A 72,089-nucleotide genomic window follows, 5' to 3' on the forward strand; every position below is an offset into this window, starting at 1 on the left:
CCATGGATGAATGCAACAAGAGAAGACTGGATTGCAGTGGAATACATTTTGTTTCAATACTAAAGCTCTTCCAGAGCAGCTGTTCAGTCCCTGTCCAACCCTAACACAGACCAACATCTGCCTCGAGAGGTTTGTTCCCTCATTCATCCTCCATCAGGTTTCTTCTGCGTGTGTCATGTTATGTTTTGTTAGGAGGAAACTGGCTTGGAGCTTTCCATAGGTGTATATGATTTTTTTTTTAGGTGATGTCACATGGTATCTAAGATGAAATCAGGCATCTATGATGTCATATGTAATCAGAGGGGCAATGAACAATCCAGACCACCCTCTCATCAATGCTGTCAGAGCCAAGAACCTGCATCAAATTGATAAAGATCTTTTGGACCATTTCAAGGCCTTCCTTTATCCCTCCTTTAATTCTACCCAGGAATCCAGTACATATTTAGGAGTAACAGTTGACAAAGCAATGCAAATGTACATGTAAACCATCTGAATCAAACAGGTAAACTAGACGCCACATCCTGTCCCTGGCACAGGGATGAGCTTAAAGTGTTCAGTTTAGGTCCTGTTTAGTTTAGACTTCAGGCTTAAGACTTTGTGCTGCTGCTCATTTCTAGACATTTCACATCTTTAAAATGTAATATGCAGGTGATAATGGGAAAATCCCTTGCCTCTGACTTTAATCAGGAAATGGAAAAGCTTGGAGTCAAGGGAAAGGGAGATGAGTGGGAGTTCTGACATAGATGTAGTAAAGGGAGTGGGTGATGTTTGATTTTCTCTTCTTAGAGTTTTTATTTTTGAAATAAGACAGTAGCTAAGATGCTAAAATTAAATTCTGAGGGGGACTGAGTTTCAGGATCTTCATTACTGCATTGCTTTGGATCTAAAACAGGCTATGGGTGTGGGTGTTTCTTTCCTATTTTAAGTTAGCAAATTCCTCAGGGCCTTCCCTGTTCTGCTTTAAAAAACAGCTGACTATTTCTTAGCTGCACAAAACCCACTGGAATTTACTAACTTCAGAGCCTTTCAGACCCTCAGGAAGTTTTGGCTCTTATCTTTACTCTGGGGCCACTGTGTGTTAAAGGGCTTGTTTGTGATACTGCCATTTGGAACGTATTCAACCTGTTGGTAGCAGTTGTCGGTAGGAGACTTATGATTTCTTCTGCCCACTGACAGCAGAGTCCGAAAGGGGCTGGTAACTCTGATCAGCAAGTGTCTGAACCAGTCTTAAACTACAGCACCCTAATACACTGATAAACACAGGTTTGTTAATGCTACGTGATTTGTGAATGGACCTAGCAAGGGTCAGGTCAACATAAGTAGGAGCCTTTGTGATTACTTTTGGTATCTAGGCTGGTACTTAGATGGGAAAATGAGCATTAGTCCATAACTATGCTTCTTCTGTTGTGCTAGACAGCTCATACTTTCAGGATAGGAAAGATAGCTTGTCTCTGGAGGGGAAGACTGATGATGCTGCCTGCTTTCCATGGAGCATCTGCCTCTGTATTACATGAGTAGCCAGATGCAGAGTGCATGAGACAAGAGATTATGTTTATGCATACTGGGTAGTGAAGAGGAAAGGAGACTGATCAGCCTGCTTGGTTTCACTGATGAAAATAAGTACTGGAGTCTCTTCTTTGAGATAAAAAACATGGTACTATGACAATGGCTGTACTTCTGTTCCCATTCTTTGAGGAGGTGCCTCATCCCTAAAACATGGTTGAAAAATTATCATTACAGTAGTATATGGAAGTCAGTGCACAGATGATCAGATTCCTTCTGATTTCCCTTTTCTGAAGAGGATGCCTTTTATTATTGAGCCAGTAAAGCACAGAGAAGTCCATTGCTGGAATCCTACACAGTTTATGGATCGATAGCAGGACCATCTATTGTGTTGGCAGAGCTGCTGTTCATGCACATTAAGTTTATATACTGAGCACCTTCATGAATGAATAGAGGCAGTTACCATGCTGTGGTCTGTTTATAGGAATAAATAACTTGATTAGATTACATCCTTTATTATCATGATCAGAAGCAACAACACACAGAACAGAATAACGGCCTTAAACTTTTCAGCTTGAAAATGTATCCACATTTGAGTAATAGGAGTGAAAAAAACTCCTCTTTTTTAGACTTAGTTTTATATTCAGTGACTGAAAAATTAAACAAAACCTTACACACCTGCAGTTGAACTGGGTGCCTTGTGATTTCAGTCTAGCATTTGGGAGGATGCTCCTTCTGGCATTAGCCCTTGGACTGTCTTGTGAAGGACAATTGAGCACGTTTTCAGGTGCTCTGGTACCTGAATGCTGCAGGAAGCATGTGCACCCTAAGCCATTTTTCTTCTGGTTTTGCAATCCCAGCCTGCCACCTGATTTCAATGTAGTTATTAACTGCATAACCAGTCAGAAAACACTTTGTTACTGAATCAATTACCATATGAATGTAAACAAAACCTTAGTTTGTTTCAACAATCCATAGCTATAGGGTGTGCAGACCTACAGTGCACAGAACCTTCCCTCTTTAAAGGAGGAACGCTGCTCTCCTCCCATATATTTGGTCTTTTTCCAGCTGTTACTATGAATTCCTGTCCTTTGATAGCACTGTTGTCAGCAAAGTGATGACATGACCACTGTCTGCACTGTAGACTATTTACCCTTCCTTGGTACTCTATGGTGAGAGGAGGGTTGCCTTTTCTTCCACTGCCCTTGCAATCCTCATGGGCAAAAGGGAGGGATAAAAAACCTGCTACATGGACACCTTCACTGTGTTACTCTTTCCCTTCCCTTTTTTTTTTAATTCCTGACCCTGACAGATTTTCAGGATGGGTAGTAGCTATCTTTGTTTGAGAAAACCTCTCAAGACTGACATGCTTTTAGAGCAGAGCCCTTCTAATTACATTCCTCGCAGGATAACCACCCTGAAGGAGTTGCATAATCCTCCCTTGCGCTGTCCTGCTGATGAGCTGCAAATTGACACTATGTAAAAATAGTCCAAGCTTGGCCTCCTTTCTTCTTTTGAGACAGTTTTAGAGAGCTTCTCCTCTCTTCAGAGCATCACTTACAGATTTGGTTATTTGCGTGTGGTGTGACTTCCTTTAAACTCTGCTCTATTCATCTCTCTTTTTTTCCTTTGCATCCCTGTAGTGTTATCTCTGGGCTTAACTGCTTTTTAATGTACAGAAAAGCCTGTGTGGCTGCAGGGAAAGGAGTCTTCATTTTTGTATAATTCCTTAATTCAAAATCAGCTCTCCAATTTCTGCATTTTATATTATTAGTAAAAAACTAAGATCTTTGTAAAGGACCAGGTCAGGGAAGAAGATTTGGCTTAATCACAGCCTTAGACATACCTTAAATCCTACTCCAGATTGTGATAGGGTCACTGTTTTCCTTCCTCGGATTTTAACCTAAATGAGTCCATGATGCTCAGTGGACTAAAGAGAAAGAAAATTTAAACAGCAGGGGCAAAATTTTGAGAAAGAGTTGAAGGAACAGAGAGAGTATTTGACTGGTACTTAGCATGATGAAAACCTTTTCTCTGGACCAGACTTCTTGGAGTGAGTGTTCAAAATGAACACTGAAAATACTCTGCAAACTGATGAGTTTCTGGCAGGAAATCTGTCTGGTTATGACTGATAATAATGAAAATGTGAATCACTTTATAATTTCATATCACAGATTTCATTCCTACATTCTGAGTAAGTTGATTTTTTTTCCATTTCTTTTGTATTCTCACAGCTCTCAGAATAACAAAGACCATAGAAATGTCTGTATAAGTAGACACTCAGCTAATTAAATCTATGAGTGAGATCAGAAATGCATTTGTGAAAAATTCAGTGTAAGTTCACAGAATGTCTTTGCCCTGACATGAAATCAACCCCCAATTAAATGGATAAGATAAAGCAATAATTGGAGAAAAGGTAAATTGCAGCTTTCATTTCAAACAAGTTACGAATTAGAAGATTTATCTGATTGACTCAGATAAACAGTTGAGTCACAGTAGTCTAACAAATTCCCTTGCATCTGCTGAGTCTCAGTAATTTATTCTTCTCTTGTTAAAGGAGATACTAAGTGGGCTCATTTGCCTTTGTTTAGTCATATACAGGGAGTCACTTAATGCACCTCAGCAAATTGTCTGCTGATACCACCTGAGAACAATGTTGGGATGTCTGGTGATCATGATCAAAAGTAAATGAACAAAAAATGATCAGCTGAAACTAGTAAAGAAAAGAATGAGATCATCCATCTTTATTCCTGGAGGACTTAATGTGACATTGAGACCAGGTGAATGAAATACAAATGGAAAGACCCTTTATCTTTACTTTCAGAGAGACCAGTACAGTCTGTTACCATCAGATTTGGAGATATTCTTGAAAGAATGAAGAAGAATAATCTTTTTTCTGTCACGCCTCCCAAACCTGAGACAGACCAAGATCCTTGCTTGCAGTGTGAAACTTCTGTTTGTGTTTCTTCTTTTTCTTGTTCCTTCTTATTTAATTTTCCCTTTCTTCCCTTTCTTCCTTATCTTCTTTTTCTCACCAGTTACTAACTGTGTTTTGTAGGAAACCATGTCCCAAAAGCAAACAATGTGCAGTGACATACAAAATCGAGTACAGATTTGATGCTTCTCAAAGAGAATCAGATCTAACCTGTTGGTTAATGTTGAACTGAAATAATCACTAAAATATGAGATTGTTTTTATGCTATTGAAGATACTGTAGTGTTATTGTTCTTCTCTGCAGTGTAGTAAGATGGAGACAAAATATTGCATCCTCTCTTTACTACTTCCCTGTGACTGTTTCATATTTTGCTTTCAGGAAACTAGGACGACTGACCTCAAGTAAACATGAAGATTCCAGCCTGCCTTGACTATCTTTTGCCTTATTTTTCTCTAAAAAGCAGTTTGAATACTGTTGGGTCAGAGGGGAGAAGTGGTGCTGCTTTAAGGACTATGCTTAATGATTTACATTTCAACTATCTCTTTCTGCTTCTGATTTTTAGTAAACGATGAGAGATTTTTAATGATAATTATTTATTGATGGATTCAAAAAGCTTCTATGATCAGAATTCCAAGCCATTTATCTAATCAACTTAAGGTAGCAAAGATGGAAACTAATAATTTGGAGAGATGTTTTAATTGTGCAGATCTTCAGATTCCTTTGATTTCATCTTTGTGCTTCTGTTGAGTATATCGGAATACAAAAATACAGATGTATTTGGGTTAACAGTTGCATGAGTAGTAATCTATGTTTCATCTACTGCTGAAGTACTGTATATGTGGATAGGGGTATGCTGTCCATGCAGAAATAACAGTCATATCTACTGGTGTTTGTCTTTAACCTTCCTGAAGGTTGCATTTAATTTTCAAATTTTCACGAATCTTTTATGAATCTTTCAGAGGGAGGTATTTCTTCCCTAATCAACCATATGATCCTTCAAGTTGTCTCTTCAATGTTAAGAATAGAAAATTAGGGATTTATTTCTGTACTAAAGGAGAATTTTGAGTGCTATGTCTCTATGTTCCTTAAAGCAGAAGCCATAGGCACATTAGCAAGACATGTATGTCCATCCTCTTCTGTCTTTTGTGATGATCAGAAGAATAGGGGAGATTTATGGATGAGAAAACAGCTTGGAGGAAGAGATAGGAAGAAAATTGATCAGATATGAATGGTGCTACAGGAGTTTTAGCAAAGGAGCAGGAACAGAAATAATACAGAAATGAAAGAGAGAGTGAACTTCTTAAAGATAGTATTTCGCAGTTCTTTATAGCTGGCTGTTCCTTGTTCTATACGTATTGGGGACGGAAATATAGAAAAATTGCAAGTACAGCGATAAATACTTCTCTGTGGTGCAAATGACTTCATAAAAACTCAACTTGCACTAGTGTTTTATCGTCCTTTCACCAGGCATCCATGGTGTGCTATTTATAGCTGTGTAATTCACAGTAGCCTGTCAATTATCCTATAGGGCATTTCCTGACTGTTGGTTGGAGGGCAATGGAATATCCCAGCTGAATGGCAGCATTTGCTGTAACATTATGACACACCAGCAAATGTGATTTCATTACAGGATGCCTACGGCTGGAATGGAAATGTTAAGATAAGAGGGTACCAACAGCTTTTTTGCCTTCCTCCTTGGTGCCAAAACACAGCTATAATGAGTGGAGGAAAAAAATCTCAGCTCTCTCTTAAACAACATTTACTTCAGTCACATTTTTGCTGTTCTTTTTTGCTGGGAATACAAAATGCGAGACACAGCCAGGGTATAATATTGAGGATATATGAAGTTTTTCACCTCCTGGAGAATTACTGGCTCTGGTCTGGCCAGTTCAGAACATAAATAGATGAAGGCAAGTTTTCTTGTGCCCTTCTCAGTGTATATATATGACAGTTTAAAGATCATGGAATCACAGAATGACTTGGGTTGGAAGGCATTTTAATCATCCCATTTCACCTTCCCTGGCAGGGAAACCATCTGGTTGCTCAAATCTGCGTCCAACCTGACCTTGAACACTTTCAGTGATTGGGTATCCACAATTTCTCTGGGCAACCTACTCCAGTACTTCACCACCCTCACGGTAAAGAATTTCTTCCTGGTATCTAACCTAAACCTGTCCTCTTTCAGTTTAAAGCCATTCCCACTTGTCCTATCACTCCATGCCCTTCTCAAAAGTCTCCTTCCAGCTCTCTTGTAGCTCCTTAAGGTACTGGAAGGTTCTCCAAGGTTTTCCCAGGCTGAACAATCCCAGTTCTCTCAGCCTGCCTCCATAGAAGAGATGCTTCAGCCCTCTGAGCATCTTCATGGCCTCCTGTGGACCTGTTCTAAGAGAACCACATTCTTCTTGTGTTGAGGACCTCAGACCTGGACACAGTACTCCAGGTGGAGTCTCATCAGAGCTGAGTAGAAGAATATAATTCCCTCCTTTGACCTGCTGCCCAGGCTTCTTTAGAGACAACCCAGGACACAATTGGTTTTCTGGGCTGCAGGTGCACATTGATGGGTCACACCGAGCTTCTTGTCAGCCAACACCCCAAGTCCCTCTCCTCAGGGCTTCTCTCAATCCATTCTCCACACAGTCTGTACTTGTGTTTGGGATTGCCCTGAGAAAGATATATTTTTTTAAAATCTACCAGCATAAGGATTAGCAAACTTTCCATGACATTCATGCAACATAGATTTAGAGATGAAAAGTGGAGAAGATCTCTTCTTTACCTGCCTTAATGTCTCTAGTGGATCAATGACTTCTACTAAATTTTGCCTGTGTTGAGCTCCAAATCTTAGTTTTATTTTACTTTTTGCTACACAGAACCTTGAAGGAAGACATCTTTTCTTCATGTAGAGAAACAGTCTGGGATTCCACCATCAGCTAAGAGCACAGTCTCTGGCTAAATGCTCATTGCTAGATGTTCACAGATGATTTTCTACTTTTTCCTCTGGTTTCATATCAGCTAACTTACTCCTTTTTTTGGAAGCATGTACCCACAGTACAGTGATTTCCATCAACCTATTCATCTGCATTTCCCTGTTCCTTATGAAACATAAAAATCAAAACTATGCAGTCTCATTCTGGTCTTCATTTTACCAATGACAATTAACTTTTCCTTCCTAGACGTCCGTTTTGCTCCATGATCACCCATTTACAACATCTAAATGCTTATAAGGCTCCACCAGTCCTAGTCTGTATATCTGCACTGCAGCCCTTGCTCTTTGAGACATGTTGTTAGAGTTCAAAATAAAAGTTTAAAAAACTAGTAATCAAGATCCCTCCTTTTGCCTCCTCTACAATGGTGATTTGCAAATTTGCCAATTCTTATTGAATTTACCAGAAGATATTTTTACTGGCTCAATGAATGTGTCATCCCAATCTCATAAAAAAGGACAACTAATCTCTTATTTTAATGATTTCACATTAACAGCTACTTTTGGAGATTGGGTTGTTGTCTAATCTATTTAAACTTGAATTTATTAATATTACAATGTTCTAATATTTTCATCAGATTGTTCTGAGCTAAGTCAAATGTCTTGTAGAAATCTAAGCACACTATATCTCTACTGACTCCTTTATCAGTTGAACTTGTAGTGTTCTGAAGGCTGTAATCAGGCTTATGTGGTATGATTTATTTTTCAAGAGATACTGTTGAGAGGCAGTACTTATATCCCTGTTCCTTCTCTCTGACATAAATTAATGCTCAGTCAGGTTTTCCATTAATTTGTTGGGGGTTATAGAAGGGGTTTTTGTTACCTGAGTTATCCCTGCTCACTTTCTGAAGCATAGTGATGTTTTTGATCATTGCAGACTATGCCAGTACCAGGTATACTGAAAATAAACAGCAGCTGCCCTAAATTCCCTGAGCTAACTTTTTTTTTTACCTTCCGGTGCAAGATATTTGGGTTTGCTAAAGAATTTTCCTTCTTATGGTTATGGTATAATACCCTGCTGAGTTACCTATGGACTGAAAAATACTTTGTCATCCAGGAGTGATAAGTGTAGATCACTCTGCTTCTTTCAAAATACAGAACAGAATAAGTTTTTGAACACATCTGGCTGCTCTGCATCACTGCCTATTTGACTGCTTCCTTACTTTTGTTAGTGTTTGTTTTCTTCCTAATACATTTGAGTATTTTTAGCCCTCCAAACCATTCTTTTTATCCAAAAATATCTTCTTTTCAATTTTCTGCATTTGGGAAGCAACACACATTAAGTATTACTCCTTCCTTTATACATGTACATGTCAAATAGATAGATAGAAAACTTGTAACACCAGTACTTCTATTTCTGGGGAAATGAAAATAGAAATTTCATCTAACTCACAGTAATAAATCCATATGTTCCCTTTACTGTGCATCTAAAATAAGCATTGGCCAAAGATTTTTTTCAGAATTGTGGTAGCAATACTTTTTGGGTACCAGAAAACCTATTTTAAGTGTTTTTCTCGTGGCTTTCTTTCACATTTTCTTTCTGAACATATACATTCCAGCTGAAAGGCAGTTTACAGGCTATGGTAACAGTATTCCTTATTTTTTAGTCATGTGGTTTGAGGAAGGCTCAGAGTTGTGTTACCGATTTCTTGATGGCTTTTGTCCACCTGAAATACTGATTTTTCATGTCTCTGGTGTACTGCAACATGAGAGAAAATGAATTTGCATCAACTCCTACCAAATATGATGCTCCTGCTCAGACCCAGAATCCCGACACTGGGAAGTATACTGCTGAAATATTTCCTTAACAGCCTGTGATGCTTTTGTTCAATTCACTTCTGGATGGGGTCTGACTGTTTAAAATCTTTTGCTTTAAAGGGATGCTGCTTACCTGTCTGCTCCAGCCAATTGTCAGCCAACCATGAGCCCTTCCTGCTCTGACATTCGGTCGGTTTTAGTTTCCCTTCTCATTTTTGCAGTATATGATCTTGTATTTCACAGAAATAATGCCTTGCCATGTATCAAAGTTCAGTGCTTTGCCTGCAGTATTTCTAGCTGTCATTAGTTTCAAAAAAATTGAAAGCTCCAAAGCTATCGTCTGAATTTTTCCTGTTCCTGACAAGGTCCCACAAGTCTTCTGTAACCCTAGAGTTCCTCAAGATACCATGACCCCATCTTACATCAATTCCTGCTTTTCCTCTCTACTTTAGAATTTAATGCCTCAGTTAAGTCAAATAAAAGCTTACCCAGAATATTTTAGATATTACATATTATATAATTTCTACATTAAATTATATAATTTAGATGTTATTATCAGACACTTGGAACTGTCTTCTTCCCACCTTTAAGATAATTGGCTGTAAATCTCAAAGGACTATATTCACTGTTGGCTGCTATGAGACTTTGCTACTCCAAAGCTAAATGTGTAAAAGGTCACTAGAAGTAATTTCAGGTAGCTATAACTAGTAATCCAAAAATACCCCTAAAAAATAAAAAAGAAACAACTATAGAAAAAAAAGTGAGAAATTCACTTCAAATAGGACAAAGCCAGTAGCAAAGATAAGTCCAGGACACAGCAGAAATGTGACAATTGGTCTATTCAGTAACTTCATTTTAAAAGCCGTGTTTGTAAATAAATTATCCACTTCCAATTTTTTTCCCTGTTTCTGCCCATTTTCGGTTTTTATTTATTTCCATCTCTTTAACAACTTTTTTTTCCTGCAAAAATTTACCTTAATACAGTTCTTCAATTTCCAGAACAGGTAAGCTTTACTACTTCTCTATGTTCACTATTTGGGCTTGTTATAATGGCATCCTAAATTCTTCATCTTTTTAGACCCTTTAGTCTTCCAGGATTGCCTCCATATCTGGTTGTATGCAGCAATCAGCACACTGCAAATACCTTCCAGATGGAGAACAGTAGATACTACAACTTCTTTAAGTTAAAAACCTCACCTTGGAGACAGAAATTTACCTTTTCTGAATTTCCATGCCAAGATTTCTGCGTAAATGAAAGACTTGATTATATTTTTTATTATTAAATACATATCTCGATACCTTCAGTAGTAAGAAAGCTCTAGAAGTGGGTCCTGAAAGCTGTTTCTATCAATAAGAGAAAATCTCTCCTTTTAAAAACGAAAGAGTTAAATGCAAATTTTGCTTAATGAAGAAAATGTTCACTCACAGAATGCAGGAAGCACCAGTCCAATCACTTGAAAACTAGAAAACAGTTTATAAAGTGTAGTCAATTAAAAATTCTTTTAGGTTTTAGTGTGACAAATATTTTATGTTGTCCTTAAATGGGAAACCTAGTATTTGCAGGGAAGAGTTCCTATATCCACTAAGCTTAAAACTATACACAAGGATATGCTGAATATTTAAGATTTGATTAAGACCTCAATCAAATGTTGGTTTCAGACGTTCATGCTTTCACTCTGTGATGCCTGAGCTGAAGTTAGACAGCTTGAACAGTTTTTCTGTCCTCTGTCCACCTCTTTTCTGATTCAGCTGAAATACACGGTCTGGTGTCATTCTGTCTTCCTTTGAGTGTCATAAATATAGCTAGAGGTGCCCCTTTTGCTCTGAGGACACGTGTCCTATGAATTTAAATCACAAACGCTACAGGCAGATTGTTCAAAGACACATTCACCTTGGACCACTCCCATCCCACAGAGGACTAGGCATCTGCTGTGGCTGAAATTGGATGGAAGTGATCCAGAACTCGAGGTTACCCCAACCAGAGATGTAGACAATTAGCAACAGAAATTGGTTACTTTTGTTGCATCAATGTGTATCGAGGCAATTTCATCAGAGGAACACCATGTCGAGACCCTTCTGGCTTTGCAGTAGTCAGGAATTTGATTTGATGGTGTGGTGGCTGTCCAGCTCCTCAAGCTTTATCAGCATCTGTTCCGTATTTAGAGGGGCTGCCTTAGCTCTCCTTCACGGCAGGGCAAGGCTCTTTCTATTTACAGCAGCAAGTCAAGCTAATCTGAGTTACTGAGTATGTATAAATCTGTCTATGCAAAACCTACACGGAAACGGATTTTCTCTATTAATGAAGGTATTAGTTATTTGTAATCCAGAGCAGTAGAACCCTCAGTGTAACCAGAGTTGAAGTCTCCTTGTAAAAAGCATTATATGGACATGCAAGGAGACATGGTCTGTGTTCTGAGGGATATAGGATATAGAAGGCACATGCACATATGCACATGGAGGAGAGGTGGGAGAGGAAAGAGAAAATGGAAGGAAGAGATGCAAAGTATGGGAAAAGTACCTGATGTTTGTCCTTCACTTGCATTTTGAGGGTGATAACCAGGGAAGGGTAGATGGCTGTGGGGAGCCAACTAAGGCAGTGAAGGAGCTAGTGAGGAGGCACTGATGATAAGATAAAATGCAGATAAAAGAGAGCATTTTGGTGATGTTATGCAAGCAATTGAGTGGCAAGATGAGGGCTTGGCACATACGTGCTTTGGAGAAGTTTGTGCAGTGAAGCTATTTGTGAAGAGACAGTAGAATCTAATTTGTTTGAACTCTACCATCTGTGGTGTAATTGCCTTATTGCCAGTGGGATTTATATGAGTAAATGAGCACTAGAAAGAGGAAGAATACTAATAGTAGGGTTTTATTTTATATAGGACTGTCTCTGCTCATCTGTGTAAAGCATATGGAAAATAAGTCAATTCAAACTTATTTTATATAGGATTATCTCGCTTCAGCTGTGAAAATTGTATAAAAAATAGGTCAATTGCTACAAAACTTCTACTAAGGAGGAACAAGCACACTATCATAAAAAGAATCTGATTGCTCTCTAATCACAAAGAATAAAAAAATCACTAACATCAATTCTAAGATACATCTTCTACAGAAGAACAAAAATAAAATTGGAAGCTGACATGTTTCTTCTACAAATAGTTCCTCTGAAAACTGCTGGTTTGACAAGCTTCCAAACTGACATCTTCTATTTATACATAAACCCATTGCAACTTTTTTTCCCCAGCTGATATTTGGTAACAAGGCTCTTAACAGATGGCATACTGAGTTGGATCACTGCTTTTGTGATACTGAAGTGTGGGTTTTAAGCTGGTTTTCCTTAGAAAACTATGGATCTTGGTCTGTAGTAGCTACCACTGTGGTTACAGAGACATTCACAAACCATACCAACTAATATATCAGGCAGATATTGATGATAGGCAAAGTGAGTTTCATATTGTAGAGAGTATTTGACCATTTCACACAGATTGAGACATTTGGAATATGTGTGCGTATGGTCAGCTTAGCCCTTCTTTGAGGCCAGACTGATAACCTGACATGCTTCACCTACACAAAATGCCTAACAGTGTTATCCCAAAACTGGTCTTCAGCAAAGCAGCAGAGTAGACAGTGTGGGAATTACAGATCCCCTTTTATAACAAACCTGCTGCTGGGATCAGGACTGATAAAAGGAGATCAAGAGGTTGAGACAGAAAAACTTCATCAACTACACCTCTGTATTAGACAATGTCCTACTTCACTTCTACTTCAGCCCGCTTTTGCATTTGATCTGGGCACTAGAATGAGGTAAGACAGGTGTGCTGTCATCATGGGGTACACTGAGTAACTAAGTGGTAACTTTGGTGTTGACTTAAGACCTGATGAATTTTCTGCGTGATATTGCAATGCAGTGGAAGACGAGGGCTGGGGAGGTTTGCTGCCCTTGTTCTAAGTGGATATGAAGAGAGACCGAGCTTTGTCCAGCAATGCTGCTTAGGCAGTCTTATGTAATGAATAATTGCTAATGTGCTATCATTACCTTAAATAATTGATGATTACCATTCAGTTGAATTTTCCATTCTGATAGAGTATTTCACTGATTTTGTTTTGGTTTTGTATCAGACTCCTGATGTGACACAGTGTTACATGTCTGTGAGTGAAACAGCCAACAAAAAGGGAAAAGCAGGGATGCAAAGATGAGATGCTTGTGGAGACCACAGGATACAGCTTCTTGTCAATTCACTCCTGCTGTCAAATTAATGTTTATTTCACAAGGGAATAAATGTTATGGTAAATAACAGAGGCTTGATCCACTTACTTTCGTGTAGGTAGGTGCCACCAGTGGAGTCTTCAGCTGTTCACACAGGGCTGGCAGAACCCATGGAAGACAGGTACCCCTATGGAACAGATATGGGAAACCAGCAGTACAGGGCAGCTCATGCTTAAATCTGTGGTGTCAGTGCAGTTTCTTACATATAGTTGTCTAATCTGCTAATATTACTGTGATCAAATCAGATTTTTTTAGAGCTCTCTTCCTGCAATATCCGAGTACCAGCATATTGGATGATGATTTTAAAGCCAAACTCACTGCCATTAAGTCAAATTATAAATTGAGATCCTGACTGACTCAAGTTCCTCCAAGACAGGTTAATTCAAACTGACTGGTAGTCATTAACATTCAGTTCTTACTGTTGCAGGCATTATCAGGACCTAGTAATAAATCTGTCTTAGTCAAAGTCTTCCTGGAAAATGGACAATGGGCTCTGATGAGTAATATCCTGGCTGCAATTTCATGGGAGACTTTGCTAAGTACTGTTTAGGAAATTAAGTTTTTCATAGTTCTGCACTGAATGCTCATCCATGTGTGTTGCCATTAAAAAAATAAAAACAGAAAAAAAAATCTAATGAAACAATGTCTTCATTACATCATGTTTGGAGCAAAATACTATTTCTGAGGCTTTTTATGTGGGTACAACTTCTCTGATGGAAGAAGGTTTGTCCAGAAAGCTGACTATACCCTGCGCAAACATAAAGGTTGATCAAAAGCCAGTAAGTATCAGTTCCTTGCCATCTATAGATACTTGCCATCTAAGATACTTGCCATCTATCTTCCAACAGGTAAATACAATAGGACATTCTGGTATGGAAATAGTCTGGCATATAGTTCAGCCCACATGTCCAAGTATATAGGGCTAGTGTCTTAACAACTGAGTTTTCTCATTTTCTGGTTTCTTCTAAATGCTCTGTTTGGGGAAAAAAAATAGCAGTTTTTCCATAGTCTTAATTCTGGTGCATAACCCTGAGGCAAATAGAAATAGAAAGCCTTTTTTTACCATGAATGTTGACTCATTTGGGTAAAAATCTCTTAACACAATTAACGTAATTACTCTTAGCCTGAGTTTTGAACAGACTTCAGAAGGAGCCTCAGTGTGGGATGCAACTGCCTGGTTCTGTCCAGACAAATCTTACATGAGTACAATTCCCATTTGTGTGTATTCCCACTTTATGAGGTTTCTGATTAAGAACTAGAAATTATCTTAGTCCTTGCATCTTCTTAAATTTCAGTACTGCTTATTACAGCCCTGTTACTTGCTTTTTTTCTCTTTCTTTCCCTCCCTTCTCTTCCATTCGAGGTAAAAAAATATTCTCTTGGTGCCAAAGACAAAATTCAAGTTCATTGTAATGACCAAGTTCACTAAGAATGATCCAGCATGCTGGTCAAGTCTTCTGTTCTCACCATTCCTATTTCCTCTCCAATCCCACTGCCTATTCAGTTTTGCATGTTATCCCTTTGCTCCAGCCATATTTGACAGTGTCAGTAGTGGCTTCATGTTCATTAGCAGATGAAAATTAGGTGAAGATGAAGGTCTGTAGTTAACTAAGGTTCAGCATAATTCAGATTATAAGTATATAAATAAATTCAGCTGCTATGTGCATTAGACATGAATTCATCCTTCATTTCCATATTTACAAATAATAGGATATTATGGAATTGACTATTAATGCTAAATATAAGATGTATACTCATAAGAGTAGTTGCCAGCCCAACTTTAACTTTAGAAAGAAAAAAAATTCAATGTTGTCGTCTACTTTTATACACAATCCTTGCAATTATGGGGAAAATGTTTTTTTTACTGATAAACTGGTGCAAAACCTATTTGAAGACACAGGACTTTCTGTGTAATTCTCATGAATGTTTCCACTGGAACTTTTAGACTGGATTTGCTTGCAGTTGTTCAACTGAAACATTCTCCTGTTGAGAACTATGAAGCTTCATTTCCTTTAAAACTTTCTAGGGACAGGATGTCAGTCTAGGCAGAATGTTCTCAGGGGGATCCAGGAGAACTCCAAACAATGCATTTTAAAAGACCTGTCATTATAACTGCATCTTTACAGTTCTCACAAAAAAAAAAAAAAAAAAAAAGGGAAACTTTCTTTTTGCAAGTCTGATTGATGCTTTGACTACTTTTTTTTCCTCATAGAGGCTGAGAAAAATACCAAAACATTTCTAGTCAAGGGATTTTTTTTCCATGAAATACCTACCTATCAGTATAATACAAAGCTTCAGTTCTTGATTATATGCTATAGCGTCGATTTCAGGAGCAAAATATTGGTTTTGACCGGAATGGATGCCTACATCTTAGTGATAGAGACTGCTGCTGGCTGTTGTACTAAAAATTTGAGGGGAAAATGGTGATTTAGATTGTCTAAGAGGACTGACAGGCATGATATGTGATGTCTTCTCACTTGCTATAGAGAAGTTTTTCATTTATTGCAGGGTCAAGAAGCCTCTTTTATGGCTGACATATTAACCAGGATTCTGGAAAACCTTGTTTAATTACTCAGCTACCCCTAGCTGTGACAACTGGAGCAAATTTTCAGGTGGGAATTTGTCCCCACCTCATTTTAGCATCTCTCTGAAGTGCTGGTGCCATCAGAATTTATATTCTGTCATCCCTGTAAGCAACAGTGAGAGACAGAGGGGATTCAGGAGGAAGCTGAATTCAACTAAGATCTGATTTTGGGATATACCTGCCTCTCTTTTCCATCTACAAAGGGACCTCTACTGCTCTCTGCTTAAAAAGAGTGAATCTAGCTCTTTATATCTTGATTTTCCACTTGCAGAACGAAAGCATTTCCATTGTTTCATATGGTCTGGTGTTATAGACTTTTTCCCTAGGTTTTTGTAAGTCAACATTTCTGTTGCTGGACTTGGACAGCAAATGGCCTTATGAAATTACCTGAAAACAAGAAAAGGGCATATTTATGTGCATAGCATTAAACTTTAAGTCATGGCATTAGAATTATTAAGAGGAGTCTCAAAAAAATTTGGTTGGAACCACTTGCTGTCTAAGGCAATGCCAACACTCTCCATTCTTTTTAGTCTGAAACTAACCTGTTGCATTTATTTACATGTCCGTGTTGAACTGATTTCCCTTCCTCTGTGCAGCTCAGGAATTATACACATCGCCTGATCCTGATGGTAAATCCTACACTGCCAGCAATGACACTGGTTACTTCAGTGTTTCTATTAATGATAAATTTAGCCAGCTAAAAGGATGAGGTTTGTGCCCTCAGGTTGATGCTAAATTGAAATTACCACTTAGCCTGCAATGCATTGCCTACATTTTTATTAATAGGCTAAATTCCAGATCTGACCTTTCCAAAATTGCTGAATTACTAAATTGTGACACAGGAAACAGGACTCCTCTTACAAGGAGAAGTGTATTATGCAAACATGTAAGGTCACCTAGAGAAGAATCCAGCTCTGGGTATCGTGTAACCCATACACACAGGTGTTTGCCAAGGTTCCATGTCAATCCACAGCTATGGATAGCTATGGATAGCTAATCCATAGCTTCAGGATACTGCTCCTCCACTGTCCCAGCCCTTACCATAACACAGTCACAAAGAAGATGGTTCAGAGGTGTAAAAAGTGGTTCTGCACGGTTGTACTTTGAACACAGTAATACTCATCCTAGCTGAACTATGTCTAGATGATGTTGTGCTGTTGATGTATCCTCAGTTGGATTGGAACTGTTTACTTGTTGCTGTTTAAGGTTCCGTTCAGAAGGGAAAGTTCCATTCCCCAGAAAACAAATTAGTGCACTTTTTTTTTCAATTATACACACATCATGTAGAATTCATAGAACCGCAAAATGGGGTTGGAAGACACCTCTGGAGAACATCTGATCCAGCCCCTGCTTGGAGCATGGTCAGCTTGAAACATTGCTTAGGGCTGTGTTCAGTGAGGTTTTGGGTGTCTCCAAGGATGGAAACTCCACAGGCTGTTTAGGTAACCTGTCCCAATGTTTTATCACACTCACAATAGAAGTTTTTTCCTTATATTTCAGTGAAAAATGGGGGACTGGTCTAATATTTATATATAAGAGAAGAGGTTCTAAACACAGCTCCGACTCTGGTGTGTTCCTGTACAGATGCTGCTTTCAAGCCTGAATATTTTCTTACATAATTATTGAGTGACAGAGATACAGTAAGAAATGGTCAATGAATTAACAGCTCATGAGCCACTGCCATTAACTAATGAGGCCGATATTCCCTTTATTACCACTGTACTCAGTTAAAAAGAGCTCAATTCTGCTCTGGTACCAATGTGCTCTGGAATAAAGGTGGTGTAAATGACAAAACAACATAGTATGGTGGATTCTCTGCTAAAAATAATCACCCACATCCCACATGGCATCTTGCACTCATCCAGTTTTGGCCACAAGTGAAGAAGTCTGGAGATAAACAAATATTGGATGACTACTTGCAATATTTGTTAAGTCTTAGGGAAGCTGCAATGTGTCCATGATGAAATTGGAAATGCAGGCGAAGGTAAATACTTGTAATCCTGCTGGTGTGGACTCAAAAAAGGAACTGTTTCCTAAAGAGGGATGAAAGTCCCAGGAAAAAGAACTCTATTGGTCTTAGCATAGAGAAGGGGATTGCATAGAAGCAACCAATGGACCAGGCTCAATTTTAATTTTTTTACTTTACCAAAAATGAAGGCATTTTTGTTAAAGAAATTATAAATTTATGTTACAAGGTTGAGTAAAAAATAGGACTGTAATAAAATTGGAAAGCCTGGGGCCCAGAGCTGTAGCTAAACACACTGGGGTGAGTCGCCTGCATGATGTGGTGCAATTGCTTAAGGCCTTGCTACATGAAAGTTTTAGGTAAAATAAAATAAAATTATCTGAGCATTTTCTTCTGGTTAACAAAGTCCAGTTGCACTTGAATGTGGTATGGTGTCTTGTAGAATAGAAGCTACCAGGCAAAAATGGAAAAAAAGATGAGTTAGAAAAAGTAACAGGTGAAGGAAGGAGGCAGGTGAGGAAGGAACAAAGAGCTGCAGCATCATACAGTACAGTCAGGTGCAGCCTCAAGGATGGTGTGAAACCCAGACTGGGGCCCTGAGAGCATCCAGGAGTCAGCAGGGCCTGGGGGTATCTGAGGTGGAAGACCTCCAGTTGCCTTCACAGCTTCTCCATCAAGAAAGAAGATAAGAGAAATGTGATACGGTATTCTTGAATGGAAAGGAAAGGGGAGTTGGTTAGTTTGTCATTTTTATTTCTTTGTCTTCATTTTCTCTCTTCCCTCAGGATGATACTGTTCTTTTAAGTAATTTGAGAATCTGAAGGAAGGGAATGTCACTTATTGTTTGTGCAGGGACTTGAGTTTCTTCACATTTCTCAGTGAAGGATCAGGCTAGTGTTTGTTATCCTTCCTTAGAAACTGAACCCAGCTGTGGCTGATGCTCTCAGTGCCTGACAGAGTGGCTACATTCCACCAAACACGTTATTACTCATGAACTAGCCTTCTAAATTTACATGTCAGTCAGGGATAGAGTTGAAAGACACGATTTACATCTAAAAGCTACTTTTTTTTTATTACCAAAACATATGAAGTGAGACTGACCAACATAGCTCACGAAATCATATGTAATCCAAAATAAATTTTTCTAAATGGAAGACTTTTACCAAAAATCACAATTCTAATTTCAACATTTTCAGAAGTACTTAGAAAACACCATAAAGCTACTACTTATGCTACTCTAAACAAGCATCAAAAAGCAAAAGTTTTTGCTTTGCACAGCTTGATGCCAAGTCACTCCTTCGGCAAGTGAGGCAGGATAAGATCAATTGTTTCCATTTTACTGCACTCGGCTGACATCACCGGGTGTGCCATGCCAAACAATCCCCAGCTACATTTTCATCAGCAATTCACTATGATTCATTGGTTCCTCAGATTTATTTTAGAAAAGTGATATCCATTTTAGAAAAATGATATCCATTTTAGAAAAGATGATGTTAATTTTTCCTGGATAAGGACTCACCAAATAAAGCCAGGGTTTGCCATAACCTGTAGCCATGATTCTGGTTGTGCTTTCAAGACGTCAAACTAACTCATGGTGAGCATTCAGGAAAGTGTTTCTGAGTTCTCTCTGCAATCAGGACGGAAATAGACTGAAGAAACTGGTACCATCCTGGTCTTATGCAGCCTCATCTCTCAAGGCTTGAATTTGTAAAAGCTAAAATCAGTTGCAAATTCATTGATTTTTGTGACTTCTGTAATTTCTGTCCAAAGTCTTCAGCCTCAATGTCCAATATGCTGCAGCCCCATCACTGTAAGCAGCCAATTTCTCTAAGCTCTGCATATCCCATGTCAACCTTTCCTCTCCTCCCACAGCTCCCAGACTCATTCTAGTATCTGACATGGCTACAGCTCTAGATGCAGTGTTGGCTTGCTCAGACACTTCTTGCAGCCTTTTCCTATTATTCTTCCTTGTTACTCTCCCTTGCAGACACATAACCATGTCCATAACCATCCCGCTGATGAAATCTCCCTACTCCCTCTGGTGTTACCTGAGACCCCACACCTCCACCTGCCCTCACACATGATTGGTTTATTCCTACATTAACAGGCAATGGAGCCTGGCAGAAGTAGATTTATAGGATGACACAGTTGGGGCTGAGGATGCAACAACATCCACATTTACATTTCGGAGGGTTTTGGTTTTGGTCCAGCCTAGCCCATGGGACTGGACGTGGTTGGAGTACATTAGCAGTATCTTGGAATTGCATTTTCTTTTCCAGTTTCAGGCAGAAAAAGTTCCATTTGGGTAATCTCATTCCCCTTTGCAGTGCAGGATAATCAAGATGCTGGTGTGAATCCCTCCCCAGAAGCCTTCCCAGCACTCATTCCTGAGAGAGGAGTCAAGACTGAAACAAAGCCATGTTCCTCTATGCAAACACGACAGTATTTCGGCTATTTTGTAACTAGAGGGTAGCAAAATGTAACAGTTTATTCCTCAGTAAAGAGAAATCTAAGTGTGCTGTACAGAGGCTGTATTGCTATTGAAAGCCCTGTAGTTTTCATAAGGCTCTCATTCTCATTAAGTTAGGAGCTGCAGCTTATTGTAAAAGGCTCTTGATGCAAACGCTCCAGACAGGGCTGTCCCCCGATCAAACGATATTTGTCATGAGGACAGTTGTGCAAAGAATCACAGGGAGGAAAAAGAATACCTCTGAAGGTAGATTAGAAGGTCACCTTTCAAGGGCAAATAATTAGGCAGAATTGTGCAGTTTGGATTTATGTAAGAATCATTCTCTAATCTCTGTTCTTATTACAAACCAGAGCTCTTTGGGGGGAAAAGGGAATTTATTAAGCAGCTTGTGCTGTTCCTGCCACAGGAAGGAAAGTTTGTCATAGCTGAGCATATACTGTTCCTTCCACATTTTCAGATCATATGCAAATTTTACTGAGGAATATGGTCCTGTACTGAGTGAGAAATAGACACCTCTAGTTGTGTTGCAAACTGATGAGATAATATTTTTTTTCTGACTTGAGATGCTATATTAGGAGGAAGAGGCACACCTCAGGCAGAGAGGCAGAGCAATGTATTTCATCAATAAGTCAATGGAACACAAGTAAGCGTGATAGTGTCTGTGAAGCTCAACTTACTTGGCTGTGCTTCTCATTCTTGCAATGGCCCTGTGAACTGGAGGCCTTCTCACAACCCATGAGCAGAAGACAAGAACAGTACAAAGCATTTGAACAGATCATTATCATCAGTAGTGGAGTCACTTCAAGATCTGATTTACTTTATCCAGAGTCAAGGGGCTCACTGCCAGACTCAGCAGTTTTGCACTAACAGCCTCAGAAGAAGGGTGAATGTCCCATTCAAAACAGCTGCCCCACATTCAGAGGGGTGATGTTAGGACAGATCCCCCATCTCCAGAAGCAGTGGGGAGTGTATGCACCGCACAGAACCACAAGAATCATCCGACACTTGTCTTTGGTGCTAATTTGCAAAGGCCCTTTGTTTGTTTGTTTGATGAGGCTCATTAGGGCTGGTTGAAGGCTGCCAGCTCCTTCCGCTCAGACTGCTGAGCAGGCTCTCAGCTGCTCTGGAGAGGCTCCATTCCAGCCAGCACCACACACACACACACACACACCGAGGCCGGATGTTTGCTTCCTTTCATGATGGTTTTCTTTGTCTAGTTGATTGTGGACTTGATTTTTACAAGTGCTATAAAAAACCCAACATTCTTAATCTCAGCTGGATTCTTGCAGCTGTGGGGAGAGGAGGAGGCAGGGAAGGAAAGGCTCCCTGTTTTCAAGAGCCAAAAGCTCCTACTCCATAATTTGTGCTGATTGCTGTCTGATACTTAAAGAAGGAGTTAATTAAGGTTCAAACTCTGTTCTCTTCCTTCCATGGTACAGCACAGCTATTTTTATTTGTGGCCTACCTGATAAGGGTCCTGTTTGTGCTTGCAATAAAAACACACCTTGTTGCCTTTCCCAGTAGGAAGCCAAGGACTCTCTCTTTTGATACTCAAAAAATATAGAGGTTAAACTTTAAAGTTATAATTTCAAGTGCTTAAAGGATAAGGGACATGTGGATCCCAGTTATCCAGTCTCCTTTAGAGGCAATAGGTACATCAACATATACACAGCATTCCACTGCAAAGGGAAAATTTACAAGGATGTGAATATAGAGGTACCTTCACCGAACTTCTCACAGCAGTTTCCTGGGATAAAAAAGGATGCCAAAACTTGGCACCAGCTTTGAATTACAAAGGACAGGGTGTTCCATTGGTGGGAAACCCTTTCTCTTCAGCCTCCTCCTACCTCTCCTTTCTTTCCTGCACCCTCTACTACCTTTTGCACCAGCTTCTAGCTTCTGGCTTATTATCCAACCCTAATTCTGTTTCTGTCTATCCTTACTTCACCTCCCCTTCTGTCCCACCCCTTGCTTTGCTGTTATTCACTACCAGTTGCCATTCCCCCCATTCTCTGTTGGATCTAGGCTACCTTCTCCACTTTCCCTCTCTGTCAGGCTACCAGCTTCAGGAAGCACTGAAAGCGCAGGAAAGGCAACTTCATCTTCTCAATCCTGGAGTTTGTCATGTGAAAAGCCCCTGAAGGAGCAACAACCACAGGTAAAAGTCATGATTTGCTGTAAGATGCTCTGTACAGAGTATGTTCAACCAGCAGAGGGACAACCTTCACAGTGGGTTCAAACATCCTTTGCCACGAACAAAGTCAGCATCAAATCAACCCTAATAAAGATCATCCTAATAAGAATTCTGGAAGTATAAACCATGACTAGTTTTGCTTGGCAATATTAGGGATAAAAATTATGTTCACAGTATTAGATGGGATCCTCCCCAAAAACTACACACCCCCCAAATTTTGAAGCCTGCAAGAATTCTCAATGCAACTGTTGTCACATTTGGTTTGGTTTCACTTTTTTTGGTAGGCAAAATCCTGTATTACTCTCTCTTTTCTTTAGAAACACTTGAATTATTTTTACTGAATCTTCTATAAAAAATCAGCCTGAGGGTTAGACTTATGCAGGCATGGGGAAATATCAGCATAAACCAGCAATTCTGGTAATCATTGTAAACACAGGAAAAACAAGTCCTTTTTTTCTCAGGTGGTGGCTGTGACTCCCTGAATGCCTTGCTACAAGGCACAATGAAATCCCGATTTCCATGAAAGCATCTGACTCCTCACATATAAACAGTTTTTCTAAAAATTAAATTGGTATCTGTCTCTAGCTCAAAGAAGATGGGCCCAAACCTTCTGAACCCCTTTGGAGTAGACAGGTACAATAACTGGTCCCTCCTGACTTGCAGGAGCAAAGAAATTGTGGCTTCCCTGACATTTGGATTTCACTGTATGGCAGCTGGTAGAGTCCTCTGAAATTAGTTTTTCCGAGAAATATAATAAAGTAAAACTGGAACACAAATAGAAACCATGAAAAATATAAATCTGAAGGCAATGAAAATGCCAATACATTAAATTTTCAATTTAATCAAAGTCATGGGCCATTTAATGCAATATGAAGAAAAAATATTGAGAAATGAAATCATGGCAGTTTCTTCTGCTGCAGTTTATCTAAAAAACTCAGATTATATTGACTGTCTGTAGATCTCAACTTGTTTTAACAAGCTGACCCAGTCAATCTAAGGTATGAGGGATTGTTTGGTCTCTGTGAAAAAAAACACAACAGTTAATAGAGATGCATGCATGTGCTTCCAGCAGTGTGTGGAGTCCAGAGAAGTGTATGGGTCTCAGAAGTACACTTCCTTTGGCATGACCTGCATCTAAACCACATTAAACTAAATATATTTCTGCTGATTTTGGTATCTGTAGTATTGACTATGAATTAATAAGCTCCCAGTATCATAACAGCAAATGTTATAAATAAAACCCAAGATTAAGGTATGGGATTCTTGTGTACAGTCATAAAATGCTTGGGATCAGAAATGTGTTCCACTGTTCTGATTCCACTATCTTTCCATTTTGTTGCCAGGTCTTCTGTGCAAAACTATTCAGAAATTTGAAATGATATTTTGATGCTGTGGTAGGAAATAGGGAAAAATAAAAACTTACACATTACCTAGCTACAAGTAATGAAAAAAAACCAAAATAAAATTGGTGTTTCATATGAGTTCAGACTCTGCTAAGCTGGAACACAAACACACCTGGATTTTAAATGGGAAGGGCATATGAAAGACTACTCCTGCCCCATGTGAAATTCTTATATTTTTAGTTAGAAAATGAAATAAATTGTCATAGAATTATAGGATGGCTTGGGTTGGAAGGGACCTTAAAGTTCATCTAGTTTCAAATCCTCTGCTCTGGGCAGGGACAGAACCTTAGACCAGGTTCCTCCAAGCCCCATCCAACCTGACCTTAAGCATCTCAGGGATGGGGGATTCACAGCTTATGCTTTTTGTTTGTTTGTTTTCCCCAAAAACAGTGTTAAAACAACTTCCCTATGGGATTTGTTCCATGTCTGACTGGGGCAAGCCACACTTGCACGCTGCACAGAAGTTCTATACAGAGCTAACTTCCTCCAAAAGCCTTTACTGCAGCAAAGAAAACTTACTGTGAGCTTTGTTTTCCACTTAAATGGAAAACTGTTATATCTGCTTACTTAATCTAAAGCCAAACTCAAAATGCATTTGATTCTGCCTGCTATCAGGGTAAGTACTATGGCTCTGAGACTGTCACATCAGAAATCACCCATCCACACTGCTGATCCTCTACACTGATGAAGAGTAATACATACTTCTTTCCCACATGTTCAACTTAACCATAGGCTTGCTATTTCTGAGCAATCAATGAAACACAGATGATAGATAACTCTTTTCTATTTCATTATTTTCCAGTTTTATCTCTCCAAGCCTGACTGCACACTGTAAATGGCAAACACAGCTATAGCACTAGTCAGTGGTGGAATTTGATGGTTCTGTCCTCCACCATATAATTTAAAACCTGCTTTCACCCTTGGCAAATCTCTCAATTAAAATCCCAATCACAATTTTTCTTGGATCTCTGGATATCATTCACTAGATAGACCCAAGGGGAGAAACAGCTTTCTACTAAAAAGCAGGTGATAGTTTATCTCTGCCCAATATATTAGTGACACAACAAAAAATGTATTAAAAGAAACTGGTGCTCCTTAGAGAGAGGAAATTCAGAGCTTGCAAAGAAACCAGTCCATACTTCAAGTTTAACAGGATGAAGTAACTGGGTATGTAATAATATTTTTCTTGCAAATTGTACCAAGATCACTTTAAACAGCTAACTAATTACAATTACAGTGTCTTTATTTTCAGGCCTTTAAAGAAAAAATGAGCTTATACAAGAATGAAAAGCAACAGAAATACTCATTCTTTAATATTTTTGAACATTTGGATGTGATTTGTCACTGTGTTTACATTTAAATGCATCAAGGCACACCAGAAGAATTAGGTTTCACTCATATGAAAATTCAGACAAAATATTAATTTTGTTCTGTAGCCTCTTTTAAGCTGGGATTTTAACATTCTACACTGTCTGCCACACACAGAGACAGAGGTTATGGTTGGCATCTGCCAGTACCACCGTAAGCAATATTGGTTATTCTGAGTTGTGACTGGAATTGGAAGATTTGCTGAAAGTTATGAGGTTAAATAACAACAACAAAACAGAACGTAACAAAACGAAGCAAAGAAAAAAAAAGGGAACTTGTTTTCATCTGTCCTATTTTCTGAGGCATTCACATTTTCAAATTTTCCCAAGCAACAGTAAGAACTAGAAACAAACCTTCTCATGCATTAAAAGAGAGAAGCTGAGTTTTCCATGTTCCAGGAGCTTGGACTGTAGAAAGGACAACAGAATAAATTCTGAGAATTGGCAATGCTCTGTAACAGAAATAGTTGGTGGCAGTTGAAATAGCGTCACGTTCCTTTGACTGTGTAACTTTGATATTGAAATTATCTTGCTGCATTCCCTTCCTCTGCAAACTGAACCTTATGTAATTGGAAAACAATAATCTAATATCATTATAGAATTTTGTCATGGCCATTAGCTGGCATCTCCAGTGGAGATAAATACATATTATTAGTCCAATCTGTCATGAGATCTTGCAGCATTTAGGACATTCCTTTGGGTCACCATTACATACACCTTCTATAGTAAATCTTAAATTGTGACAAATAATGTCTTTGTCTTGCAGATGTCCAGTGTCTTCTATATCTGTTTTGCTTCCAGAACATAACAAGTATTTTCCATGCAGCAAGGAAAATGGTGGTTAATGAATGATAGAAAAATATCATTTATCCTATTAAAGGCAAGTCTTTGTTTCCTGTTTCAGTGTGGTTTAGACCTCTTTGATGCAGAAACAGCATGATAAATATTTTATGAACAGGATCCAGCAAACACACAGTGGTAGGATGCTGCAGTGATTAAAGGAAGTGTTTAAACTTAGAGATAGATCTTGAGTGCAGCTGCCACAAAGCAATGCTTACTCATGCTGGAACAGGATGTCCAGAAGCCCTGGACAGCCCTGGCACGTGCATCCTTCTCCTTTTCTCCACTTTGCCCCCTCAAATGCCCTTCTGTTTCTCCTAACCTTCTGGTTAGGGGGAGTCACAGCGCTGGGAGCAGCAGAAGCCCCCCAACAAACCCTCTCTGCCTCAGCTACAACCCACAACCTGCAACCCGCCAGCAACAGGAGTAGATGTGCCAAAGAGCTCTGTGCAAATTACTCCTGCCAGGAAAATCCCCTACAATTCTGGCTTCTTTCAATTCCTCCCAGTTAGAGCAGAAATTTAACATCCTTCCCACCCTGCTTCTTTCAAGATCTTCCCACCAGGTCCAGGAAAGACATTATGACACCTGGCACAGGGAAAGGCTGGCTGCCTCCTGCCTGCCCAGCAGGACCCTCCTGCCAACCACCCTTCAGAGAGTTACTGCTAATTGCAGCAAAGAGCTTCCAGCTCAGAGTCCTGCCACTAAGTGGACCTCCCTGAGCACTACAAGGCTGTCACCTGGCAACAAAGCCACCTCTCCCTCCTGGTACCACCAGCTGACAAAATGGAATAAGGACACATAAGCCAAGCTGTAAGTTTAAAGCAGTTTTTGCAAAAGCAAACCTCTTCCCCAAGAAAAAGGTGATGGGAAGAGAATTGATGGTGAGTAGGAGGATATTTACTTTGGAAAACATAGTGGCCACTCCAATATCAGGATATTAGGAAGAAATTCTTCACTGTGAGGGTGGTAAGACACTGAAACAGGTTGTCCAGAGAAGTTGTGGGTGCCCAATCCCTGGAATTGTTCAAAGCCAGATTGGACGGAGCTCTGAGCAGCCTAGTCTAGTGGAAGGTGTCCCTGACCATGGCAGAGGGGTTGGAAATAGATGAGCTTTAAGATCCCTTCCAACACAAAACTATTTTATGATTCTTTGATTACATAAGCATAAATTTCTCCAGGCCAAGCAAAACCAGCTCCATGCCAAGTCAAACAACAGGATAACTTTCAGTTGCTGAGAAATGTGGTGTGAGAAACATTGGAGCAGTGGATGAAGATAGCTTATTCCCTTACCCTCAGTGTATTAGAGTGCCTGCTCTGTGGGTTGAGCTTGGTGGGTTAAAAAGAAACTCACGTGTTCCCTCGCACAGTGAGAAGTAATTCCTAATGCACTTGCACGTTATGCAGGAGTGAAGGCAAGTGGCAAACTAGCGGAAGCAAAATCCATTTTGTTATGACTCAGTCAGTGGGAGAAGGCTGGGAGTCAGCCAGAGGTTAGAGATGGATTTGCCTCTTTAAGCTGCTCACCCACAGCGGCAGGGCTGGAGCAGGAGCAGTTCAATTCATGCTCTGGAGCGCCTGCCCTGCTGCAGGCTCTTTCCTCCTTCTCCTCCTCCTCCTCCTCCTCCTCTTCCTCCTCATGCTCTCCCGACCCGCCCAACACCATCCCCTGAGCACATTCAGTGGCTCCTAAAGAAAAGCTCAATCTCATTTTCCTTTTCCCATTGGTTTTGCAATTTATTCAATGTTCAACAGTGAGGAAAAGGTCAAGCAGCAAACTCCTTCCTTGCTGCTGGCTCACAACCCTTTAGAGGAGCCCAGTGAAGCAACACAGATCAAATCTCACTGGCACAACAACCAGGCCTGGAAACACAGCTTGGGCATGACTTTTTCACTCCTCTATGAGCCTGTGTGTTACTGCAGAGTACACAAACATTCCCAGAGAAATCTCAGTCACTGTAACTGAATATAACATGGAACTGCTAATAAAGCAGCTTCCGCTGAACAACCTTCCTGCTCCTCCCCTTCCCACACTGGCTCCGAATTCCTGACTGCAGAGGCACTGACTGATGAATGAATATAAAAAAAATGTAAACAATTCAGTGAGCAATTCTGATATTGCTGTAAGTGCTGAAAGTGTCATCGACCAATCTGATGCTCTTGGATAGTAATTTTTGTCTCACAGAAAAACCTTTCTTACACTTTCTTTCTTTTTCCACGTCATTTATATGACTCAATTTTCTGCAACAGCACCTTAATTTGGTCAATTTAAACATTAACTTCTAGACAGGGTTGAATTATTTGCAGATGAAATAACACATAAATTACATTTTATAGTGCGGTGTGGATCCCAAATTATGCTTTTGTTCTAACAGGAAGGTCAATGCTCACTGAAAAGGTGAGTATCCAGTAATAACATCTAGCAAAATCTCAGGAAAACACTGCTGCTGGTTTCTTAACTGTTTTCCCTAGTAAATAAAGTGCATGCCCAGCATGATATGTGCCCCTTGATATGGGCCAGCCTTAGGAAAGAGCCTAGGTGGACACAAAGACAATTAGTGGTGCGCTCTGTGTTTTGTTATCACGTGCCAAGCCAGAAAGTATAGTTTAAAGTGATTCTTTAATGGAATATCAGACATCCAGATACCCTCAGAGCAGAAAAGGCAGAAAAAGTGTAAATAGAAACAAACTGAAAAAAGAGTTGGAAAGGGATATTTATATATTTGGAGGGAGGCAAAAAAGGCCTGGAAAATGCAAAGTAAACTGAGGATTTTGTGTCAGGACTACATGCCTTATGTTTGGTAACTGAGAGCTTATTCTCGTATATCACTCTGAAGTCCTGGGAAAGTCTAGATTCTCTTTTCAAGCAATTAAATTAATCTCTTTTTTTTTGTACTTGTTCTTTGTTTCTTTAACTGCATAATGGTATCAACTCAAACTGCTTGTATCAGCTCATTTATCTGCAAAGGCCACCAGCTTTCAATCCAATTCCTCTTCATTCATTGTCCTAGTGCAGTTATCTTTCAAGAATGCACAATAATTTGTGCTCAGCCAATGTTTGGTTTTTGAAATATATTTGGATATGTGTGTAGTGTCAATGTTTGATTAATTTAATCAAGAAATGGAAAGGTGGATTTATTTCCTGAATCATTAGGCTTATGTTTTTTTAATCATTAGGTGTTTCTACCCACAATACCTTTTAAAATATACATTGTCACCCAGCAGGGGTGATCTAACGTGGCTGGAAGGACCATGGGGAGCCAGGCAGATCTATCTGTGGGCCTCAATTCAACATCTGTATGAGTTGAAATGGGTCAGCATCTCCTTTCTCCCCATGTGCTTGTGCCCTGCTGCATCTGAACAGGGATTTGGTTTATATGACTTAATTCTACATAAATTATAAATAAAATATTTAAAAAAGCAAATGCCCATCCACCCACACAGGTTAAGGGCCAGTGAAATGTATGGCGTGTCTTAGGACGTGTCTCCCAGAAGGGGTTGGACCTTATGGTTTCTTTATGACCTTCTCCAGACCTTTTGCCTTCCTCAGAGGTAAGAAAATCCACAGAGGTGGGATGAAAAGAAAATACCTTGGAATTGCTGACACAAAAAGCAACATGGGCAACAGACTTTGTAATTCCCAAGTTGGAGCAGAATTTGGTTCCTGAATTTGCAAATTTTATTTACTTCAATGCCATAGTTAACTTTGATGGTTCAACATCAGCTAAAACCCTTGATCCAAAGTCATCAGGCCCATGATATTTATCATCAGGTACTCCTACCACATCTAACCTCCTCCTCTCCCAAATACACTGTTCTCAGTTGTCTTTTTCATTCTTTAAAAAAAGATCCGCTTAATAAATACCCTTTTTTTTCTTTTTAAATTTAGTTTCCATTAGAGTAAAGCTCAGCCAGGCAAAGATAATACTCAAAATACTTAAAATCCTGTAAGTGGTTTTGTTTAAATTCTCAGAGCCTGTTATGTAGCTCAGTCTGCTTTAAATGTTTAGAGTAATTTAAACCTCCTATAGGCTCATGACTGCCACATGACTGAAATGGACACACGTGCTACTCATGGTATCAGTTCAAGGTCACTGGAAAAATTCGCTTATTCTTTGTTTCCACATCTTTTATCTCAAGTCCCTTGTCAAACACTAACCCCAGAGTAAAGTGATTCCAAGAACATGAGTAGAAACATGGCGCATACTACTTAAAATTCTTGAATCCACTAGTGTGTAACTTTAAAGAGATGTGTCTTGGAGGTACTACAAGAAAAAAAATCTAAGATCAGTAAAAGAACTGTGTCACATAAGTCTCTGCATCTAGTGGAAGGTGTCCCTGCCCACTGCAGGATTGGAACTAGTTGATCTTTACAGTCCCTTCCAACATAAACATTCTGTGATTCTGTGATTGTATGATCTGATAATCCTTTATGTGTACCAAAAATAAAAAAATAAGCGTAGGAAGATCATAACTTTCAATGACTGGACAGTATTATTCACTATGTTGCTGAGTAAGATCTATAAAACAAGTCAAGTTTGGAACTTCTCTTTTCAAAAAACATAGGTTAGGGCTCAAAATTTCTTTTCAGAACTTGTAGGGAAGTTGTAGTAGGAATATTAATTCTCAGGATTTCTTTCAAACTCTTTTGCTCCTTTAAGAAAGCCTTGGCCTCCCAGGTAAAGATCCAATACAGGGAATTTGAACCTGAATGGAATTTGTTGAAAGATGACAGAAAATCACAGGAATTCTTGAACAGAAGTGTTAAACAAGAGGGTTTGCTACAAGACTCCATATCCTGTAGATGAGTGGTGTGTAATGGAGAACATGTTCAGAAAATATGCTTTCTCTTTCATGTAATTTTATTATCTAACCTACTAATCTACAAAATGTAGCTAATATTAGCAGCTATAATGAGATTCATTAATTTATATCTTTCACCTTCAAAATAACAAAAAGCCATCAGCTGTGAAGCCAAAGATCAAATGTAAATATTTTAGCCCATAACAATTTCAGGGCATACCATGCCATGGGCTAAGAGCATTTATGAGTGGAGGTCAAATCCAGTGGCAGCCGCACTCCTTCAGGATCTCTCCCTGCTTGCAGCTTTCAGTCTGGGATGGGACTGACCTTGTTCCTCCTTTTAAGAGCACATATTCCTGCTGATTACTGCTATGCAGATGATGGCTGAAGGAAGGAGGAGGAACAATTAGGGAAAAGAACAGAGGACAGAAAAGTAGAAATGTGCAGTTATTCTACTCCTCGTTTTCCTCCTACATACAAAGAGCAGCAGGAGAGCAGTAACAAAACATCATTGTCTTCTGGAATAAATAACACCAAAGCCTGTGCAGCTGTTCCTTAGCCAAGGAGTGGTCTAGTCTCTGAACAAATCTTAATAAATCAAGTAATTCTTTCTTCCAAGATACATGCGCAATCCTTTTTTATTACAGTTTGAATTTCTTCTCTGACGCCCTGGGATTCTGACTTCTGTTGGGGGTGTTTTTCTTGGGAATCCCTGTTATTCTTCCTGTCTACAGCGTGTTTACCACCATGAGGAATCTGTGTGTATCTTCCAGCTAAGCAGAACTCACCTAGAAGCCTCCTTGACATTGATGGGCCCTGGAGTGTGACAGCATTGATGACTGAGGTGGTGTTTGGGCCTCAGCACTATTTAATTTATTAATGCAGATATAGCTATAGAGTCCACCTTTGACAGTTGCAGGCACCAGCTCACTGTGGCTGAAGATACCCATGACCTGTGTGCAAAGTGTGATGCTGTCACACTCCCTGATCCTGCTACCAGTGGTCCCCAATGGCCCTCTGTGTACTCAGCCATTAAAATGTACCTGCCTGCAGTGAGAGCCCTCCTGGACTTCTGTGAGTTTGCCAACTACTACCAGCAGAGAGCTGTTTTATAGACTGCAAATTGACTGTTGATGTTACTGTCACGTTTTATCTGAGCTGCCCCAAACGTATCACTTGCAGGGTTTAGCAAGTGAGCATCTCATGTGGCTTAGTGAAAGTCAGCCAAACTTTCCCTGGAAGTGCTCAAGACCAGGCTGGATCAGGCTTTGAGCAACCTGGTCTAGCGGAAGGTGTCCCTGTCCATGGCAGAGAAGTTGGAACTGGATTGTCTTTGAGGTCCCTTCCAACCCAAACCTTTCTATGATTCTAGGAAACCTGCCTGCTTCATATCAATAAAGTGTGGACAAGGTCTTCTTTTCATCTGTCTTTCCCTCTCCTGGGAATTATTGAAGAATACTTTAAACATCACTTAAACATAAAGTAACTCAAGTCCCTCAGAGCAGAAATTCCTTGCCTCTTGTGATATCTCAGAGCCAAACTGAGGCACCTTTTTCCCAGGTGGTGCTTCCGCCTCAGGGAGATGATAGAAAGGTCTCCCCATGTGATGGGACATCTCTTCATGGCAACAGGCCATGGCTCTGGTCTCCCTCTCAAGAGCCCTCACACAGAAACTCAAACAAGCCAGAGACCAAGTTAGGCTTTGGCAAGTTTGCTTTTCATTTTTCTTCTGTTAGGGTGACAGGAGCAAATGAACAATTACAGCATTTTTAGTCCAGCTGACAAATTACATGTTAGTTCAATTTAGCCTAAGCACAATTTCCTAATCAAAGTCAAACCAAAGCAACCAAACAGGCTTATGTCTTCCAAAATTCATTAATCCAATTTTTTCACCTCTCCAGATCATTATTATTATTCCATGTTCTCAACCAAAGAAGAAAGCAGGAGAGTTTTGGGGTTGTTTTCTGGTTGTTGTTGTTGTTGTTTGGTTTTTTTCCTTCTTCAAAAGAGTCTACACTAAAATGGTTACAAATACTTAATTAGAGAATGGAAATTCCAAGGACTGACCAAATGTAATTAAGCTATGCAGCTCATTTCAAAGCAGGATGTGAATTTAAATAAGGCTCAGCTTTGTGGAAGCTGCCTCCCTCTGATGGACATTTCTGTTTTGGATTTAAAAAAAAAGAGCCTAATTTCTTACTATTCACTCAGCTCTGCTATTAATACAGACATCCAATCAGAGTCATTGCCAAACTGCAGGGAAGTTTTTTATTTTTCTAAAGTGAAAGAATGCAAAAAATGTCAGAGAATGAAGGAAGAAGAGAGGTAGGAGCTTAGAGGTGTTTTGCTCAAAATCTGATTATGGTTCCCCAGGGAGCAGGATCCAGAATAACCATCTGTGTGAGTGGGGAGATGCCTCGAGCTAATCATTACATGATACCAAGCAGAGAATTGTGTTTGAAGTTCCAGATTGTTCAAGTTTTTAGAAACTTGAGGCAGGAAAACAGGTCCATGGGATGCCACCTGGAGCTGTCTGCTGGAGGTGAAAATTGTATCCATAATTTAAAAGAATGAATCTTAACTTAAAGAAAACCAAGTTTTCTCTACAAAGAAATATGTGCCAAAGCCTGGTTAATTCTAACAATCATATATATGTGAATCATATATTCTGGTCATACAGATAGAATGAAAAACTGGCCTAAATTTAGGTGCTCCAAATTATTTCTGATTTTTATTTCATTATTTTATTATTTTTATAGTTTTTTAACAGAATTACTTTTTTTGTTTGTTTCCTGTGAAACACTTCAGGGATTTAGGACTCCCCTTTTCCCATCTGGTAGGAAATGCTATCTCATAGATTTTGAGTTCTTCTACCCCGTTTTCTGATGTCGTGGGCCTTCTGCAGCATGGATGATGGTAGAAATTGAGAAAGGGCTAGCTTGAACCTGAGTTTTCTGCTTCTGAAGGAAGTAGTTTTTTAATTTTCATGTAGAAGATAGAGGGTGTGGAATTAAAACAATATATAAAGAGTCACCACTTGAGTTTTGTAAACAGCTTAACCATAGAGCTGTTAATACACTTGCTCATTTTAATGCTTTGTTGACCAGCAGATAGTGCCAAATTCTTGATCATCACTGACCTTAACCAAACCAGATATCTAAGGGCAGAAACTGGATCCGTTCTGCTCTTAGAAGCATAACTGTGTTTACCTAAAGATTCTGTGTGGCAAATGGGGTCATTTATTCTAAATTTAAGTGTCTCCCTTGGTGAAAGAAGGTTTTTTTGGATGTAAATTTTCATGGAATCATAGAATGACTTGAGTTGGAAGGGACCTTAAAGATCATCCAGTCCAACCCCTCTGCCGTGGAAGGGACATCTTCTACTAGACCAGGTTGCTCAAAGAAAGCTCCATCCAGCCTGGTCTTGAACACTTCCAGGGATAGGGATGGGATTTTGGACTTAAGGACCTGCCTCCATCTAGATACTATTAAATTCTATCTGCATCTCCCTAAAGTTCTTGCTTGAGTCTAAATTTTATTTTTAAAAAAAACTAAGATACTGGAGAGCACCTGGACATCTCTCAGTACCTCACCCCTTCCCTCCTGTCAGCCCAATTCCTCACAGATAACACTTGAAGATAGTGAAAGTTTTAACTAAATCACTGGGACTGCCATTGTTTTCCTAGAGTCAGAAATTCAGAGAAGATAAATGATACTGGGTGGCTTTTGTGGCACATAATGCTTTTCATCCACAAAGCATGTAGCTAATATTCATTCAAAACCAAAGGGATTTATGCAATAAAATTCTGCTTATAGGCACTTTCCAAATCACCATAGAAAATGTTGTTAGCCAAAACCCAGTGAGGCATTGACTCACCCATTAAACACCTTGTAGATGTTTCTCAAATATATAATACCTGGATTTTTGAGGAAATTAGAATTCCAACAGTCAAGAGTTCATAAATTTCAGGGCATAGTTAATTTTGTCTTTACCCTTGGAGTTATTCACTTTAGACATGCAATACCCTTTGAGTGTCTATGCATCTACATTTAAAACCAGACACTTCAATGTCTCTGCAATACCTCTGACATCCTTTAGACATCCATTTTAGGATTAAATGACCCCATCCAAAACCCCACACTTTACTAGGAGACAGCGGTGGTCTAATCAAAGGTAGGTGTTGGAGACAACCAGTTACAGTCAGATGAATGCTCCTCAAAGTGACTACAACTGCTAGAGCCTAGTGCCTGTGCTGTAAGTAATCGTGCACATTTTGTCTACAATAAATACATATTTTTTCTTTTTTTTTATTTTTTATTTTTTTTAAATTTTTTAGGTTATTTTTCACTTTTAAAAATATTTTGTGAGGTTTTGTTATGCTATAACAAAGAGACACAGAAGATTTTTCCTATACTGGTAAATGAATTGGGAATGGGACATGGGATCAAGTACTGCCTATGAGTACAGTCCATGCTGTTAGTGCAATCCTCAGGACAAGACTGGCCCATGCCAATTGTAAGGGCTGGAGCAGGAAATAGCATCAGCTAGGGACTGTTCCCACTAAGCAATTTGAACTGGGGAAGGTGGTTAGGCATGTACAGAAACAGATGTGAGATAGGAGGTGGTTCACTCTGTTTGACCTCAGTGCTAAAAAAAGATCCTTGGCTAATTTTATTGGATAGTATAAACATGGGTATTTAATCTCAAAATGCTGGAAGGCATTGCTGAATACTTCAAATGGCTATGACATAACATGGAAACTTGGCATTTGCTCAAAATAGGTATGGAAGTAGTGATACATGATTATGATGCCTTACAAGGCCATAGTCTTTTTTCTCACTCACATAAAGCTCCTTCTTTTCCATCTTCTTGCATAGTGCAGTGAAAGACATGGAACAGGCTTGTATTCTTCAAGGCAGAATCATCTGTCAAGTATTACTGAGGTGGAGATATTGATTTCACTTTTGAGGCATGATGAAATGAGAATGTTGGAGGTGGGCTGAATGGTTCGATGCAATGTCAGACACATTCCTTCACTTGACATCCAGTGTAAGAGAAAACAAAAAAAAATGCATGTTCACCTTTATTAGTAAATACAGATTGAAAAATCTGATAACATGAATTCCTACAGACAATGGCTCTTCACTTATTTGGTACCTTCTATGTTTTTGGGCTCATTACTGCACAAATTTATGGGAAATGAGGAAGCTGTAGGATTTAGATTTTAAACTTTCTCTTCACACATCATTTTTGACAGCTCTGATAACCTGATTTCCTGCCACCTCCCTGTGATTTCAATTCAAACCTGACTGAGCACTCAGAAAAAAAATTTCATTTGGATGAGTCTGTAAATAACTTTGTGTACTTCTCTATCTTTTTCTGTATTTGCATGATTCCACTCATTTCAGTGAGTGCTTACACAGCTTTGAAAACTTAGGCACAAATTAATTAAACCAGAGCTTAGCTCATGAAGTGCTCCATATCACTCATGAAAGTCAATGTGTCTGTGATGCAGTTTCACAGAGGAAGATGGAAAACTCAAGAGGCCTGATGGATACCTAGACCAGTACAACACACTGTAGCTGGATTTAATACTGCACCCAAACTGAGATAGCTCAGTTAAAAACGGCAGGGACTGTGTTTGCTTTGTGTTGGTGGTGAAAGAAGAACAGCAGTATCCCGTGGCATCAGCAAGATTCAAAGAGCATGAGAAACAAGCAAAGGGACTTCTCTTGAATTGTTAATAAATTACGGAAATTATGATGTTACAAAAGGAACAAAGATAAAATGGATCATTCTCGCAACTAAAGAAAAGAGAGGAAACTGAAGACTGTGCATTTATCAGAAGAGTCGATTCTACTGCTGAGAACATTTTGGCAATGACAAAATTAAATACCACGAATTATGGAGATTATTTAATGTGTGTAACTGCTTTGAATAGAAGAAGGTACAAAGGCATGTCAAAAGATTGCAAAAATTAGCAGCTGAATTTAGCAGCCAGCAAGGAAAGAAGGCCATGTGCAAGTCATCATGACAGCATAAACCAGTAAACAATTGGAGAGGGCTGAGATGTGGAGGGTGGATGAGGAGCTGAGCTTTGGATTGATGCAGTAAGAGAAGACTGCACGTGTATGTGGTGAAAAAGCCTCTCAGAAAAATGGACAGAGAAATCACAGCAATCATGCTCTGCAGAGGCTGGGAGGTGTGGGAGCAATCTAACAGAAGGCTGCAACAATCTACAAAAAGTGGATGCTAGAAGAGAGCTTGTTACTGAAATTGAAATATCAGAAAGATTTGGGTTTATGTTCTTACAATGGTTTTGATGCAAGAATACTACCCTGCTGTATGTTTTCCATAAAAAAATAAGTTTTAGCACAAATTCTGATACTAGCACATGTTTGCCTGCAAGTTAAATCTTCTGTTTTATAAATGCTGTTATGCTTCCTCACAGAGTAATAGTTTGAATGATTTAAATCCTTCTCTCCTTTGTAGGCACAGCTCTTAGTTAGAATTCATCCCCATGAGGTACCATGATGTTCCCACTTGCAGGGGCTATACCTCAAAGGAATGTCAGCAGTGTAGCAGAGCCCTTGAAACAGGAACATGAGGCTACTGACCCATTATTCCCATGGGACACCCATAAGAGTAAAATCACTGAGTTTCAGAGTATTCGGTTTTTTAACTTTGGATATTTATCTTTAAAAGAAACCTTTTATGGGAAAAAATGGCTTTAATCAGCAATCCAGTCTTGTGTTGGTGAAAAAAGTGCAGTGTAAATTCCTCAGATACTTCTGGAAAAGAGATCTGGTAGGGTAAGAAATGCCAAAACACAGGTGGTATGAAACAGAAAGACAGTGAAGTCACTACTAGTGGCCAAGTTGTGTTGATCGATGAGATGGAAGACGATGGAATCAATGGCAGTGGGTAAATGGGAGGGGGAGGAGGAAGGGGGAGAGGAGGAGGAGAAGGGAAAAAGCACAGCATGACAGCATTTCATATGGTGCAGCTGGGTTCAGAAGAGCTCTGAGCACACCATTGTAATGAACACAGTGCAAAGTGCAAAAGCTTTTTATTTCCTTCTTTTCATTTTCAGAAGCCAGATGATCCCATGCCTCCAAGACACCTAATCAGAGTTAAAAGAAAAACAACGAAAAAAAAGAACAAAAAGAAAAAAACCCAATAAATTCCATTCATGGATAAATAAAACTGTAACTATCCTTCTGTATCCCCAGATCTATTAGTGTAAGTATTTTAAGTCAATTTATTGTTTTCGTCATAATTTCTAAGTGTGGCATGAAAGTAATTAAAATAAAGAGGTCTGCAGAGGCATCTAATTCCCTCTTCCCAGCTGTCTTCTGAAGCTTAAGGCTGGTTACAGCCACAAACCAAGCAAAGAAGTTTGCTAAACATTTATTTCTTATCTATATTGAAAAAGTGCCCTTTTTTTCCCCTCACAGAAAAGGGTGGTTGTGTCTCAGTTTGTCAGTAGAATTCCTTTTGACCTAAACCCTTGTTTTATACAACCATTTTTATTCATAATTGTAGCTATGGGGCCTGATCCTATTTTCACACTAGAAAAGGCAGTCGATTTCAATCCAGCCAGTCGTGGTCAGACTTCTGTAAATGAGATTAGAATTGAGCCTATGTCAAACACAGTAGAGCCAGAAAAAGATTTATTTCTATCATTGAACTCTTCGGGTGAGGATTTGTCCAATTAAAATGTATTATCTATTATACTTTGGACAGCATGACCAAACCAAACTAACACTCAAAATTGGATGTTTGGAAGGAAAAGATTTCTGGTTTTCACCTTCAGCGTAGGATCATCTGAGAGCTTTTGTTGATCTGAGAACTTTTTTGCAATTCTGCAAAGATCATGAATACCTGCACCAACACCTTTGGCAAAAGGCCTGGGTTGTGTTCCGAAGAAAAGAGAGGATGTTGTTCTTCAGGGTGTTCTGAGTTTGAAGCTTCACACCCTTTTATAGCCATTGATGTGTTGGCTAGAAAATTTATTGCGTGTCCATGCCTTCAGGAAATTTGTGTTTCTGGGGTGAGCAGGGGCTGGTGTTCACTTCAGGCTTCTGCAAGTGATCTACCAAATCTTGGATTTCTCCTGTCCGCCTTTCAACAGTAAGTAAAATAATCCCCTTTCTTTAGCACTAACGAGCAAAAAGATGCAGTCAAAACAACCAGCCTCACCCACAGCAGTGCCTATCCCCATTTCACCGAAAAGCTCAAAACTTACTAGAATTACTCTTGCAAACTTCCAGTGCCACACCCAAAGTGTTCTTAGATAAAACAACTTGAGACATGGTTTTCAACAACTGCCGCTATGTCTGCCAGCTATTTCTACAGAGCACTCCCAGGAGCAGTGTTGCCAGACCTGTTTATGAATTTTCTTGCTTGACCTTGAAGGTTTCCACTATGCCTCTAATGGAGGTGACTATTGTGCATCCCACCATTTACCCTGGATAGTCCTGCCTGGACATCCACAGTAAGTGTCTAAAGTATTAGCATCAGTAACTTCCTAAATGCCCAGTGAAATATCAGGAGTTTTAAGGGATTCTAGGCATCCACAAATTGTTGAGAGTCTGAGAGTAAGCTTTTTTCGTTCCTCTTTCATTCTTCTTCAGTATGTTGACCTTTATTGCTTTCCCTTGGCTTTCCCTCTGTTCCTTCAATTTTTTGAGGTCTCTCCAATGCTCTGAGTATTTGATCCTGTCTCTCAAAAGACACAGAAATCCTGATCCTCTGGTGCTCTCGGGGACTTTTGCAGGTCCCTTTTGCTTCCACTGAAGTCTTAAAATAAAACTCCTTTTCATTATACTTTGGCATTCATTTTTGGATATGATACTAGGATAGTGTTTACCAAAACTATAAAAAGAACATGAAAAGCTGATGTGATGAAGGAGGAAAGTAAACAGGAACACAATACTCCTTAAACTAAAACCTTTTAAACTTAGATATTGCATTCTAAAGATGCCAACAGTGCAGATAAAAAGAAATCACATCAAGAAATGTGAATCACAGCCCCATTCGAAGGACTGCTCTGTAATTAGGTTTTTTTCCTCCTGGCAGATTCACTGAATAACTGTTGAAAGAAACACTGATGGCATTGGAAGCAGGGGTGCAGTGCATATGCCACCACAGCTCCATAGACATCCTGTTGCCCTGCTGCAGGGTCCCAGAGTCACATCATTACACTGATACCCACTCTGAAAGGCAGATTTCAGTGTGAAATCAGTTGTTCTTTTGTGAATCCAGGAATGGTTAAAGAGGTCGCTGACCCTCAAGCTCTCCACTACCCATTCTAGCTGACAAATGATAAATGATCTTTAGAGTAGTCCTAAATCCATGCCAGTGCAAAGTGAAACAGGTTTTATAATGAAAACCTCTCCGTCTTTTCAGTCCACATCTCACTCAAGTCAATTAAGAGCCATTTTTCAGCTCAGGGTAGGAAACAGCTCTTGAGGAGGAAGGAGTGAGTGATGCCAGTCATCTCATTTACTGTTCATACCCACTCATCTGAGAGATGTACCACAGGAACTGACAATTGCTGGTGTCAGCTACCCCTTGCAGGGCAGTTCCATGACAGTCAGCTTTTGCATAAGCAAATATCAATTATTTGTATCTACTGCAGCTTCAAGAAGATTAGCACAGCTTTTTAGGCTGTGCATTATGACTTCCAGACATGAGCTAGAAATAAAGGAAGTCAAGAAATAGGATATATTGCAGTATTGGTAGGCATTAATTATTAGTCATATGGCATTTATAAAATCAGTATTTAGAGGGATAATTAGTTGGTAGTTTACATTCACAATTTCATATTTACCCTATCAGGTGGTCAAGGTACTGGGAAGAAATATTAACTAGTTTACCTGTGTTCAGAGACTGCTTTGTGAAGCTTTCAGGATATCTGAAGTAGGAGACTCAGTCTAATCACAAGTTCAGTGCCAGGGAATGGCAACTCAGCACAAAAAACTTCTCTTGTTAGTGTATCACCTAGAATACAATCATCTGACTCTCTGTACAATTATCAGGTGAGTTTTGCATTAAATTATTTTAATCTGTATAAAGTAAGTAACTGCAGACAGTGGTATTCTAAAAATAGTAAACAAGTGTATCTCGTACAAGTTGGCTTTCTTATCAGTGTGGGAAAAGCCCCAACTCATTACTGATCTTCTGACCTTCTTACTTCCCACGTATTCTCATCCTCTTTATTTCCTAATAAGTAGCAACTTTTCATTGACATTTTATCAAGCGGTTTTCATATTTTTCTTTTATATTATGCAGCTTGAATATTGAAGCATACAAAATGTTAATGTTTAAATAATAGGCTTGATACATTGAAGATGCATATCGACATGTAAGAAAGAGTTCAGACCACTTAAAAAATAGAGATCTAAAGCACAAAACTGGTCAGCTCATCTCTGTCAGTGAGAAACAGGTTTTCAAAAATACATTACGCAGAAGCCTTCATCGAGGCTGCTGATGTGAAAGTGAGACCACGTGCTCCTCCCTGGGCTGAGTAGGCATCCTGCTTTCATTGCCCAGGAGATGAACAATGTAGAACTCTATTAATCACAATAAGGATTGCAATAAATCATAACAAGGATTCTGTCCCAGCTGAGGAATGAAGCAAAATCCGAATCTGGGTCTGAATGCAGAGAGAAGTTAATTCATCAGGGAATTGTCAGCAAAGAATATGCCTTAATCTTAATTACTGGTAGACCACCATTTTAGAGCCCTGAAACATGTCTAGATGTTAATACAAAAAGCAAACAAGGTGTCAGCATGGAATGACATGCTAATCTCACTTTCTGAGGTGCTGCTGGATACAAACAGCAATGTTGCTTAAATTCATAGGCACCTCAAAGCAATAAAACATCCTCTTCTTTATGTGCTGTGCTGCCCCATATGTAACATATGAGTTGAAAGAAAAGTGCTTCTCTGACTTCCATACTGGAAGCTTAGGAATCTCAGGATGCTAAGGAAATGGTGGTTTTTAGTTTACCTTTCAGCATGATGGGGGACAACATGAGGTTTCTTGCACTCAGACAAAGTAATCTCTGCAATCTTGTGGTCAGTTCTCTTGTGAGATATTAAGGCAAATACAGTTGACAGTTGATGATTTTTATATGTAACAGAGCTATCCAGATTTCCTTTATAATAACGGAGAAAGGATTAGATACTTGTAGGCTGAAATGCCTTTTGTCCTAAGAGGTGTTAGATGTTTAATTCTTTTAAAGTCCAGATGAGGACACAAAGTTGATGAGGGGGCTGGATCATCTCTAGTATGAAGACAGGCTGAGTGAATTGGGGTTATTCAACCTGGAGAAGAGAAAACTTGAAGAGAGGTCATTGCAGCCTTCAAATTCTTAAAGGGAGCTTGTAAAAAAGAGAGAGAGCAACTTTTTACATACGTAGCTAGTGATAGGACAAGGGGGAATGACATTAAACTGAAAGTGGACAGATTTAGGCTACATATTAGAAAGAAATTACTTATTTGGAGTGTGATGAGACATTGACACAGGTTGCCCAGAGAATATGTGGCTAACCATCCCTGGAAGTGTTCAAGAGCACATTGGATGGGGCCTTGAGCAATCTGGTCTAATGGAAGGTGTCCTCTCAAGGAACACCAGATGAACTTTAAGGTCTCTTTGAACACAAACCATTCTATGATTCTATAAGAGTTTTTCTTCAAGCAAGAGTGTCTCCTTGATATGTGATGCTGAATAAAGTTTTTCAACTTATATTTTTAACCCAAGGTGAAAAATCCATGAATTTGAGTGTGTGAAGTACCTGAACTGTCACAGACACCAGCTAGTACTAGTTTCTGACCAAATTTAAGCATGTTTATTTAGGAAAAAGAAAGAAATAATCAGTCAAAACAGTTGTGCTTTCTTGCCAAGCTCCTTGCCTCTAAGTGCCATCTTCAGCAGTGTATTGTCAATGTCAGTTATTTCTTTGTCTAAATGCTATGCCAGAAAGTCTTCTATCACTTCAGACTTTCATCTTCAAACATACTCAAGTGATCTGTCTTCTCTTCCCAATTTCTGCCATCATTACTCCCCTCTTTTGAATATTAAAGTGTTGGAGCTCATGCAAAGCAATTATTGCTCTTTTTCTAACTTGGTAGCTTTTATTTGTAGTTCATACTGTTTTCCTTTCAAATTTTTTTCCTCCCAAACTTTTTTTCTACTTACTGCATTTTTTATTTTACTGGCGACTGTGAGCTCTTCCTTCCTGAGGTGACCTATAAAGGATTTTTTTCTTTAATTGGGCTTATGCTTTGTCTCTTTCTGGAACACAAAGATATTCTTTCTTTTTGTTTGTTTATTCACAGCAATTATTTTTTCTTGACTATTTCAAGAATGTCAGTGCTGGCTTTTTCTGATTTTTCTGGATGTTACTTTGAATCTTCCCAAGGACAGTTATTATTAGCTCTTACATTGCAGCTGACTGGATATGGGTGTTGAAAGTTTAATCTGTTATCTCCATAAAATATAATTACTTGTACCCACCAACCTTGAAACGAGCCCATATTTATATAAAAAACCCTAACTATTTCTCAGTGAAAGCAAAATTTACTAGCTATCCTGTCTCCTCCAGAAATGTTCTCCAAAAGGGCTTGTTTCATTAGATATATATTATCTTGCCTAAATCTCAGTTAGGCTTTCATATCTATATACATGTGCCTAATATTAATAAAGTAAAATCTTACAACCTCCCACTCCCTCTCCCATAAAGAAACATGTTGTACCTAGCTTCCGTCAAAACTTCCCAAGAAATATTTCACCCACACTGTGCAGTTGTCTAGTTTGTAGTTTCTTATCCCAGTATTAGTGCTTGAAACTAGTCACGTGAATCAAACCTTAAATGCCTATTTTTCTTCTCTGTGTATAAAGACAACAAGTAAATCTTACAGCAATGTGCTTTGTTAGGTGAGATGAGTTCCATGTCATGTCTTCACCCCCTGTTTTCCCTTCCCCAGTGCGTTCCTCTCGTCCTTCCTAAGCAAGGCTAGATGGTTTGCATCAGAACACACAACGTGTGTGTGGAATGCACCTGTGCCACCACAACAAAGCATCGCCTAAAAGAAAAGCTCCTTATGTCTCTGTTGCTTATATTTTCTGCAGCTTATTTTAAAACTGTCTTTGGTGACTGTCAGGGCCTTTATATCAGGTATTTCTTCTCACTCCCCAGGTTTATTTTTTTGCCCAAATGGATTCTCATCTGTCTCTCTTCTCAGTTTGTTTTATTACACTGGACCAAGATCCTCTAGTCCTCTCTTAACAGAGAGACCTTTTTCCTCCGATCTTTTTTGTAGACCTTAGTAATTCCTCTTCCTTGGTGATGCATAGCCAAGAGACTATTTGATCTAAGTCCTTTAAAGGGGCTTTCTGCAGGGCGTTAATTATCCCTCTCAATGGATGTTAATACTTTACAGTTAAGTAGGAAACTTCACATCACTGAGAAGGAGATTCATAGGACTGTTCTACTCCATTAAATGTCTCTCCTCAAATTTTGCTACTACAGCTTTCATCATAGAATCATTTGGGTTGGAAAAGACCTATAAGGTCATTGAGTCCAACCATTGAGTCTAACTTTGTTGCCATTTGCTGGAATAAACAGCATCCTGTGTTAAAATAAAGGGATCTGTGGTTTGAACACCAGTGAAGAGAAGTAGCTGTTGAATTGTGTCCTCGCCTGCTGTGGCCAGTGAGCTCAACGACAGAGATAAATGGAAGTTGGCAGCATTACTGGATCCATATTTCAAGCAAAAATTGAAACCTCACTTCCGCAAAGTGCTGACATGGCTATGGAGAAAGATGAACCATTAAGTGCAGAATCCGTCCTCCCTCCTTTACCTGCTGTGCTGAGTGCTCTGCAAGTTGGTGTTTCACATACCAGTGGAAAGACCCATGCGATGAAGCTAAGAGAGTCTTCTGAGTGGAAAAAAAATGAATCAAGGTCAAAAGCTCTGTGAGGGACAGTGAGCCTAGGGCAGAGGTGTTTGGGGCTGTAATCTGACATGAGACATGGGCTGGGCCATGCAAAGCATCAGTCAAACACAAATATAATTCAGTTGTCTAAAAATGTGTTCAGTGCTATTTGGGATACCCTAAAATAATGTGTCCGGACTGCAGCTGCTGACCAAAATGGGCACAGGTTTCCTGTACGTGCAACGTGGTGTATCTCAGCTCTGTGTTGATGTCTTAGATGTTCTATTGCATCTCATATGCCACCGAGCAATTATGTACTCAGAAATGAGCTGATCCCCTAATGCACCAAACTCCTAAATGTAACCTGTTAGATGTATCTGTCTTCAGCTCAAGTTGAATCCTACATTTGTATTGGTCAGCTGAATCCCAGCTTGTGTTTGCGTCTTGCAAAGAGAGACTGTGGGCTGACCTGAAGGTGTGGAAACAGAACAAGAGATGAAGACTTCTGTGCTGGTCTGTTGGAGGACATAGACACACTCCTTGAGATCAAAACATTGTCATTCTTGATTTCTTGATTACTTGGTCCTAACTGGAAGGACATTTGTTTCTATATAGTGCAGCAAATGATATCTGTGAACAAGGCTCTGGTTACTTTAATCCTCTCTATTCCAGGAATAGGTTGATCAAAATATAATTTTGTATAATAATTTGTTTCTGTTTTGTCTTAGAAAGAGATTCATTCATCCATCAAGAGCAATTTACAGATTTGTCCTACATTTCCAGATAATCCTTTCTGATTTCAAGTAAGTGGTTGACTGCTAAGTGACAACCATTTGCAGATGTCAGTGCCTTCAGTTAGGTTTCTGAGTGATCGGCTATTCCGAAAATTAGGCACATATTATCGAATGGAGATATTCCTACTTCCTGTACATGAAATGAAATATCAGGATAGTCCATGTAGGCCATGTTTCCTATGTTTTTATCCCTACACCCATTATTTTCATGGAGAAGTTGGCCATATTTCATGTATGCAAGCTGTTCAATTGCTTACACAAACAGTAATGGTGATATCAAATTATTTGGAAATGCCAAACACATTTCACTGTTTAATATCACATTTAGGAAAGCCCAGAAGAAAAAGTCTAGAGATTAATCTCAAGAAGTATATTGATTTAAACTTTATGTCTAATTAGAGGGGGTTGGAGCTATAAAGCTAATACAGCCATGGTTTTTCAATATTTCCCAAAACCAATGTCCCTTTGTGCTGCCTGCTGGGTGATTCTTCAGAATTATGTATTACCTTCGGCTCCATTCAATTTTCTACCATACGACCAGTGTCTGACAACAACAAAAATGTGTGCTCTTAAAAGTATAGCCATTACAGTATCTTCTTTTATTGTCTGGTAGTTACAGTATGTTCTATTTCATTACATGAAAAATAGAGTCTGTCTCCTCTCTGATTAGATATAGAGGAAAGATGGGTACTGTATTTTGTCAGAATTTACAGGAGGTGATATGGGTAAACGAATAAAATATTCTAAGTTAGTCTTTACCTTGTTTCTTCCTTTGCTGACTATAGAGATCTCTTCATATTCTTTCCTTTTATATAACAGTCTTAGCCAGAAGCACATTTTTCTTTTTCTCTGATCTTCATCATTTTTAGTGGATGCTGGAACTTATGACAGTGGTTCCAGGTCTTACAGCAGATGGCAGCTTTCTGAGCAGGCTAGGAGGAGGATTTTTCTTGCAATCCCTGAAAGAGAGTATTTAAATAAAAGGGTTACAATTGATGGCTAGTCTTGACCTCTAAAATCCTATAAAATCATCACTGACTGAGAACTGTCTTCTCTTTTGCTCTGTTCATGTATATGGAAGTGAAGAAGTTTGGTGATAGACAAATCTAAACCCAAAAACCAGAAGTGCAGATTTTTCCCCCCACTTTAGCCTTTAGGGCATACATTTGTGTCCTACTTCCCATAAGGGTTTGGGGTTCTTTCGCGTGAAAGCTGCCATAGGAGAACCAACACAGGAAAAATGTGTGAGTGAAAAATTCCAATCTATCATCTATTACTAGCTCTACAAAAAAAGTAGCCCAATGGAAGAACATCAGAGTCTACATTTCTAAAGGAGGCTGGTAGTTTTGGGCAACCTAATTTTCAGAGTAACTAAGTATCCAAAAATGCAAGTAAATCTCCTAGAACCATTCTTGTATCTTCCTTTGGTCATGATAATTTTTTTGTTTGCAAGCCTGAAAATAGAGACAACTTTGGAATTGTAGGAAGTTTGTGACATCTGGGAAGGGGGGGCGAAGAGATTCCGTTCATGCAAAGCAAAGAAATATGAAACACTCTTCTATAAATTCGCCATGATCCATTTCCCATGCCCAATTAAGATGCCAATATATCTTTAGCCTGACTTATGTCTCAGTTTAAACTTGGTATTGCTAAAACAACATTCCTAATCTCCACCCCTTCCCTCAACTTGCATTCTTCTTTTCAGCCATTCTAAAAAATAACAGTATCATACTCATCAATCAAGCTTACCATTTGGACATTATATTCACCTAGATGGATTTTATTCTGTCATATCAAGTTATTTCTAAGTCTCATAGACACTTCCTGAAAAAAAGCTGTAAATATTCTAATCTATCTCTTGAGTTAAATTGTATCCAGGTTCTGAGCACCTGATGCCTGAAGCCTCAACAAACATAATTCTGTCCTGTCTTCTTTCTTCTTCATATTTTCTCTTGACTCTCATCTCTTTTGCAATGTCTATAAATACTCGATAACATTCAAATTAGATGGGTGCCGCAAACTACTGCCTATAACATCATTAGTTTCTTTTCAATTGCCTTTTTACTTATCTATTGAAAATTACCTGCTTAAAGGAGTCACTTTTTCTTTTATATATGTACAGTAGCTCTTGCGACTACACTAAGATTAAAAAAAAAGATAGCTACTATATTTAAATCCAATTACTCAAACCATTCTGAAAGTGAACAGCTTTTTAAAAATACTTTGAAAGAGCTAGCTCAGTTCTAGCCAAATATCAGAGTATTCTTGTGAAAGCCATCCCCATCTTTATTGAAGATAATGGCCTGAAATAAAGGTACATTTGAAAACATTTGGAGCCATCCTTCTTTATAATACTCCAAGGTATAGATTTTAAATGGGACCACTGTTTACCTCTCATCTTTACTGAATTGATAATTTACTTTATTCCAGTTTGGTTACCCTATAAAATGAAACTAATGTCTTCTAATAATGGTTGGCACAGAATATTGTGCTACTTGGACATGTTTACATGAATTTTACATAAATGAATAAGTAAAGTAATGGTGCCTGTCAGTGTATTATTTATCATTACATACTGAATTGTAAGTGCATGGCCAGAGCTTGCTAGCAGTGAGAATCTGCACAGGTTTCTCTAGCAAATGGATTTTTTTCTGTGATTTATCTTCAGCTGCAACCTAGTGGCCGGCTGTGATTCAGCTGTCAGTAAAATAGAACTGTGATGTTACAAAACACCTGCAGACTCACTGCTCTTTAGGGTTGTGTTATTGTGATCCTGTGCCAGACTCATTCAGGCAGGTACGACTGAGTGGGGACCTTCAGAGGCCTCCCGGAGGGAGGTGCAGGAAGGCACGGGTGTCCCGTTAGATCTCTGTCACATCTGCCAGAGCCAGGCAGGTGTTTCAGATGTTCTAGTGCATCTCTAAAGGTATTGAAGTCTGTGAGCAGTTGTGTTGAGTCCCTGGGTCATATGTTAACCTTCCTGTAGACACCTATAATGGGTGTGAATTGAGACAGAAATACTACTCAAGGTGTCTAGACTGTGTTAGTTCACACTGACTGACAGACAGTGGAGAGAGGAATATTCCCTGAAAGTCGATTAGTTGATCTTAAAAACAGCAAATTAAATGATCCCTGGATATGCCTTGAAGACAATTTAATGTAGTAAACCAGGCTAAAGTAATGCTATAATAGATAAGTAAAGTTTGTGGAAATAATTCCTGTCCCAAAACAAAAAAGAAGGAAATAACAAGGAAATGGAGCTCATTATTTTTACTTTATAAAGTCTGTCTGCTGACACAAGAAAATGGATTGAATGGAGTGGTTCATCAGCACTGAAAGCACATGACCCTGTCAGATGAGGTGCAGAAATAGCTCCTAAGTTTTGGTACAGATCAATCTGAATAGTCTGTAGCCCATGTTTTAGAAACGTGCCTGCGTGTGCCAAACCCCAGTATAATATGCCTGAATTCCCTTCTTATTGTTAAATTTCCCATGTATTTGCAGATAGCCATGAACTGGGACTGAGCTTGAAAAGAAATCGGAATCACTTCACAACTCATTCTGACAAACTGAAAGGGTGAAGAATCAACGTTAAGAAGCTTATTTCTGAATCTACATGTGCAGAAGTTGAGAATGAGCAAGATACCAGGGTGAACCCAGCAATAAGAGACAGGAATTGGTGGCTGAACCAAACCCAATCTCCAGGAAGACAGTAAAATTAACTCCAAAGGAAAAGATTCTTACTAAGTATAGCCAACTAGTTTTTGGTTTATTTTTCAGTTTCCCTGTTTGCTGCTTTGTAACTAGAATAAGAGAGGTGGCACATCACCCAGATCCCAGAGTACAAGCTTTCAGGATGCAGTTCATTTCACTAAACTGCTGTCCAACAGTCAGCCTGACAGTCTAAGGTGGTTGTCTCAATTTCCACCGCATTAATTACATCCAGGGATAGTTTTATCAATCTTGTTTTGGGGTACATCTTTGAATGGTATGAACTCATTTGGGGAGGTGCCCATTTCTCCTTGCTAACCATGAATGTTTCAGACAAGATGTCGTGGGTTGAAGTGGCTGGGTTTTTGGTAGTGGGGGGACTACATAGGGTGGCTTCGGTTAGAAGCTGCTAGAAGTTTCCCCCCCAGTGAAGCCAATGATAGCTGGCTACAGTAAGGACTTCCTGCTGCTGGCCAAAGGAGAGCCAATAATTATACCTCTGTGATAACATATTTAAGAACAAGTTTGTTATGCAGAAGAATTTTCAAGCCAGGGGAGAGCTGACCAAAGCTCCCGGGTGGCTCTGCTGCCTCCCCTGCCACGGGGAAGGCCGGGGGGCGGTGACGGCAGCCAGGCCCAGGCCTCTCAGCATCTATCCTGGAGCAGGCAGCAGCACCCCAGCCAAGCCACCCATGCTGCTCTTGGCAGTGCTGGCTGAGCCAAGTGGTGACCCCTGTGAAGGGGTGGCTGGGGCTGTGGCCAAGGCTGGGGCACGTGGCCCTGCAGAGAGCAGCCCCGCAGCCCCCTGAGCTCACTCTGTAAGCAGCCGGTGCTGGAGCCTGTCCTGCCCGAGGAGCCGAACAGCACCAACAGCGCCAAAGCCCCCAAGGTGAACTGCAAAGGGTGAGGGGGTGCCCCGCGGGCTAGGCCAGGGCAGCACAGTAGCCCCTGCCGGCGGGCACTGCCCTCTCTTCGCCTCTGGCCGAGTTGAGCCCGGCCGGGCCGGGGCAGCCCACCACAGTGCAGCCGAGCCCATGCTGGAGCAGATGGATGCATGGAAGAAGGCTGTTACCCCCATGGAAGGCCCAAGAGAGCAGAGTCCTTCAAGAGACTTGTGGCCCGTGGAGAGGAAAAACCATGCCAGAGTGGGTTAGTCCTGGGTAGGACTTATGCCCCTGTGGGAGATCCACATCAGTACAGCTCACCCTATGAAGGACTGCATCCTATGAAGGACCATCAGGGTGCAGAGACCCCTCCCTGCACCCCGTGGGGAAGTTACCCTTGGGACAGTAGATATGGAAGAACTACTGCCTGAGGGGTGGACCCACATTGGAGAGGTCTGTCAAGGACTGTTACCCATGGGGGAACCCCACGGAGCAGGGAAAGGACTCAGATCTGTGCTCTCTGCCCCGTAACGCATGGAGAAGGCCGTGGTGAAGCAGACTGTCCCCCTGCAGCCCATGGAAGAGTGATAGCAGATTTGGAAAACCTGTTGCTCCAGGAGTGGACTTGTCCCTCTGCACTGCTACGGGGGGAGGAGGGAGAACATGGAAGGAAGGAGGGGTGGGTAGAAAGTGTGTTTAAGACTGTTTTATTTCTCACTCTTTAGATCTTATCCTGTTATTAATAAATTTTAGTATTAACCCCATGTTGAGTCTGTGTTCCCTGTGTGACCTCTTCCAGCTCAGAGTGACTTTAGTGGATGCCTAGAATCTGGCCAAGGTTAACCCATGACACTAGACCACCACTGTGTGATTGCAAAGGAAGTCTGGATGAACTGTTCCCTCCGCATAAAAAAACCTTAGCAGCTAAACAACAGCCTACAGCTTAACATTAAAGTACACAGCTTGAGTTAGGAAGTTATAGATAAGGATAGATTAATAGGAATAAGATTTCCTTTGTCACATTCCTGAACTGCACAAATTGGTGTGGTGTAGGATCCTAGCCTTATGTTGGGAAGAAGCTCCTTTTTTGAGTTACTTTTCATATTCCCAACATCCTGAGCAACACCACTACATCTGCATTCAAACTTATTGCTCATGTTTAAATTGGCTTAATTAGTAACATTGATTGAAGTGAGAATCATGGTGGTGGGGGACTTACATAATAAACTTTCAATACTTTTTGCTAATTTAATTCTGAGTTGCCAAACACTGGAATGATAGTCGTGGATTCTCAAGCAAAATGGAGGAATTATTGTATTGCACCTTGGCCCACGTTCTATCCTACCCCAAGCTAATTCTAACATTAGGTCAGATAGTCAGTTAAACAGAAGCAGTGTTTTAAAACAGTCTTATCTAAGCAACTTGTTGTGATACATGAGAGCAATTTCTTACGCCTGCTTAAACGGGAGCCACCCTGAATGTAAGTCAGTGACACACTGGATCATGGGCTATTCTCAGTTGACCTTTGGGGGAATGTTTGCATCCACTCTGAACTTCTTCCATTGAACACAACCACAGTCTCCTCTTCTCTAGAAGAACTGTTATGCCTTGGGCTTGGTAAGGTTTTAGCAGATGATTCCCTCATATCAATAGATTTCACAGTGTCACTTCATATCTACGAATAAAATTGTCATGGCTGTAAGTTTTTTGAGCTTTAGGTTTCAAACTTCTGTTCACACAACAATTGTGCCTTGGGTAGGATCTAAGTTTGTCACAATTCTCAGAGGGGAGAGGAGATGCTAAAAAGGACTGACCCATCAACAGGCTTTCTGTAATTTCCCTTGCATGCAAAGAGATCTGTTCCAAGTTACTTTTGCTGAGAGTTCACATTCAACATGCAGAACTGAGATTTGATTACACAGTTTATCACACCCCTGAGTTTAAATCAGGAGTAACACTCCCCTGTGCTTATCAGGGCCACTGTGCTGCATACAAAAACTACCAAAGCTCCTCCTCCATCAAGTGAAGAGAATCCACATAAACATCAACAATCAAGGTGGCAGGTCCTGCTGTGTCTCAGCACCCAGCTTATATATATAATTATGACTGTAATGCAGCTATAATTATATAGATTTTATTACATATAAATTAAGTGCATTACAATATAATATACAATATATAATATATAATTATAGCTATGATATAGCTGTATAATATATATGATCTTACCTATGCAAGAAAGAGTATAAGCTATGAGCATATATATAAAAATCATATCTTATACTCTTTCACACATAGATAACTACTAAATCAGGCCTTGCTATGTTTCTAGTTAAATGAAAATAATGTCTTCACCAGCTTTTCTATCAACTTACCTACATCTTTCCCATGTGCTCTGTTCCTGGAGGGGCAGACATTTGTGTTGGTGTGTAACCTTCACAGGATATATGGCATGCACTGCTGTGTGGAGCAGGTCTCTTCCACAGAGATTGCATTTTGGTTATGATTTTCCCTCCACATAACAGAGAAAATAACCTGTTTGAGATTCTCTGACTACTGCTTCTGCATGGAGCAGGATTGCAATGTCTATATTTTTCCCAGTGATCCCTCAGGCAGCTGCATTCCCTTAAACACCTGAATGTTCCACATTATGCAGAGTGTTCTCTGTAAAGGGCTGAGATAAATGATGAGATTCAACTGCTGGGGGGGTAACCTAATCAACATACAAGGTCACATTCAAAAGCTTGAATGTTACTTCTCAATTAGAGCTATGTATCTATCAGATGGAAAGCAAGGGATTAAATATTGATGATTTTCTGCACGGGGCTAGTGATCATTTTCAGGGAGGCAGTTATAGTTTCTCAGCCTGTGTCTATGTACCAGATGCATACTTCCAATAGGTATTTTTTTTCTTCCCTTAAGTCAGTAAAATAAATCTCAAATAAAATTTGAAACACTACCCTGCAGTGAAGACAAACTCAGCGTTTTTTTTCCATTATTCTATCACACTGTGGATATCACAAAGATAATTGGCCACATTCCATTTCCAATTGCTCCAATTTCCAATTCCAATTTCTACTATACCGATATCATTAGGGATTACATAGATACTGTAGAACAGAATTAAGTTCATATGTCTTCAAAGCAGCAGGTACTTCCATGTGATGAGTGTGTTGTTTGACAGGAGAGGTTTCCGGATGAGATCTAGAGACAATGTTGGTGCACTGAAACAGCTGAGTCTGAGCACCGTGAGAAGTGTTCAGGGCAAGGATGTTGGATCACACTAGCGGTGAACAGTGTGGTTTCTTCCCTCTACTGCTTATAAAGAGTGACATGGCAAAATATTTCAGAGACCAGAAGAGATTTTCAGGCTGTGTCTTTCACAGCACCTGTTTTTGGGCTGCGGCTGTCACCAATACTATGCAGCCATAGGCTTTCTGTGTATCCTTTTCCTATTCATAGAATCATACGATGATTTGGGTTGAAAGGGACCTTTAAAGGTCATCTAGTCCAACTTCCCTGCAGTGAGTAGGTACATCTTCAGCTAGATCAGGTTGCTCAGAGCCCCATCCAACCTTAATTGTTTCTTGTCCCTTTTACCAATGATTCATTGACCTCTCACAGCATTTGTGCTGTAGAAGAACCGGGTGTTATTTTTCATTGATTTGTAAACTCTTTGAACAAAGGCTCCAGAGTAGTTTGAAAGTTTGCATAGTGTTTGGAGAACAGTTTTTGACTACAAATATAAGCATTTATTTCAAACTGAAATATTCACACATCCCTAAAATTCACACCCCCTGCCACATCACTTTATCTTATTGTAGAATCATAGTATAGTTTGAGTTGGAAGGGACCCTTAAAGGTCATCTAATCCAACCCCCCCGCAATGAGCAGGGTCATCACCAGCTAGATTAGTTTGGGCGAGGCTCAGAGCCCTGTCCAAAATGGCCTTGAATGTTTCCAGGTATGGGACATCCATCACTTCCCTGGGCACCTGTTCTAATGTTTTACCACCTTCACAGTATAAAAATTCTTCTTTATGTCTAATCTAAATCAAATATCTTTAATTTAAAACCATTACCCCTTGTCCTATTGCAACAGGCCCTGCCAAAATGTCTGTCCCCATCTTTCCTGTACGTTCCCTGTAAGTCAAAAAGACCACGGAAAGGTATCCCTGGAGCCTTCTCCTCTCTGGGCTTCACAACCCCTTATGAAATGACCTAAAGGAAAAGAAAGGGAAAAAAAACCCAAAAACAAACTAAAAGTTTCATGTCCAGTCCATCAAGTCCTGAAAATACTTTTTTTTGCAAGCTCCCATTCTTTGCTTAGAGTCTTCAGGTTTCTTGATCACTGGATTTTCTTGTTGTAATAACTGCCTCATTGTGTAATTAATTTTACTGGAGAATTCATTCGCGCAGTTATTGCTTTGCATTTTTCAATAATTAATTCCCTGTAAGTAGGTTCATGTTTTTTGCATATTCCCCATATTTTTCCTGACTCATCTTCAATTTGTTAAGGTTAGTGCAACAGTCCTCTTCCCAGACCCCCTCTCTGTCCTTCTCTTACCTCTCATTCTCTGTCCCTCAGTCTTCAGCTCTGCGGCACCCTCCAGTCCTCACTCTAGACACAGCAAAGACAATCTTCATTCCTTGTCTTGTGGCCAAATTAAGCCAATTTCAGGATACAAAAAAACCTGTGGCTAGATGAGGCAGTTACAAGGCTTTTTGGAGAACAATTCAAGCTAATGCCTGGCTAACTCTGATCTTCTTAGAAGTGATAGGGGTGGTCTCAGGGACAGCAGGGTGGGATAGAAGTGGCCAGCAAGGGTTTGTGAGGTCTGAGGTTAAGGACTCAGAGGACTTTAGGGGACTTTATGAAGTTGCACAGACCTGGAGAGAGTGAAGGGACCTGGGTGGAGATTGCAAGGTGCCTAGTGGGGGGAAACATTGGATGAGACCATTTAATGGTATTTCAGACACCTTTTGGTAAAAGGAGGTCGTTTTTGTCTTCCCACCATGAATAATAAATAGAGCAGTTTTGGCAACCTCACATGTCCTTGATGTTTCGGGAAATATTATGTGTTTTTCTGGAGCATATCACGTGTATTACTCCTCATTATGGCTTTGGTTCAAATGTTGACGTTGACAAAGTTCATGCTTTCTTCCCAAGATGGTTGTTTCTCAAACAGTCTTTATCTCAATACCTGTTTCTTAATTTCAAGAAAGCAAGTAAGTGCACTGTTACATTGTTTGTTAGTTGTGGCCCCCTCTCCCCCATTTACAATGCTGGTCAAACAAATCAGTGTTAGGGCAACAGTGCTTCAGGGTTTTTTTATCTGTATGATACATGGTGCTGATTAGTGTCAATAAGTAAATGGCTTTTTGGTGCAATTTTTGCTTTGAAAAATTGAACCTGACCCTAGATTTTTTGTCTTAGACAGGAGTTATGCCACTTTTATACAGAATGGACTTGTTATACTCCTTAAGTGGATAAAGTAAGGCGAGATGGATCCTCCACACACTCTCTTAGAAGTATTTCTTAAGTGAATTTGCATGTTCACAGGTTTGTAACTTTGCTGTTGGAACTATTTTCTATTTCCTTCAGGTTTTTTTTCAAGTAAAATTTCTGCTGCAAAGCTTGATTATTCCAACATTTGTCTAAAGGGAGATGAAAAAAAAGAAAACTCAAAAAAAATGAAAGTAACCTTATTAGGTGGCTCCTCTGCTCAGTCCAAAGGACACAATCCAAATTTTCCTGGTGACTTTGTTTGCCTTTGGATTAAGTTCTGACTGCAAAGTCTGGTTTTCAAGCACATTTCTGAAGCATAAGTCACTGCTCAAATCACCAGCCCCAGAGAGATCTGTGCTTCAGGGGAAAGCAGTCAGAGGACAATTAAAAGATGATGTCTGGATTTGTCAAGCTTATGGAGACTTTTTATGTTATCAGAACAGAACTCACATCTTAATATGTCAGGGCTCATCTACCTTAAATAGTCCATGATATTCCAAATATTAGGTTCTAAGTTGCTCATCTGAAATATTCTCAGTAACCATCATATTAAAAGTGATACACTTGAATATTTAGGGATCAATCCAAATATCATTGGAGTTGTTGGGAGCTTTACTTTAAATATATTGGACTGAAGATACAGCCGATTAATCAGCTTTTAATCTGCTGATTTCATGGTCTTTTGCAGGCTGCTGTGAGTTCATTCAACCTACAATCTGCAATGACTAGAAGCTATTAATAATGGCAGCATGACACTGACTTTGAATTATCCTTTTTCCCTGTAAGCACCAGTACTGATTTCTCACTGATCATGATTCTGCAACTTCTTGTCACTGGAGGAGCCCAGGTCTGCATAAAGAAGGTGCTGCAGCACATTGTCCTCCATCGACACCCCAGGAAGAGATGGAGAGCAAGTATTTCAAACTCAGTCATTCAAGTCTCATCCATTGAAAGGCTCTGGAGGGATAATGGTTTTAAACTGAAAGAGACAAGATTTAGGTTAGATATCAGGAAGAAGTTCTTCAGTGTGAGGGTGGTGAGGCACTGGAACAACATGCCTAGGGAAGTTATGGGTGCCCCATCCCTGGAAGTGTTCAAGGCCAGGTTGGATGGGGCTTGGAACAACTTCGTCTAGTGGAAGGTGTCCCTGCCCATGGCAGAGGGGGTTGGAACTAGCTGATCTTTAAGATCCCTTCCAACCCAAACCGTTCTATGATTCTTTGACAACCTCATGCCGTTTGCAGAGTGCAACAACAGACTGGATAGTTGGACCTACAGGAAGCACAAAACCTTTGCTTTTGGAGCTCTTTATGCAGGCACAGTACACCAGGATTAGGACATTAGATGGACTCAAGATGCCTGGAAAGTCTGCCCTTGCTTATCCCTCATTAAAACAAGATTTAATATGAACTTTATTTGAATGCATTATCATACATATATTACCATTATTCCTTAATATTTCATTTTGGCAACACAGTAAGATGGCTATATATGGGCACTGAGTCTCTGTTGGAGGAAATTTGCCTGCATAATAAATTCACACAGGATTCAAGCTTTCTCTCATGCCTGTTAGCATAAGATATTGTCAATAATGTTAAAATAAATTTTTAATAAACTAAGTGGATACAGAGGTGTAGTGATACATAGTTCTTGCTATAGAAAAAGAGGTGAAATTTACAGTTCAGGAAAGCTGAATTTAAGACCAAAAAAATGAGAAAGTAATTTAGGTTTAATATTTCACAATGAAGTGACAATTTCAAATTGAAAAATTTGTGAGTTATGTGATAAATTGTTTAAAATTTTCATCCTGGTTTAGGATGTGAACATTTTGGAAAATAATTTCTAACTGTGTAAATCTCAGTGTTTCCCTCTGAACGGAGCCTTGTGTTTGCTATTGTGATGCAGACTCCACAAATACTACATACAAATTGTGGCAAAGTCTATGTTCTCTATCAGAGAAAAGAGAAAATGTTCTCACTTGGCTAAAGGTCTTGCTCCAGGCTAAGTGAATGCCTGGAACAGATCTCCACTTTCCCAGTACTTCTTGCTTCTTGTTCCTGCAACAACCTGTGACCATGATCTATGGACTCAGCCTATATCCCTGACGAAGGTATCTCCCATGAGCCCACTTTGTGAACCAGTAATGGTAGTAACTCTGATCATTAAAATCAAACAGATGCAGTTTTCTGCTAGAATCCTAATCATGAAGATTAAATATGCGTAACTATGCTTTCCTTGGTGTTTCAAAGAGGCTTTTCAATGAAAGTGAAACTATAAACTAAAGCACTTGAGAAACTCATATCAGTTTTAATCTGAGAAGTGTGCAAAGGTTTTATCCTCAGCCATCTCTGTCATCAGCTATTAATCTCTGCAGTTACTGCTGTAGAGTTTATAGGCTCTATAGGTTCCTTCCTTCCTACATATACGTTCCTTCCTACCTATATAAAGGTGACTACAGGCTCTATAGAGAAGATGATCTTTGGCTAAAGTTTCTTCCTGTAGAGGAAACTCATATTTTCCTCAGCAATTCTGAAGCCATGAAATTTTCAGGAAAGAATTAGTTTCTTCATAGAAGTGGATTCCTGGGACAGTCTGCACTAAGAATAATTCCATTTGTTTATGTGTTACTTTTAACAAAGCCACATATTCCAAAGTAAATCTGTCTTTCTTTTCATTTCTGGATGGCTTTCAGGCTAAATTATTTATTCTTCCTACAACTCAAACACACTGAATCTAGGAAGAGTTGCTGTGGCCTCCAAGAATATCAAGAATATCAAAATATGTAGCTGCTTTGTTATTAAAACAAACAAACAAACAAACAAACCCCCCTAACAAATCACAACTATTTACCTCTTGCTTTAATTCCCTTCCATTTTAATGGTAGTTTATTAAGCTAATTTTTTAGAAGATATAAACAAAAAGTACATTTCACATTCCATGAGCCTTTCATCAGCATTTATTTCAAGCAGTGATATTCTCTTTCCTCAGTTTTCTGTCTTCCATATTTCTGCTTTTCACTTGCCATCCCAAGAGAAACTCATTTGATTTGTTACCGTTGTGCTTAACTCCAAGTTATGAAAACATATTATATTTATGTTTTTGGCTAAAATATCCACATAATTTTACATCTGAAGTTTTTTGACATATATTGATCTGTGAAACTTGGTGTTAATGTGACCATCATGCCAAAAAATTTAAAAGAAAGCAGAGATCGGTGACCTAAAACTAAATTGCTCTCTTCCACACCCTCCTCCACCAGATGTGTTTTGCATAATGTATTAGGTTTTTTTTTTTAAATGCACATAATCTTTAATGTGATGACTTTGGATTTTTAGCTTTTTGTGGATTTTGGTGTGGCTGGAGTTTTCTTTCACTTTAGACCACTACTTTCTCACAATTTGTGTGTCATATTCCTGAAGCTTTGGTTTAACCATCTTTTAACCGTCTTTTCAAGGCAATAGACTTTTAGCAAGAACATTCCTTTGGGAATGGACTGGAATAACAAGCGATATGGTAGACCAAACAAGATAAAAGGATCAAGGCCCTTGGAGGGGCTCCAGTGGGGCAGTTCTGAGGGTGGTGCCAGGGCAAAAGGGGTCTTAGGATTGGATGTCCCCATTAGATACGACAATTAGTAAAGATATAAAAGTGTAAGGATTCTGTATGTGGGCCAGAAGGCCTTCATTAAAAGAGATATTCTCTATCTTATCTCTGCTAATGGCCTGGTGAGTTTTTCTCCCAGATCTTTAGGCCACAAATTTCACTCTAAAGTTAAGGAGGAAGAAAAGGATATGTTTCAGTGTTGGATTCCAGCCAAGCCACCTTTGGCAGGTCTGAGTGAAGAAAGAAACAGTAAAGTTTTCAGAAACCTCTTTTGAAAAGAGGTCTTTACCAAGAAAAAAAAATTAGATTACCTCAGCATATTAAAAAAACCCACTAAAATTTTAAAAGTGAGATCCTGACTTCATTGAAATCCCCGGCAAAACTCTGACTTGCTTCAATGAGACAAAGGCATTTGTTGTAAACTCTCTGATCTTGGAAACTTTTGGCTGGCAGAAGTAATTTCAGATGATCTGTTAATTTGGACAAAGAACAATCAATTAAATGATGAGGGGTTTCTCAATGTTCAGGAACCCACTGAAGAAAAAAAGTCTTAGCCTGAAAGATACCAAATATCAAGTCAGGCAGGGTTTACTGTAAAAAAAACAGAATTAGCCTCACCCAACCTCTGCTCTTCAACAATGAGGTCTCTTCTCTGAGCTTGTTGAGGCTGAGATTCAGCTCCAGCTTCAGACATCCCTGTGTTGGCACCCACATCTAAGCTGAATTCCTGAAAGTGTTTAAATTGCCATTAGGATCAGAGGAAACCTGGTCAATACTGTCAAAAAATCTGCAAAGTGATTTGACTCATGCTACACTCAATGTCATGGTGCTGTTCCCAGTCACACAGGGAGGAAAACTGTACCTCAGGAGGGAAATTTATGCCACTGATTTTAAGATAAGATGGACCACGGTCCCCCATGGGTCATTTGCCTCTCCATTGACCACAGAGAGAGGCCAGAAAAATAAAAAATGAGCTTAGACCTCTGAATTGTCTTTCAAATAAAAGAATCTTGTAACAGGAGGACTTTTGCAAATGTTTGTGGCAGGTTGATGTGTCAATCAAATTGATTCCTAATCATTGCAGACATCTACTTGACTCCAGTATCTTCTTGGCAGACAGAGGATGGTGATGGGATAATTGCCTGGGGGAAAATTTCTGGCTGGAAAAAAAAAGTCAGAAAACCACTGGCAATGAAACTTTGAGATCAATAAGATGTTTGAGATTTCTGTGGAGGAAATCCACGTGAATGTGTATAGAGCTTTGAGCACCATCATCATATAATGTTATACCCTCTGCATAAAAAATAAATTTTGGAGTGTTTTCCTCTCTTGGCATGAGATTTTTTTTTTTTTTTTGACATCTGACTCCTACCTAGGAATGAGTCCTTGGTGTGGTTCAGAAGGAAAGATGGCTGAAAACAGAGTTAATGTTGTTTTAAAAATAGGAAAGCTGTTAAAAATAGGACACTACATCTTAAAAAATAAATGTTTTTATAAGTGATGACTGTTGTGAAAGAGGCAATTCCATGAGTCTAACATTCACAAACTTAGAATATGACAGGGATGCAATGTAGAAAGGTTATGCATTTAGAATTGGAGACAAGGAAAAAATGTAAACTAGATCATGCTTCCCTTGCCATTGAAAAACAGGACAGATTTTTAGGTCTTTTATGGTGGCTTTAAGTAGGTGTCATCTGATATCCATCAAGAACTGTGCATACTTGTCAGAGTCAGGCAGGACCACAAAGCCCTTAGCGCCAAACTTTCCCCTTCAGGAGCTACAGATAAACAATTTGGAAGTTGGAACATGAGGTACTGGAAAACAGAAATTATGGAGGTAACATGAAAGATCACCATCTTTGCAAGTAAGAAACAGCATGAAACTCTAAAGAGAAGAGATTGTAAAGCTGCCAAATTAATATTCATAACCTTCTTACCATGGCTGCACATCTGAAACTAGAAATTCAGTCCCTCAGTGGGAAGTGAAAACCTCTTGTTAAAACCAAAAATATTGCCTCTGCCTCTAATGAAGACCAAAATCCCACAGGTAGATGTTATGTTCTCTGGGTGAAGGCTCATAGGAAGACTCTATGTTTACACTATGAAGGGTAACAAAATTAGGAAGCTTAGGCTGAAGGCAAAACGTGTATAAAAGTGGTCAAACTGGAGAGAGAACAGCCTTGCAAAGGTACATGTCAGATGATGAAGGAGATAGGACTTTCTGTATAGGCTCTATGGTGCAGTTTATAAATGAAATAGAACTAGGTGGTCGAAATGCTGTTACAAGCTCAGCACTGGAAAACTTTTATCAGTTCTCTATCCTGGGAACTGAGTCTGTGAACTTTATTAATTGGCTACAAAAGGCTATGTTCTCTATTTTTCTTGGATTCCTTTTTATTACCACATGAGAAATCATTAGTTAGGCTGGTAAGAGAGATGGTCCTCATGGGTCTCTGGATAAAGTCATTATAAATTCTTGTAGAACAATGCATCTTTGAGATAGTGTCTCTATAGTTTCTTCCAACAAGTGCATATTTCTTGAGGTGTTAGCAGACTACAGAGAGTGCCTTTTCACTAGATCCACAATTTAATAAATGTATGCTAAAGATTTTTCTTTTTTTTTTTTTTCCAGCACTGGAAACACTACAGAACATTATGGCAGAATGAGTATCATTTTCTTGTTGCAGTGAATCGGTTTTGTCACTAACCATATCTGGCCAGTCTTAGAATCTTTTATCTTCATGTAGAAGTAAATTGATGCAAATTAACTCTGGGTTTTGTTTACATTTGATTTTAAAATTTCATTACTGGGCACATGCATAAGGTGATAATTACCCATTAGACGCATGGTATTACCAGGTTATTCTCTTACTTTGTTCCCAGGCACAGTAAATGAATTATTAGCATCCATGGAGATGCTGTGATTCTGCAGTGACACCTCACCCCCTGCACTTCATGCATGTAACAAGCCCTGCTCCAGTCCAGTGAAGGAAATAGGTCCCCTGTCTATCCACCTACCAGGACTTTTTCCCAGGACTTTCCCAGTGCTCGCTCTTCCTTACCAAGTAGCTGAGCTGATCCATGCCATGAACCTTGATGCAGTCCCACCACCTGTGTGTTCAAACACCTGCCCTACCTTGCTTTGAGCCTTCGGTGATGTAAGGCTGGGAATACCCACAGAACTGTAAATTCAGTACCAAAATTTGCTTAAGGGATAATGTCAGTGCAATATAGTGCTGTGACAGGATAATGGTCTCCTGACACAATAAAACTGCCAAAAAGAAGCCAAGCAGTTTATAGATAATAAATGTCAAACAGAGGTAGATGTTTGTTTTCAGAACATCACAAGCCTATTATCCTGTCAGACCCTCCTGTTTCAATTTCTTTATTTCCATTACAGTAAATGAATAAAGAACACTAAAGAATAAGATGTCCCACAGGCCAACCACAAGCTCATTCAGCCTGAAGGCTCCAGTAAGGCAGTTGTTTACGTCAATGTTTACGTCTTTATTGAGCAGCTGCCTTGCTCTGGGTCACGGACACATTGGCTTCACTCAAACAGAAACCCCTCCACCTCTTCCAGGTTTGAAGTTTACAGGCAAACCATGAAGTTCTTGTTGCTGTTAAACCATCTTCACTTCAGTGAAGAGGGACATATGTGGGGGAAACAAGGAGAAAACGTCTCCCTGTATCACACTGCTGGCATCAGTTTGGCAGAGATGAGCACTAAATGGTCTCTAGAGTGGGTAGATGAGGGTTGTGGGCAGAGTCAAACAGGTACATGTTTGTGAGAGTGCAATCACCATGAGTTTCTGGAAGAAGATATTGGGTATCTTCATTTGTGTCCACGTTACTAATAGTTGTGAATTGAGTAAATCCAGTGACATCTTTTATCTTGACATATGTCTTCCTCTGATGAGCATTTTACATCATTTATTCATCTTATGTTGCTGTTGTTATTGGTGGTATTTATTATTTTTAATTATGTATATATCAATATTTTATGCTTATATTTATTACCTAATTGTTACATGAATATTGACTATTATTATTAAACCATAAGTATGGTGCTGATAAAAAAAAATTATGCCCCAAAAGATGGCACAGTCTGTTGCTGAACAAAAGAGGGAAGTAGGAAAGGAGCTGGTTGTGCTTTTATTTTCTGCTGCTGTAACAAAATTCAGAGCTGCTGTAGTGGATAAAATGTCACAAATAGGCCATGCTGGCATGGGTCTGGAGAACAGGTTTAAAGGCAAGCAAGCAGGAACATCTGAAATGGGGTGGAAAGGGGTGTTTCCAAAGGAAAATACACTGAGAAGTAAAGACTATCATGCGAGAAGAATGTTGTGGTGACATTTGGTCTCACAAACATTATTTATTTTGTGTACAGCTTTCCATTCACCATATAAGTGAAGTCAAAAGGCCTCCAGAAAAAGCAGCATGACAAAGAAAACTCTTGGCAACTTTCCTGCACAGAGAATGCCAAGGGCATAGTATTAACCTTCAGACTTCCCTCTGGTCCCTTTTTCCTCCTTCACTGGTTTTCCTGAGGTTGCTCCACCTTCCCTTGGGGGGATGGTATTTCATTAACATTTTTCACTCTCCTTCTTTCCTTATTACTGAAAAAAACCCATCCAAGACAAAAATACTCCACAGAGGACTGGTCATCTGGAGATGAGCCCTAATATTCTGTGGACAGCAGCCTGGACACATGTACTGCCTGCAATGCTTGAACATCCAATGGTCGGTATTTGAAAAAAGCACTTCCAGGGGCAAAATGGATTTGGACACCAAGGAAAAGGCTAGTCTGTCATAATGAGGCTGTTTCAGGATTATCTCATGTTAGATATATGTAGTTCTTTGTGTTGGCTGTAATTTGTAATTGCATCTGTCCACAGAAAGATGTTAATTAACATTGATACAGAAAGGGGACAGACTTACTGAAACATTCCACAATTTCTGCCCATAGGGATCCTTCCATGCCCTTCCTGACCAGGTTTTGCAACCCCGCTGTAAGGACTGACGTCTCTGGGAGGTCACCTGGGTGAATGATGGCACCTGACAACATGGGTGTCAGGTGGGTGTCATAGTGTCTGAGTATGGTCATCTTAGCTGACTTCAACCACCTTTATACGACCATGTAGCGACAGGACAAGGAGGGAATGGTTTTAAACTAAAGCAGGGTAGATTTAGATTACATGTTTGAAAGGACTTATAACTATGGAGGATGGTGAGATGTTGGCATAAGTTGCCCAGAGAAGCTGTGGCTACCCCATCCCCTGGGGCTTTGAGCAAGCTGGTTCGGTGGAAGGTGTCCTTGTCTGCGGCAGGGGGGTGGAATGAGATGATTTTAAGGTCCTTTCCAACCCAAACCATTCTATGATTCTATGATTCTGTCATCTGAAGGTTATGGATCTGGTCTGAGCTAACCGTCAAGGAGCCATCAATACTCCCTGGAGGCAGTCATGTCCAAAGGCTGTTTCATCCCCATCTAAGAAAAAGTTGTAAGATAAGTCTAAGCTGAGTCTCCTGGTGAAATGTCTTTTTAATGACTATTAAGGGACCTACCTAACTTGATGAGACTAGGCACATAGTTTTAAACATCTAATTTTAGGTGAGTTGTAGCCTGTCCCATATACGAATTTCATGACTTCTTATTGAATATTATTTCAATATTGCAATTGAAAATACACTGTGTGAACTGAAATCACAGGAAAAAATGGATAGATGATAAAATTCTAAAATTAAGCTATATCAGATGAGATGATGGTATTTTCAATTAGGTTTTTATTTCAATATTAACTGTCTTAAATATTTAATTTTAAATTCTGACACCTCTGTTAATCTACTTAGAATTAGCTGGAACTAGAGATATATAGTTACTCTCATTTATATAAATAATTTAAACTAAAATAATTTCAAGCAGTTCAGGGTTCTTACCAAAGTTATAAAATGTGAAATCATTTAACCTGTGAAAAGCACTGAGCGAAGAGCAGGAAGTTGGGAATTTGGGAATCAAAAAAAGTAGGAAAATTCTTTATTTCCGTCTGGAAGGATGAGATTTCCTATGGTAAAATCCTGTGGAGTTCTGAAAAAAACTGTCAATTTATTTGTACATATTATAGTTTAACTTTATCCTGGATGTAAATCATGTCATTAAAAGCTCTCCAACCCTGTTTATACATCTAGGACATTTAAGATAATTTTATTTAACTAATAAAAATGATTTTTAAAACCCTTGGTTTCTGCACTTCAATTAGATTCCTGGATCCATGTGAAAGTTATTTGGCACCTACTATGCAGGGGGAGGGGAAGTTAATTACATCTTTAGAAAATAAGAAATTTGTCATTCACACGTTTTCAGCAAAACAGACATGAAAAAACAGAGAACCCAAATAAGGTTATTCTAGGTTATTCTTTATATTTTCTTATGTAAATGCATACAGATAGAGAATATCTAATATTTGCAAAAGTGTGTCCCAGATTCCACCAAACACTGAAGGTGAATGTAAGAACATGCATACATATATATATATATACAAATACATATATATATACATATTTTCGTGTATATATATATATATACACATAAATGTATATATATATGTATAAAATATTTTTTCCTTCATGTTTTAGGAACAAAAGCACTATCTATGTTTTTATTGAAGAAATATGATCTGCTCCATAGCTGGTGAGTTTTGTATCCATACTTCAGCACAGGGGCTGCTGGGAAAGTCATAGCAGACTCATAAAACCTTCTGGAGTCAGAGGCTGGGCCTTTTCTCTAGGCAATCAGTGCCAGCACTAGCTTGTTCTCTGTGTTAGAAGGTTTTGGTGCAATATTCAACAACCTGCTTGCTGAAGTTTATTCCATGTTATTCTAGTCACCAATGTCATGCAAAACACACTAATTCTTCCTTCTTTTATATCTGCTTTCCATATATTTGAAAAAGACCACCACGTCCCTTTGGTTTTTGCCTTTGCATACACATTCTGCAAGGAATATTTTTCTTAAAGGGACCAGTACTGTCTCAAGAGAAAAGAAGTAAAGCATGAAGAAGGTTTGGGATTAAGGACAAATCTCATAAATATTTGGGAATGGGAAGGAGTGTGATATTGGTAGTGAGGTACTGAAAGAGTTTGCCCAGAGAAGCTGTGGCTGCCCCATCTCTGGAAATCTTCAAGGCCAGGTTGGATGGGGCTTGGAGCAACCTGGTCTAGTGGAAGGTGTCCCTGCCCATGGCAGGGGGTTGGAATGAGATGGTCTTTAAGGTACCTTCCAACCCAAACCATTCATGATTCTGTGATGATTCTATGATTCTCAGAGTATCCCACTATACTCAATATTTTGGCCCTAATATGCAAAGTACTTCCTCATCTTGGCATGGTATTCCTAAAGACAAAGGAATTCTCTCCTATGGGCAAGATGGAGCCATTCACTGCAAAGAGAGGGCAATCAGGTCAATTATTGCAGAGCCCTGTGCAACTAGTTTACTGAAATTCTCCTTCATAGTCCCTCTCCATGGGAGAAGATGTCACTGTAATCAGCTCAGCAAAGATGAAAGAGTCAGTTCACGGATTTCATAGCCATTTCAGCAGGACAACCTGACTTCATGAGAGATAGACACAGAAATATTTAAACAGGGATAAATTTATTTTTGAAAAGTTTTGTTTATCGTTTATTACAATTTAATTAAAAGTCATTGATAGTAAATGATGAGGTTTCTGCTGCAGTAAGTTTCTCAAGCAATCATTATCGTGCTGATGATAACAGAATCTCGAAGTCAAAAGCAATAATTAAACTGAGCAAAGAACATCAGAGGAAAAATATTAACTAAGGCATCAATTCGTCTTGTTGAGGTGCAATATCTCATGCTTTGCAGTGGAACCTGCTTGTAGTGAAGTCCATCTGGTGCATTTTGAGGCTGTTTCTCAGGTAAATGCCATGACAGAAGTGGACACTGATCCCTGAAACTTACTGTCACACAGGTACAAATTCGAAAGGAAGAATGGAAGAGGACACTGCTACAATGGTAGAACTCTCTACAACTTGAGCAAAGTATGGAGGCAGTGATAATTTATGTCCCTTTTGCGATGGGAGTAGCAGATGACAGTCACATTACATGAACACCCATTTTACCATGTCTCCTTATGGGTTCTCATCTATAAGCAACGGAAATGGTCCTTCAACAAATGAGGCAAAGATGACCTTTTTTGGCCAACAGGTGGAAATTAAAGCTCAGAGTACACTGGCTATCATGACACAGCACTGAGACACAATGTTTCAAACAGCACCTGGTTCTTGAGCTGTCTCCTTTGAGTCTGGACCACATTTTACACTGCCTAAGTCACACCTGTTTCTCATTCATGTCTTTATAACTTGCAGCAATACTGAAAATAAACCATATCAGGCCTTAAAGTGTAAACAGAGGATTAAGTGACGTGTCTTAGAGACACATCCCATATGATGTTTGACTATTTTGGAAACTTCCTTATTTTGTTGGAACATGCTCAGATTGTGATGCAGTGAAAACTTATGCTTCCTGTTTGATCATCAGCATAATTCAAATTATTTGGTAACACCTGACCAAAGAAAGAATCTGCTATAGTACCTCATTTGGAAAATGAACCCATGATAATTAATTACTTTCATAAAGTCATTTTATAATCAGTTTTTGACCCATCTCAATTTAGATTTATCAGGATCATCTTTCTTTAATCTGGTATTTATGATAAAATAATATGAAACAGTATCAACAGACATTCTAAAGTCAGGTATTTAACTACTGTTTTTACCTACCCTGAAGCCTGACAGGGTTTCTTTCTTAGCAAAACCACATTCCTGCTCATTTCCCTCTGTGAGCTTTCAGATAGTTATTGTTTCATTACCTCTGGTTGACTGCTCAGTAGCCTTTGGCTTTCTGTTCTTCCTCTTCTTTTTTAAGAACATCCACTTTATTTGCTTTCTCCTATCTTATGGGACCTTATCTGAATTCTAGGAGTTCACAGGTATCTGACAACAATTCCAAGATATTGTCCATATATTATTTGAGAATCCAATTTATATTTATCTAAGTGTTCTCACAACACCTATTTTTGTTCTAGTTTGATTTGTATAACTTTGTTTCTGGCATTCATTTTTTTAGCCATCTGATTTGATTACATCTCACCCTCTTGTTGAAAATGGAAGCAAAAATATTATCAAATATTTAAACCTTCTTAAGGTTTCTAACGAGTAAGAGAGAAAAGCAGTTTATTAAACTATGTTATTAAACTGTCTTACTGAAGGATCAAGGGGATCAATCTAAGAAAATGGTAATTAATGTGACATACAATAGTGTCCATTCCCTCATGGAATGACCTCAACCATCAGAGATTTCCCTTTTCCTGGCCAGGAATGGTACCAGATCCTTGCAAGAGTGGATGTGGGCTGAGAGAAAGGACTCTGTCCTCATATGAAAGAACTCTTAAAAACCTGAGGTCTTTGGCAAACACTAGGATCCATCAAAGGCAGAAAAAGCTGTCTTTGACAATTTTAGAGAACTATTGAATGCATATGGAGAAGGACAGGAAGAAAAAGAACGGGTGAATTTATGGAGCAGGGTGGTCTGGGACTAAAGTGGTAGTGTCAAACTCTCAATGAAAGGTGAGCTTCATGTCAGGTCAGAAACGCATGTCAAGCTTCTCCCTACTCTGTACTAATTCTCACATTACAAAATTTGCAGGATCACTTGAGAGTGGGGCATTTTTTCCTTCTGTTGCTACCTCTCTCCTTTCCTCTGTATTCCTTTCATTGAAGTTGTCTGAAATGACACCCCTGGTTTTGACAGTTACTTAACACAATGACAAAAAACACAGGAAAACATGCAGGCTGGGACATCTTGTATGCCCATGAGTTTCTAGAAAAGTGTTTTCCAAAAGACCAGAATCCAGGGGATGTTCCAAAGGGTGGGAAGCCTGCTGATATGCAACAATAATAAATGAAGAACGAGATCTCCTGGGAAAGCCATAGTAACATCAATAACAGAACTGATGCAGGGAGGGGAAAAAGGCAAAATTAATAAAGAATAAATAAATAATAGGGAATGTAATTAATTAATGCTAATCACTGAAATTTTGCAGAAAACATGTCTCATAAAACAAATGCAATTTAAATATTTGATGATTTTCCAAGACTGGCTAATTAAGATAATAAAAAAGATATAATCTATTTAGACTTCAGCGTAGTGTTTGACTTTTTGCTACATAACATTTTGATTAAAAAATTGGCTCCACATCATATCAATAAGCCACATTATAAGGAGATAGAGAAGAGGGTAATTCACAAACCTGCAAGAGGGTTTGTCAAAATGAGAAACCATGATGGAGAGAGGATGCTCTTAGTAGGGTTCTGCACTGACTGTTGCTAGGTCTGTTGCTATTCCATACTTCTGGAAGGCAGTTTGCAGTCACTGGTGGTGATATTTGCAGATAACACAAAGGCTGTCAGCATGTTAAATAATGCAGAGAATGAAGCCACAGCACACATTCATACCCGTCACTCAGTGAGTTGATCCCAGACAAGGATCAACAGCCAAAGACAGGCAGGAGTGGGGGGAGGATTCTCAGGGCTCAGCATGTGAATCACTCAGCATGAGCAGTGGTGTCTGAGGAACAGGACTGCAATCCCTGCAGAGGGCCAAGGGGGCAGGGAGGTGAATCTTTTCCTTCCACTACCACCCTAATACTTGCATGTGATGGTGAGGGGTCTGGAGCAAAAGTGTGATGAGGAGCTACTGAGGCAACTGGAGACATCCAGTCTGGAGAAAAGGATGCTCAGGGGGAATGTTATCCCTCTTTACAAGTACCTGAAAGGAAGTTCTATATAGGTAACAAGTGACAAGACAAGAGGAAAACGCCTCATGTTTCACCAGGGGAGGTTTGGTTTGGATACGAGGAGAAATTTCTTTGTGGAAAGAGTGACAAAGCACTGGAACAAGTTGCCACATGGAAGTGGTGGAATCACCATCCCTAGAGGTGTAGCTGTGGTGCTTTGGACCATGATGTAGTGATGCACCTGGCAGTGTTGGGTTAATGGTTGGACCCGACAAACTTAGAGATCTTTTCCAATCTTAATGATTCTATAATTGTCCTTATATATCTTTTCCTTAGGTGAGATCCAGTTTGCCTGGGTTAATTCCCTAACCAACAGCCATATTTCTGGCTCCTATCAGAGCAGTCCTACAGTAACTACCTAAGTTCCCAGGCAAGTAGTGATGACAGATTCCTTGAAGCCCTTGTAAAGAAGATCCACTTTATCTGATTTAGGTGGTTGAATATAGGTGAGCAAGATATCCCCTTGGAGGTCTCCAGAGCACACTGTCTATCTCTACTGACCATGCTGGGTATTTCAGCTGTTCTTTCAGGAGGAACTTGACACCGAGTCAGATTAACTGCATCATATCCACTGTGAAGCCACGTGGTGTCTGTAAATCTACAGTCTCTACTGATAGGGGGATCTATATCATTCACTCACAGGTATTGGCTAAGAAGAATTTCTTGCTATTAAATTCATTAAATTAGTCCTGATATGGTTTGAAGCTGGCTCCCTACCAAGTCTCCAAACCTTACCACAAGAAGTCCCCTCCGCTTCCAAACTTCAGGGAGAAGAGGGAGAAAAACAACCAAGAAAACCCAAAACGAGAGAGAGACAGCTAAAGTGATATATATAAATATATTTACACTTATGTTACAGTTATATACAATTGAAATATATATACAATTTCACAAGGGAAAGGGAAGGGGGAAGGGGGAAGGGAAAAGGAACAAAACCAAAATAAAATATATATATATCCCTATTAGTAACCCAATATCTAGCACTAAAAGAGTTAGCAAAGAAATATCTCACTACTCTCCTTGGGACAACCGAGAGTCTCTCTGGAACGATCGCCGGCAACCTCTGTCTCCCAAGGTCGGCAAGGCCTTACCAGGCCTCGCTCCCCAACACGACAGACTCGACAGCAGGGAACCTGCACCTCCAAGCCGCCGGAAGGAAAGAGAGCGAAGGCCTTTCTTCCTTTCTTCTTATAGTCTGGCTTATGTAAAAATCCTAGGGAATACTGGGTAAATCTGGACCCTTCCTTGGTTACGAACTGGTCACCAAGGAAGACCCAGACCAAACTACCACAGTCCAGTGCAACAAAAACCTGATACCATACACGAGAATCACCTTTACTTTCTGTAGTTCATATACTGTGTCAAAAGTTAAGGGCATCCAGAGTTTTCATTAAGACCAAGATATGTCCTGAATTAAATTTTTCCTTTGGAAGGAATTTAGGACGTGAAAACTGAATTTCCATCTGGTGTGAATTGGGACAAAATCACTGAGTTCCTGATTTTATGAAGAAATAACGGTCCTTCCTTTTTCTAACAGTCTGCTTTTCTTTTCTCTTTGCCTATGTCTCAGTTTCAGTCATTCATAATCCACTCTTCTATTTTTCTATTTTATAACCATCCCACAGGAGTAATGTGAAATGTAACCAATCAGTATTTGTAAAGCACTCTGAGGGTATCAGGGAAGGGAGTGTATAAATG

General features: G+C 39.4%; 1 long non-coding RNA gene across 2 annotated transcripts; it reads right to left on the reverse strand.

Annotated features, from left to right (window-relative positions):
- Positions 1 to 38,117: 38,117 nt before the first annotated feature.
- Positions 38,118 to 50,716, reverse strand: LOC113946205. Of its 2 annotated transcripts, none has more exons than XR_003527347.1 (5): positions 50,594 to 50,716; positions 46,570 to 46,769; positions 45,486 to 45,646; positions 44,942 to 45,019; positions 38,118 to 38,190 (listed from the first exon to the last, which is right to left on the reverse strand). It is a non-coding gene; the product is annotated as an uncharacterized LOC113946205 (long non-coding RNA). The 2 variants fall into 2 exon arrangements; XR_003527348.1 differs by lacking the exon at positions 50,594 to 50,716 and adding an exon at positions 47,700 to 47,998.
- Positions 50,717 to 72,089: the final 21,373 nt, after the last annotated feature.

Source organism: Corapipo altera, unplaced genomic scaffold (genome assembly GCF_003945725.1).
Source record: "Corapipo altera isolate COAL_440 unplaced genomic scaffold, ASM394572v1 46, whole genome shotgun sequence".
Classification (NCBI taxonomy): domain Eukaryota; kingdom Metazoa; phylum Chordata; class Aves; order Passeriformes; family Pipridae; genus Corapipo; species Corapipo altera.